The sequence below is a fragment of the Lotus japonicus genome, chromosome 1 (genome assembly GCF_012489685.1).
Source record: "Lotus japonicus ecotype B-129 chromosome 1, LjGifu_v1.2".
Taxonomy (NCBI): Eukaryota; Viridiplantae; Streptophyta; class Magnoliopsida; order Fabales; family Fabaceae; genus Lotus; species Lotus japonicus.
The window spans coordinates 73,309,155-73,371,723 of NC_080041.1; the positions used below are offsets into that span (position 1 = coordinate 73,309,155).

Sequence of the window (62,569 nt, forward strand, 5' to 3'; positions counted from 1 at the left end):
TCATCTTTAAGTTCTCAAACTGAGTTGTCAGAATCTGAAGCCTTGACATTCTAACTCTGGAAGTCCCCTCATGAGCAGTCTTGAGAATCTCCCAAGCATCCTTTGCCACAGTGCAAGTGTTGATCAATCGGAACATGTTTTTATCCACTCCATTGAATATAGCATTTAGCGCTTTAGAGTTACCCAACGCCTCCTCATCCTCTTCTTTGTTCCATTCATCCTCAGGTTTCAACTCACCAACAGATGACCCTTCCAGGTCTTGCTGTCAATTGATTTGAGAAACGCAATCATGCGAGCCTTCCAGTAGTCGTAGTTGGTGCCATCCTTCCTTTGAGTTGTCCATTGGAACCAAATCTGTCTTCCCTGGAGCTCACCCAACCAGAACAGGGTGCCTGCTCTGATGCCAATTGAAATTCGTATTCACCTAGGACAGATGTGATACACAATGTTGCAACAATGTGTAGCACAACAAAACACAATCAGAGTATTAAAAATAAACAAACAGTTAAACAGACAAACACAAGGAGTTGTTAACCCAGTTCGGTGAACATCACCTACGTCTGGAGGATACCAATCCAGGAGTCAATTCACTATCAAATAATAGCTCTCAGGTCACATGAAAGTCCCTCCTATACCTAAGTACTCCCCCTTAGTATAGAGCCTCTTTTATGTCCACCACTATTACACAAGTGAATCTAGCTTAGCCCTTCTCCTCTAAGCTATGAGAAAACTTTCTCTAACCCCTAATGACCACTGCCACAGCGATCACGTCATGTTTATCAACAAACAAGTTTGATGAGATTACAACTCAACTAAACAAATCAACTTAGTACTTTGATGAACGAAAGCACTAAGTTGGTACAAAACTCACAAGAGGACTCACAAATAAAAACCCTAAAACCCTAAGATCAGTATCTATCTCTCTGAATCCATGTGCAGCTAGGGTTTATAAGTTCCTTTATATAGACGTTCACTTGAGGCTTGGATCTTCAATGGGCTAAACGTCATAGAGTCCACTAACACACTTCTGGAAAGAATCTTCATGGAATCAAATCTTACCAGAATAAAATAACAGAACCAAGTAAAACAGAATTCAAACTTTGAGATAGACTTGGTTCACACGCTATCAATCTTGTTACTTCAGCTAAGACTAAAACAAACACGCCTTCAGAAGATAAAACGCACAGCATAGAATAAGTCTTCTGAATCCTCATACGATCAGCAACCTCACAACAAACTTGACTTTAACGACTGAACCAACAACATATGTAATTCACCCATGTTGCTCCAGATGTTGGAACATGTGGTTGCACATCATGGTTTGAGCAAAATGCAGCCAATCAAAAGAACTACACAACTGGCCATTGGAACCCAAAGCACATTGAGTCCTGAAGTGGGAAAATCACACCAAAGGGTGGCGACCTACCGCTAGGGTGATGACCTCACGCCAAAGGGTGGCGACCAAATGCTATGAGCGGCGACCTATAAGACTCAATTTCTAAACACACAAAAGTCGCCAAAAGGGTGGCGACCTCATGCTAAAGGGTGGCGACCTACCACAAAAGGATGGCGACCTACCACTGAAGGCTCGCGACCTACCGCAAAAAGAGGGTGGCGACCTACCGCAAAATGGTGGCGACCTACCGCAAAATGGTGGCGACCCTACGCTGAGAGTGGCTAGCAAGTCAAACTTATGTCTTATAAGGCATGACAAACAATTATCAATCTAAAAGCACAAAATTATTTGACAAAGTTGGTTTTCGAACTCAGATTTATTAACTTTGTTTTTAAACACTTTGTCATGTTGTGAACACATCTTTGGCGATTGATCTCTCTTTGATGGTTGGAGTGATTGCATACTCATAACTGAACTGTATGATTTTATATACCTGCTGGAAATGGTGAAATTTGAATTATGATTCATGAGGCAATTGATGATTATTTGTAGTTGACAAATGTTCTAAACAGGAAACAGGTTAAAGCAGGATGGTGATGGCAATGCGGCGAGTGAGGACACTCCTACTCCTCATGACTTGGACATGGAGTCTGGCGGACTTGTGGACTATGGCGAGAGAAGGAGCATGCATGCTGGGCGGATCTTCTCCTAGGGACGGTGCGGCGACGACTTCGGCTTGAAGGTACACTGCGTTGTCATGCTTCGACCTCGGTGTCTTGTGGACTTGTGGACTGGGTGAGCCCCCTCGCTGTATTAGGGAACTCACCCAGGAAGCAACTTGATCCGTAGAGATGCTATGAGGAGCAGGGGGCAAGGAAAGATTGGCGAGTGAACATGTCACTAGGCGAGCGAGTTTCTATTCAGCAAGTCACCTCACATGTGGCGGGCCATCACGACTCCTTTATCTTATAGGCGTTTGAACATCACCTTTCTAGTTCTCATGTCAGTTGGCGGTTCATGTATTTATGTATTTCCTTGCGCTAGTTGGCGGGTTATGTTTCATTTATGTGGTTATGTTTCATTTACGCGACTATGTTTCATTTACGACATGTTGGCGACCTATGCGCTTTATATGGGCTTTGTTGATCCCGCCAAGTGACGTGGCTAGGTGATCTTTTAGGCGGGGAAGCTATTGCAACTAGAATATAACTATAAAATGGTTTAATGTGATGTGGTATTAGTGTTAAATATTTTTTTATACATCGGAAAACTACAAAGCAACAAAACAACTAAGGGACAGACAACGGGTCATTCAATAGAAGGTACTCAACATCAGAATCTGGAGTATCCCGGATCCAAGACCTAGGAGAACTAGTAGCAGCACCTCTCTTAGCTAAATAATCTGTTACGACATTACTCTCACGGGGAACCCAATTTAGCTTCACATCCCAATCTTTCTCCATCAACTAACGGATTGAACTGAGCACCAGGAATTCCGAATGCAATTGCACCGCCTCAGCATCTGCTAATGTATTTACTAACTCAGCATAATCAACATCACATATAACATTTCGAAAGCTTCTGTCCCACGCTAGCTGGAGCACATCCCGTAGAGCCAACGCCTCCGCCTTGAACACGCTATCCCCATCCTCCCTGAAGAAACAACCCATGACCCAACGACCATGGTGATCCCTAATGGTGCCTCCACCACCCATTCTCTGCTTCACATCACGAAAACTGCCATCAAAATTGCACTTTACCGCATCCGGCGACGACGGAGACCAAGCATTGCACCGTAGCAAGCCGACGACTGAGTTACATCGCGCCCAATCACCATGATCATGGGATAATTTCCTCCAAGCCACCTCAAAGGGCCACGACTGAGTATCCATAACCCAGTTACAACGCCACTTCCAAGCACCCCACAAACCAGCCAAGAACTACAACCTATGAGAACTCCAAGCTAGATAGATAACCCAAACAATGATATTGGAACAGAGAAAAGTTAGACCAATTTGTAACACCTAAATGCTGCCAAAGATCCCAGGATTGCGGACAGTCACAGAGGCAATGGAGGTCATCCTCTTCTGCATCCGAGCAACGCGAACAAGTCGCATCCGTAGCTAGGTGGCATCGGACTCTAAGCTAGTTAACCTGAAGAGCATTATGCAAAATTAGCCAAACAAACATTCTGATTTTCTCAGGGACTTTGAGTTTCCAAACCCAAATGAGCTTTCGATCCTCCAACGGATTATGCACCAAATCATTGAGCCAATCATAGGCCTCACGAACTGAATATTTCCCTGAATTACCCACGTTCCAGCACCAAGCATCTCCTCACGTCGCGCACAGGCTAGGCTGCACCGCCAACAACTTATGTTGCACCGCAATGGGAAGCATGGTGGAGAGACAATTCAGGTCCCAATTATTATCCTTGATAATGTCCCTCATCTTCAAATTAGTATTAGAGATATGAACAAACAGAATCTGGTTAGCAATTGGTCCTTGTACCAAACCGACGTATCACCATGACCAAGCTTGAAGACGAAGCGCTGCCCAAGTTGATCACGAGCACGCAAAATACCTTTCCAAATCAGCGAGTCCTGCTGCTTCACCTGGACATTAAGGATTGATGAATCTTTGTATATTTGTGCTCAAAGACCTTGACCCACAGTTTATTCAGTTTCTGAACCATCTGCCACTCAACTTTGCCTAAAAGCATAGTATTGAACCAGTTCATCTCTTTGATACCAAGACCCCCACAATCTTTTTGGCGAGTAAGGGTATCCTACTTCACCAAGTGCCAGCCCTGATTGCCACCCTGCTTGGACCAAATAAAGTTCCTGGCATGTTGATTGAAGTGTTCCGTTAACCATCTCAGAAGCCAGAATACCTGCATGGAATAAGTTGGAATAGCAGCAAGCACTGATTTCGCTAAACAAACTCTACCTGCAAGATTCAGCATGTTAGTTTTCCAAGAAGCCAGTTTCTTTTGAACATTATCCAAGAGAAACTAGAAAGCACTCCGCCTTCTTCTACCTCAATGTAACGAGAATCCCAAGTATTTACCCAAATTATTCACAAACGGAATTGGGCCAATATTGCGGATTTCATCACAAATGGCTTGACTAACACCCCGGGATGCAATAGCTTTCGATTTGGAAATATTAATTTTCAAACCCGAGCTATCACAGAAAAGCCTCAAAGCTTCAGCCACCAAATGCGCTTGGGACCCCGAAACCTTACATAAGAGAAACACATCATCAGTAAAAAACAAATGGGAGATTGGCGGACCATCCTTAGAGAGGCGCACAAGCTGCCAACTATTCCCCTCCACAAGAGACTGAATGTGGACTGAGAGGTGCTCCATTCCAAACACAAACAAATAAGGTGACATCGGATCACCTTGACGCAAACCTTTACCCAGTTGAAATGAAGGAAGACGATCATCATTCCAAATAGTTAAACTCTTTAAATATATAGTCTAAATGCTTTGAAGAAATATTTATTGGGAGATATCTACCATTTAACTACTTAAGTGACGTTAAAAAAAAATCTACTTAAGTGTGAATAAAATATTAATTAAAGTGAATTTTTTTAAAATTAATTAAAGTGAAATTCAAAGGTTGCATTAAATGATAACAAATTGGAAAATTTTGAATTTAATGGAGGGAGTACTATTTAACGTGACCCCTCCCCTCCAATTCATTGAGCTCTCTATCAGGTGTCTCAGAATTTTGATCCTGTAGTGAGAAATATGAAGGTGAGTCTCACAACAAGGAAGGGAAAACCCAACATGATTCGTTCCACGCCAAAGAGGAGGAAGAGAAAGAGAGACCCACCACCGCCACCACCGCCACCACAACCAGAAGCTGAAGACGACACCCCCATCAACTCCATTGTTTGTCTCAACAATTTCAACGACATGGAGCGTTTTGAGGAATCCGAGGATTGCTTCATCCTCGGATTTGATCCTTCCAATTCCGACAACATTGCTCCGAATCCTAATCCTACGCCGTTGGATGATGAACTGATTGATCTCTCAGTGGTTGCTGAAAAAGGCCAGGTATACTATTCAGAACAATGAAACCCTTCAAATTCCTATTGCTTTTTCTTCAATTCACTCTCTGTTTATTGATGGGTTACGACTTACGAGACCCACCGACGTTTCTTATCGTTTCATCAACTTTTGTGTTTCAAGGTTTAAACTTTGATGAAAAAGCTGAATACCCATTTGATTTTGATTGCAAAAACAAGATATTTTTATTTGCTTTTCACATTTTGTTTTGGGCTTAAAAATCCCCAATTACAGGTAGCTTGCAGAGATTTTCCGCACTCAAGACATGTGTGTGCTAAATATCCATTCAATACCACCTCTCATGCTAGCCATTGTGAATTGGTAATGGAACTTGTTATCTCTGTAAATCATATTGTGAATTTCTGATCCCCTCATTTTACACTGATAATAATCTTTGAGTCTTTTACTGAATGCAGTGCTTCTGTTATGTTTGTGATTCGCCGACACCCTGTAAGTTCTGGAGCAGTCACTTGCATTGTGATCGGGAGGATCACGGGATGCTGGGGCAGCCAAGAGAAGGGGTGGAACCGGTGTGCTGGTGTGCTGGGTGATCCCGGGAGAGGCTCCTGCAAGGGACTCCAATGCCAAAGTAAGTAGGGGAATCGAGTAAGTGGGTAGTGAAGTGAAGAGAATAACGTACCTTAGAGTGGGTGAGTTGCCCCCCTTATATACACGCTGGAGTATTAGGGTTGGAGCCATGCAACGTCATGCATGGTCCGTACCGGCGGGTTAAGGACCGTTGGATCCTTCTGCTCCCTCTGTGGTTTCCAGTGATCCAACGGGTTAGATTACCTAGGGACCCACCTTCCAACCACCCTAGTTCTGTAGGGTGGTGGGCCTAGGTCAACCCCTAGGTGGTGGGGCCTAGGTCCCAGGGCCAGGGGAGAGTGTCGTCTTGCTCGTGGTCGGGGTCCGGACATCCTACCCTGGTCGTCCCCCTTGGTCTCCCTCGGGTGATCATGTTCGGGCACTGGATCGGTCGTCCCTATGGCGTGGTCCGCCCGTCCCAGAACAGTAGTCCCCCAGCTCTAGTCCACTAAAGTAGTGGGCTAGGAGCTTTAGGTAAGGTTCACGTGAGCGTCCCTCCGTCATTTCGGTCGGTTCCTACCAGCCCTTACCAGAACAGTTGCCCCCCAGCTCTGCCTCACTGCATGAGTGAGGCGTGAGCTTCAGAGTTGTGTCCGGACGGGTGTAGGCGAAACGGTCAGGGCTCAGGACGACCCGGCACATCGGTGCCGAGTGAGGGGCAACCGATCGGCACGATCCGTGGTCTTGGGACGACGAGGCGGTCCCGAATTCCAAACGTTACGCAACAGTAACGTGAAGCGACGTTTTGGCAGCGCCATTAATGCGTCTGACAAGATGTGGCACGCGTTACGTCGTTTCGTTCCCCTTGCTGACGTGGCGGAAGCTGATTGGTCGAGAGCTTTCCCGCCTCCCCTAGCGTCATCATTACAGTCGTAGGGTTTGGTGAAGCGTCGCTTCCCATTCCTGATTTCCCTTATAAAAAGGGCAGAAGGGGCTTCATTTGCGTTTTTTCCTTCTTCCGCACCTCAAGCTCTCCTCTTTTCTTCCTTTAAAGTTCAGTATTCCGACATCGTTAGACGCAGCTTTCAAGGCGGTCGTTCTTGATTTCCCGGTGGTCGTCCTCGTCAGTTACTTGGTAAGTTCTTCTCAACTTCTTCTGCCTTTTATTTTATTTTTCTTCTCCTTCTCCTCCTAGTTCCGTTCTCTAGGGGTTCCTAGGGTGCGTCTTTTCGGGTGGGAGAGAGTTGTCTCCTCCCCCCGTGCGACGGAGGGGCGGTCCGTGGGCCGGTCCTCCGGCGCAGGGTTTGCTCTCCCTGTCGGGGACAAAGGCGGATCCTGGTGGTTTTCCTTTTTGAGTCGTGGTCAATAACTTGTAATATTGAAACGACGTTTTCCCTTGCGCAAGTTTAAGTATGACCGGAGCCGAAAAGAAAAAGGGTAAAGCGGTCGGGGGGGGGGGTTCCAAGCCGAAGATGAGTAAGGACGCCCCGAAACGGAAGCGAATCGATCGAAAGAAGTTTCCTCATCTGGAGGGTGATCTGGCGCCATTGGACGACTGGTGCAGGGAGATACTGAAGATCGAGTCCTGCTATGCTAACGAGGACGAGGGGCACTTCCGGAGACAGTATTATCTGTCACAGAAGCAGATCGGTCCTGGGCATGATGTTTTTGCCCCTAGCAAGATGGAGAGGCTCCCACAGACCCCCCGTTCGGCATCTATATGAACATCTATACGATGAAGAAGGTGAAGGTGCGGATGCCGCTAACCGACTTTCAGGTCGCGGTGCTTAGGCATATGATGGTGGGGCCCTCCCAACTCCACCCGGGGGGTTGGGGTTTCGTGCGCGGTTATGAGACCGCTTGCGCGCTTTTTGGGCAGGTGCCGCCCTGCCTCTTTTCTTCCATCTTTTCGCGGTCGCCCATACCCAAGGTCACGGCGACTACGGCATGGTGACCCTGAGGACGCTGTTCCCGATTTTTAAATCCTTTGCCGATTTGTATAAAGATTTCAAGGATCAGTTCTACCGGGTAGCGCCGACTTCGCCGCCTCCTTTTTGGTGGTTCGAGCAGGGGCCGAGTGGCGGAATGCGACCGCGGTTCCCACTGGCCTGGAACGCGGCCCATTATAGAGAAAAGGTGACGTCATTCAGCTTCTCGGACGAGGGCGCCCTATCGGAGACTGACTTTAAATTCAAGCGGTTGTTGATGGGCGTCGTCCGTTACATCATGGAGAGGGACAAGAAAGTCCCGGTCCGTCCCCTTCGCTGTTATGACTTGTGTTCCTTCAGCGTTCGGAGGAATGCTAAGTTACTGCGTAAGTTATTTACTTATTATATCTTTCACCGTTTCTTTCCTTATTTTTTTTGCTAATGTTGTTTTGATCCCTGGGCAGGTGATATGGCGGACATTGACAGAACCTTGTTGGAGGCGATGCAGGTTGAAGACGGACAGTCCACGGATGAGGAGGTGGACCAAGAGGCTGAGGCTCCCGAGGGGGAAAGGGGGGGTGCTGAAAATCAGCCCATCCCCGACCCTAAGGATGGGGGAGGGGTTGAAGTTGGGGGGACCTCTGGGTCGGCAGAGAAGGTTTCTCTGGAGGGCGATCATGGGTCCGTTCCCGTCCAGGGGGGAGGGCGGTCGGTTGACGAGGAAGAGGGTACCCGGAGCCCGGCCTCAAAGAAGCGGAGGGTGGAGGGCCATCAAGACCATGCCGAGGGCGAAGGGCAGGACTCCGAGCCCGACGACCTCGTGCTGACTGAGAGTGACCAGAAATACTTGGGTGATCAGGACCCTTATGGGCTCCTCAATTATGCTCTTCGGGCCTCGCTCAAGACCGCTTCTGTTGTCCGTTATCTCCAGTTGTCGACCTTGCCTGAACTGGAGGAGCTCAGGCAGAAGGCCGAGAAGGACGATCAGGTAATATCCGCCATGAGCAGGGAGCTGGAAGAGGGGTGCTCCACGATCGAAGAGTTGAGCAAGGCGCTGGACAACATGAAGACCGAGAATGAGCAGTTGATGAAGAAGGTCCTGGATGGCGATGTGGTTCGTCAAGACCTGGAGGGGCGGCTGAAGACTGCGGAGGGGAGCGTTGAGACCGGTGCGGCTCGACTGAAGGAGGTAGAGGCCGCTCGGCTTTTGGAGCAAGAACAGAGTTCTGCCTTGAAGAAGGAGCTCGAGGCCAGGGTCGCCTCTCTGGAGGCTGACAAAAAGAAGTTAGCGGCCACCGTGTCGAAGATCAACAAGGCTTCCTTCAACAATGCGGTGAGCCAACTTTCGGTTGTCAACCCGGGTTTGGAGACTGGTCCGGTCGGTTATTGAAAGGTGGTCTCTGGGGTACGGATCGAGACTGTGGATTCCAAAGGGAAATTCACCCCGACCTTCCCGGAGGAGCAGGCACCCTGAGGGGATTGTAATTTCGTTTTGTTTCTAGTCTTTTTTTTTTTGCTTAAGTGTTTTGAGTTGCTCTGGGCAATTGTAATAGGTAACTGTTTGTAATGACAACTTTTAATAGTAATGAATAGATTGTTCGGTTTGTTTTATTTCCGACTTATGTTATTTGACTTGCCCGGTTGGGTCTTGTGATTGTCCCGGTGGGACTTTTAATTTTTGTGTTCCGCGGGGTCTTCTAGTTATCGTGCCCCGAGGGCTTTTAGATTCCATGCCCGGTGGGTCTTTTAATTTGTTGTGCCCGGTGGGTCTTTTCATTTTCGTGCCCGGTGGGTCTTTTAAATTTGTTGTGCCCGGTGGGTCTTTTAAATTTCGTGCCCGGTGGGTCTTTTAAATTGCTTCGATCGGCGTCCATGAGAAAATAACTTAAACAAAACGCTCCTTCTTGATTCTTTAAAAAATGCAAGTGTGCCTTTCGGTTACAAGAGGAGGACTGCAAACAGTTCCTTGATTCTCATGAAGCTAGACTTAAGAACATTTAAAAAAGAAAAAACCGGGTTTCAAGCATTTGGTTGGTCAGAGCTAACTGTAGTAGCGGTTCAAGTTGGTGGCGTTCCAAGTGCGGGGGATCTCTTCCCCATAGAGTTTTTCCAACTTGTAGGCGCCAGTGTCGATTGCTTCAGTTACTCTGTATGGGCCTTCCCAGTTGGCGGCCAACTTGCCTCTCTCGGTCCCTCGGGCTCCGATGCTGGCGTTGCGGAGGACTAAGTCCCCGGGTAGGAACGCGCGGTGGACGACCTTCTTGTTGTAGCGGATGGCTGCATGCTGCTTCACGATTAATTCCCTGCAGTTAGCGATGGCTCTCCTTTCGGCGAGAAGGTCCAGGTCTTCGTTGATGAGCTGTGAAGGTATGAAAAACGGTAGAAAGGGGGGGTTTGAATAACGTTTTCAAGATAAAACTTCCACCTTAAAGATTTTGGCAAATCTTTTGAAACAAACTATGTGCTAAAGATAAGAGATAGAAAAGCACACAAGGATTTTATCCTGGTTCACTTGATAAATCACTCAAGCTAATCCAGTCCACCCGTTAAGGTGATTTCTTCCTTCTTAGAATGAAGGCAATCCACTAATCAGGTATGTGTTACATATGCACTTGAAACCTACAAGTGACTAACAATACACTGACTTAGCTCACACTAAGATTCACTCTCTCAGTCTTCTCTAGGATCCGATCAACCTTGATCTCCTAAAGGCAAACTATACAACTGTATATGAAGTTCTTGTTTACACAGAAAGTGCTTCTAAAAAGCTTATAGTAAACACAATGAAATTCAAGATGAAAGAAAGCTTAGAAGGATTTGAATATTTCTTGCGCGTGTGTGAATGCTTCTAACCGCTTCTTTCAATCTTCAGCCTCTATTTATACTCCAAGGATTAGGGTTGAACGTTGCATGGAAATGCTACCGTTGGAGGGCAGTTCTGGAAATTCCAGCTTCGGCTGTGGCTGAGGATGTTAGGTAGGTCGTCAGGATAGTACACTTTGCTTTTGTACTTTGGATAGTGACTTGACCTTAACCTCGTAGACTTCTGATCAAAGGAGCGCTTCGTATTGGAACTTGTGAAGCTGATTGATCAGAGTCAGAGGGAAGCTTGGATCCTCTGACCGTTGTACCTTCTGATCTTCACTTCAGAGGATCAGTACATGGTCTTCAGAGCCAGTTGCTTCTGGACTTCAGAGTCTTCACTCTTCAGAGTCTGGATCGTCAGAGTCTACTACACCATTAGAGCTTCTGAGCCTTCAGAGTCTTTTGGTTGTCAGATCTTCTGGATCATCAGAGCTTCAAGTGAGTTGAGTCCTTATCAGAGCTTGATTTACTTCAGATCTTCTGAAGCTTTTCCACTGTTCAGAGTGAACATGGAGAATGCGAAAGCGTTGCTTGGGTCACTCTTTAAGCACAGTGCTTCTGATTTGTGTGAGATAAAATAGAGGTCAGAGCCTGTAAATAGCACACTCAGAAAAACACGTTAGAGTACCACAATTGTTCATATCAAAAGGTTAACTTGTAATCATCAAAACATAGAGTTGTACTACTAGATCAAAACTTGATCTTACAATCTCCCCCTTTTTGATGATGACAAAACTAAGATTTTTGATGAACAATTCTTAAACAATAAACTGAATTCACTCAGAGTTTAGAGATATAGAATAAGACTTATCCTGATGTGAATAGTTTATCTTGCTCATTCTGAATTCAAGTCACTGCTTGATTCTGAGCTTAGCTCCCCCTGAATCTAATACTTGATGAAAACGTTAGTAAAGTCTAGATTCTGAGCTAAATTATATAAGAGTTCAGAGTGAAAAACTTATGACATAGATGAAATAGAATAATCAGAGCGCATAAGTAATCAGAGTCAACGGACACGGTATCAGAGTCTTGGGTATCAGAGTCAAACTAAGATCATTTCAGAAGAAGTGAAATGTATTCCTTGTATTTGCCCAGTGACACATCTATGGTCATAAAGGTGGAACTCTTAAATTCTCCAAAATAAAAATAAATCACACTAACACAGCTTACACATCAAAAACTGGTTGTACTCCCCCTTTTTGTCATAAGCAAAAAGCCTGGGGTGTGAAAAACTTAGTTTGAAGTACAAGGTACTCCCCCTTAGAGAAGGTCTAAGTTTCAAAAGAAATAAAAACGATGCATGAGTCAGAGTTAGGCGAATTAAAGAGAAGAGTTAATGCAAAAGAAGAGCGTTTACCACCGGCCAAGGGAGTAAAGAGAAGTTTCAGTTACCAAGAACTTAACCTCGAGAAACTGTAGGAGCATTAACTATCAGAGAGAAAGTGAAGCCTATATAAAGCGAAGAAGAAAAGAGGTAAGCTTCACAACTCGATCAATACCATAATCAGAAATGGCTTCATACAGGGTTGCACTAGAAGAGCTCAGAAGGAAGGCCTTCGAGGAGGACATGTTCCTTAACATAAGGCATCCAGGGGGTACAAGGACCATACCGGAGCTAGCAAGGACACTGCTTGAAGAGGACCTTTGTCCAGAGCTGAAGAATGACTTGAAGGAATTCCTTGCCTTCGTGGAGGAAGTGCAAGAACTCAGTCAGCTTGAACTGAAGCTGCTGGAAGAAAAGGAAATCATAGAGAAGAAGCTCAAAACAACAGAAGAGATTCTGGAGAGGAATGAGCTAAACGTCAATCTCAACAACATCCAGTATTCACTGGATCGTCTGGAGAAGGAGAGGTCAGAGCAGCGCCAAGAGTGCAGAAGAATGAGGAGGCATCCATTCTAGAGTGTAGGAAAGAAAATGTATGATGTAAAAGCATAATGATTATGAATAAAGAAAATTTTGCAAACACATGAGACAAATATATATATATATATATATATATATATATGTATGTGCAAGCATAAGTAACAACTAACAAAGTAGAAAAGCTAAAATAACTTAAGGAAAATAAGCAGAAGTTAAAATAAAACTAAGTTAAGAGGGAAAACGAAGAGATCCTAGGACTAGGGTTTATCATAGCGATGCAGAAGTTCCATCATCATTTGCTTCATGTCCATTAGTAGAGACTCATGAGTATCAAGACGTTTTTCCATGATGTCGAGTCTGGACGTGCTTGGCTGTGTGGAACTGGAAGGTACAGACTGAGCAGCTTGATGAGCCGGAATGGAAGCAGAAACAGCAAGAGTAAACACTACTGGTGCAAGTGCTTGGCATCTAAGGGCTTCAGCTTCAGCTTCAAGTCTTTCTGCCTCTAATCTTGCTTGTTCAGCTTGAGCTGCTGCTTGACGTGCAACTTCTTCTGCCTGCTCTTGCTTTCTTCTGGCCTCTTCAACAGCTTCAAGGAGCTTATGTCTTTGTTGTTGTTCATGAAGAGCCACCCTTCTTGCAAACCTCTGCTTTGCAGCCTCGATCCTCTGATCCCTTTCTGTAGTCAGATGCCTCATCAAAATAGGAACCTGAGCTACTAGCCAAGTACTCAGACTATTCCACTCTTCAGCAACAGATTCAGCATTCTCACTCAGGTCAGTGTGACCTTGCACGTTGCGTAGCATCAATGAAGCTTCATGATTAAAAACATTAATGCACTCAGAGAGAGAGGTTGGTTTGAGGTAAGTGTAGGGAACTATGGAGAGGTTGGTTTCAGGAGAGGTTGGGTGATTGCTACTGTTTGCCTCAGAAACACCTTGAGGAGAACCAATGTTAAAAGTTTGAGCATTTGGTTCAGAGGCTCCAAGGTTTGGGTCAGAAGTTTCAACCAGAGGATGTGGTGATCTAACCGAAGAGTGGTTAGACACAGAGTGTTCTGGTTCTGGTTGAATTGGCTCTTGATGGATAGGGTCAGGTTGAGCTTGTTGAGCTAAAGGATCTGCCTCATGTTAAGGGTCAGCCAAGATAGGTTCATCTGGGTCAACTAGACGGTCAGGTCTAGGTCCAGGGTATCTCCTAGGGCTTGGGACCGTGAGGTAATATTCTGGGATGGCAGACACTTTTTCTTTTCTGGCCTCCATGAATTTACGATGTGACTCAGAGTTGTTTGAAGGTGAGGAGTCAGCAACGTTGATTGGGAATGATACAGGGGTATAGACAGAGGAAGAATCTGTATCAGTGGTTCTGGCAACCAGACGTTCTGATGCTCTGGGGACAGAGTGATCAGACGTTCTGGGTTCAGGTTCTGGTTGGACAGGAATTGTGAGTTCAGGTTCAGAGGGTTCAAGAATAATGGGTTCAGATGTTAATGGATTGTATTGAATGGTAATGGGTGAGGTTGGATCAGAGGTTCCGGTAGGTTGGTTCTGAAGCATATTCCAGAGAGGTGCTTCATTTGGAGAAGGTTGGAAGAATGAAGACCTTGGGGAATTTGGTGGAGATTTGATTTGAACAGCAGGTTGAGACTCTGGTATTGTAGTGAGTTGGGTGGATGTGCGTTTGAGGAGGGTAGAAATGGGAAGTGCATCAATAGAATTTAAATCATCATCAGATTCAATGATAGCAGACTTACTTGTACGCACGGCAGAGCGAGTCACTCTGGCAGAAGTCTCTCTTCTGATAACTGCAGCAGCAGGTTCCACCCGTGTAGGCTTCACCACGATTCTGACTTGTTTCTTCTTCTTCTTGGGAGGAGAAGGACCATCTCCATTATCACCATCATCAGCATCATCAGGCTTGGTAGTATCATCATGCTTCCTCTTATCAGCCTTTTTCTTCCTCTTTAGAGGAACATCAGATTCCTCAGAGGATTCTTCTAAGACCATCTTCCTCTAAACTTTCCTTTTGGGAGGAGAGTCAAACTCTGGAGCTGGTGGCAATCGCCTGAAGAATTCATCTAAATCAATTTCAAGGCCTTGTGCTCTTAGGTCTTCAACATAGCACCTAATAGCTTCTGGGTTGTCTGCCTGTGTCCACAGAGGATAGTCATTCAGAGGGACTCTTCTTCTTCTGACTTCATCTGAAGTGTCTTCATGAGCAGGGTCTATCCTCTTCTTGACCAATCCCATCTTCTTCAAAGATGTGGATGTGAAGACATCACTCACAATCATAGTTAGATCCTTAGTGCAGCCAGCATTGATCATATCTTCCACAAGTTTGCTTTCAATGAAAAGATATGACAGCAGTCTTCCAAACGGAATGTACTTGATAGCAGACTTGATGGATGCAGTAGTTCTGGACTTCCTGATGCATTCTTTCAGGTAAGAAAATAAGAAGTAGGGAAGGCATATCTGCTTCTTATCCTGAATGAAGAATAGCATCGCCTTCTGGCAGAAGTTGATGTAGTCAAGAGAACTACCCTTTGGCCTCTGGTTGATACAGTTGAGCAGAATCTTGTGCCAGATTCTGAGCTTGGGATGAAGATCCAACACCTTGTAATCGGTCTTGCCCGGTTTGTAGTTGGTGTAGAGAGCCTTGTTGGTTTCTTCCCTTGTTCTGGGTTTCAACTTAGATTCAGTCAGTTGAAATCTATACCCAGTTCCAGTGTGTGCACCCAGCAGATTCACTATAGACTTCTCCGTGACGATTATCCTCCTTCCAGCTATGTACGAAACCACCTGAGTGTCATCACACTCAGCGTCTTTCCAGAATTCCTTGACCAATTTGTCATAAATTGGTCCTCTTAGCATGTTGAAATACTCTTCCCAACCCTGAGCTTGAACTTCGGGACGAAGATCATACCCATTTGCAGCTATATTGTCCGGGTCGAATCTCCATTCAGCAAGCACTTGGAGTTCTTCCGGAGCATAAACACAGTGAACGGCACAGCCCCGTTCTGCAATCGGAATCATCTGCTCTTGAGCCGGAGCTTGAGTCGGAGTTTCAGGACCCAATTGACATGTAGCTTGCCCTACTACCATGTGAGGAAACCTTGTTGCACCTGCAGCTGCGTTTCTGGTTTGTCTTGCCATTTGAGCGGTTGAAGGTTTTGGGTAGAGAGGAAGGATGAATATAAAGAATTGAGAGAGAAAGAGATCGTGGGTGAGAGGTTTTGAAAAACTGAAGAGAGAGAATCTAAAACCTTTAGTGTAGGAGAACGTGTGTGTATAGTGGGTTTTTAAAAGTAACCGTTGTTGATCAAAAAGAAATTTAAAATCAACGGTTGAAAATTAAAGACATCATAGTAACAGTAAATACACATATCACACGCAGGAGAGAAGCACATCTACACACATTATGACAGACTGTCACACGGGCACAAGGAACTATGCATCAGAGATACTGACACACGTTTACTGTCTCAGTTTCAGAGTCAGCACCAATGGGTACATACACTCTGATAGAGTTACCTTCTGGACTAGACATCTTCTGATCAAGAAGTATCATAGTCAGAGGTTCTGATCCATCTTCATTCTGGACAAAAGTCCATATTCAGATTTTTCAGAATAAAATTAAATCTATCCTCTGCTAAGGGCTTTGTAAAGATATCTGCCCATTGATGGTCAGTATCAACAAACTTCAGAAGAAGTACGCCCTTCTGTACATAATCTCTAATAAAGTGATACTTTACCTCAATGTGCTTTGCCCTTGAATGTAAGATAGGATTCTTACTCAATGATATTGCAGCAGTGTTATCACAATAGATTGGGATATTGCTCTCAAGGATCTGATAATCCTCCAGCTGATGTTTCATCCAAAGCATCTAAGTGCTGCATATTGCTGCTGAGATATATTCTGCCTCTGCAGTAGATAGTGCAATGGTTGATTGCCTCTTGCTTGCCCATGAGACTAAGTTACTTCCCAGAAATTGACAGTTTCCAGAAGTACTTTTTCTCTCTGTTCTATCTCCAGCATAATCAGCATCACAATAACCTGAAAGCTTATACTCTGATGTCTTCTTATACATCAAGCCAAGGTCAGTGGTGCCTTTCAGATACCTTAGGATCCTCTTAACAGCAGTTAAGTGGGTTTCCCTTGGATCTGATTGGAAACGAGCACATAAATGAACACTAAACAGTATATCTGGCCTAGATGTAGTTAAGTATAGAAGTGAACCTATCATACCACGATAGAGCTTCTGACAAACTTTACCACTTGCATCTTCTTTCTCCATAATGCATGTAGGATGCATTGGAGTCTTAGCAACTGTAGATTCCAGCATATTGAACTTCTTCAGAAGTTCTTTTGTGTACTTGCTCTGATGGATATATGTTCCTTCTGGTGTTTGATCAACTTGAATTCCCAGAAAGTATTTGAGTTCTCCCATCATACTCATCTCAAATTCAGCCTGCATCATCTCAGAAAATTCTTTGCATAGAGATTGATTAGCAGAACCAAATATAATATCATCAACATAAATTTGCACAATTAAGATATCATCTTTATAAGTTTTGCAAAAGAGAGTTGTATCTACTTTACCCCTTACAAACTCATTCTCCAGAAGGAATGAGCTGAGTCTCTCATACCATGCTCTAGGAGCTTGCTTCAGACCATAGAGTGATTTCTTCAGTTTGAACACATGGTCTGGGTTCTTCTCATCTTCAAAACCTGGGGGTTGATGAACATAGACTTCCTCTGAAATGTAACCATTTAGGAAGGCACTCTTCACATCCATCTGATGAAGAACTATGTTGTGATTCACTGAGAAAGAGATCAGCAGTCTGATTGCTTCTAGTCTAGCTACTGGAGCAAATGTTTCAGTGTAGTCAATTCCTTCCTGCTGACTGTAGCCTTGAGCAACTAGCCTTGCCTTGTTTCTGACTACATCTCCTTTCTCATTCAACTTGTTTCTGAACACCCATTTGGTTCCAATCACATGAACACTTTCAGGCTTCTTCACTAAGCTCCAAACAACATTCTTGGAAAATTGATTCAATTCTTCTTCCATGGCCAGAATCCAATCCTTGTCCTGAAGAGCTTCATCTATGGACTTGGGTTCAATTAAGGACACCAATCCTTTCAGACTGAGCAAGGTCTCTTCAGAGGGTCTGAACGCTGATCTGGTTCTGACTGGTTCATCTTTGTTGCCCAGAATCAATTCCTTAGGATGTGATGCAATGATTCTACTTTTCTTCTAAGGTTGTGAATCAGAGGGACCAGCTTCTTCTTCTGGATCATCTTCCTCTGGCTCAGCTTCCTCTGGAGCTTTGCCTTTGTCAGAAACATTAATACTTAAATCTGCAAATTTCTCAACTAGCTTTGACTGATCAGAGTCAAGCTTATCATCAAATCTAACATGAATAGACACTTCAATAGTCTTAGCATCAGTATTATAAAATCTAAAACCTTTAGATCTTTCAGAGTAACCAAGTAATAGACATTTAGATGATTTAGCATCAAATTTCTGCAATCTATCCTTAGTATTAAGAACATAACAAACACAACCAAAAGGATGCAAGTAAGAAATGTTGGGTTTAATGTTCTTCCACAATTCATAAGGAGTCTTATTCAGAATTGGTCTCACAGAGATTTTGTTCTGAATGTAACATGCTGTATTTACTGCCTCTGCCCAAAAGTGCTTAGCCATGCCAGTTTCTTGGAGCATGGTTCTAGCCATCTCCTGAAGAGTTCTGTTCTTCCTCTCAACAACACCATTTTGTTGAGGAGTTATGGGACAAGAGAAATCATGTGCAATTCTATAGGAATCAAACAGACTCTCAAACTTGTCATTCTCAAACTCTCCACCATGGTCACTTCTGACACGCACAATCCTACAAGCCTTCTCGTTTTGCACTTGGGCTATGAAGGTAGAGAACACAGCATGAGACTCATCCTTGCGGGTTAGAAACTTCACCCATGTCCAGCGGCTATAGTCGTCAACGATGACCATCCCATATCTCTTGCCACCTATAGACTCAGTTTTCACTGGTCCAAACAGGTCGATATGCAGAAGTTCCAACGGCCTTGAGGTTGAGACAACATTCTTTGCCTTGAAAGGGACTTTAGTGAATTTGCCTTTCTGACATGCTTCACAAAGAGCGTCTGAAGAGAACTTCAGAGTGGGTAAGCCCCTGACAAGGTTTAGCTTACTCAGCTGAGAAATCTTTCTCATACTGGCATGCCCTAACCGTCTATGCCATACCCATTGCTCTTCATTAACAGACAGAAGGCACTTCACATTCTGAGCCTCCAACTCAGATAATCTGATCTTATAAATGTTGTTCTTCCTCTTGCTGTTAAACAGAACAGAGCCATTGATCTGACTTACAGCCCTGCAAGACTTTTGATTGAAAATAACATCATAACCCTTGTCAGCTAATTGACTTATAGACAATAAGTTATGAGTTAAGCCGTCTACCAATAGAACATTATCAATGCATGGACTACTATCCACACAAATAGTACCAGTACCAACAATTTTACCCTTTTCATTTCCTCCAAAGCCAACTTCGCCTCCAGGCTTAAGTTTTAGCTCTTGGAACATACGCCTTTCTCCCGTCATGTGACACGAGCATCCACTGTCCAGATACCATGATTGGTGTTTCAGTGGAGCTATCAAGGATATCTGCAACATAGATAATCTTGTCCTTAGGTACCCACTTTCTGGGTCCTCTCTTGTTAGTTACCCCAGAGGTTCTGATCACCTTGGGTTTCTCAACATGATAATGTAAAGGAATTTTTGCATGATATTTAGACATAGAGAAAGATCCCTTTTTGAGAGGGGGTTTAGCAACTTCAGCAGGTAAAGGATCAGGCAATATGGTACCAGAGGGAACAAAGCATTCATATAAAGATTTAGCTTTAGACACAGAGGGCTCATTTCTAATTGGTTTAGAATAGCCAATGCCATGCATTCCATTTCTGCTTACGCCATAGATCATTGAAGCCATTAGGCTTCTATCTACGCTCTTAGCCAGGAATCTTTGAAAAGACTTTTCATACTTAGATTCATTTCTACAATCAGAGGCATCAAAAGCAACTATTTCTTCTAACTTAGCAATCTGGTTCTTAAGCACAGAGTTAGAATTGATCAAAGCATGATTATCATTTTTCAAATCTGAAATAATTTTCTCATGTTCAGAAGGAGTCTTTGAAGCAGCAGATAAGTCCTTTTTCAACCTTTTATGCTTAGACAATAAAGAGTTATACTTATCCATGATATCAGACAAAGCATGTTTCAGTTCAGAGGTAGAGAATGAAGCGAATACCTCATTTTCATCGTCTGAATTAGGATCTCCTTCTGATTCTGAGTCAGAGTCAACAGCTTCCTTTGACTCTACTCCTTTGTCTTTGACAATAGCCATGAGTCCTTGGACTTCACCATCAGAGTCAACATCCTCTGATTCTGATTCATCAAATGTCACCATCAGACTCTTCTTCGTCTTGAAGTGCTTCTTTGGCTTCTTGTCCTTCTTCAACTTTGGACAATCACTTTTGTAGTGCCCTGATTCTTTGCACTCAAAGCATGTGACTTCCTTAATTGATGACTTCTTCTGGCCTGAAGATTCAGACTTTCATTTTGCCTTTCCAGAGCCTTTGAACTTGCTCTGCATGTGCTTCCAGATGCGGTTGAGTCTCTTGGAGATCAGAGTCAGCTCATCTTCATCAGAATCTTCTGATGCGTCTTCAGATTCTTCTGCTTCAGCTTGGAGAGCCTTTGACTTTTCAGCCTTAGCCTTTTCAGATTTGGATTTCAAGGCTATAGACTTTTTCCTCAGATCTTGCATCTCAGAACGCTTCAGCTCATGGCATTTCAGAATGCTAATGAGTTCTTCTACACTCATATGCTCGACATCTCTTGTGAGCTCTATTGATGTCACTAAAGGCATCCAGCTTTCAGGAAGACACCTGATGACCCTTATGACATGATCTTTTGTTGTGTAGCTCTTATTGAGAGGTCGTATTCCCGCTACAAGCAACTGAAATCTGGAGAACATTTCTTCAATGGACTTATTTGGCTCCATGATGAAGGATTCATACTTTTGGATCAAAGACAATGCCTTTGATTCTTTAACTTTCTTGTTTCCTTCATGAGACATCTTTAGAGATTCAAAAATGCCTTTTGCAAACTCACGATCTGTAATCTTCTGGTACTCTTCATAAGAAATAGCACTTAGAAGAATTGCTCTGTAAGACCCAAGTTTTTAAGCTTAGAATAAGTGGAAGAGATTTCCATTTACGATTAGGCTTGACGTATCGTGAAGGAAAAACCTGAACAAGAGTTTATCGAAAGGAATAAATTTATGAAGGAGAAAGTTCAGGAAAAGTCTAAGGATTTCATCAAAGTCGATAAAAGGTATAGCACGATCGATATACGCTTAAACCTAGGGCAGAAACCCTAGTAAATAGCTAGTTTACACTTAAAGTCGCGATGGAAGCTAATTCCAAAAATCTTCAGAGAAATGTTAGAACTTCTCTTAATCCTTATATGGCAATCGTTTCAAGGCGAAACCCTTGAATCTACGAACGTCCGATTCCAATCCTCGGAAGTTTGCCGAAACTAGAACCCTGATAGTTCAAGAACCCTAGAATCAACCGACGATGAAGACTTTTTCTATTCGGAGCTTCAAATGAAGATTCCACACGCGTACACCCATTTCTCTTGATGATTTCAATCTTTCTTCAGAAGGAAGTTTTCTATTCCGACATCGACTGCAAAAAGTAACTTATCGGGTAAAATAGTTTTACACCGACTTTGTATTAGTTACCAAAAATACAAGGAAACCTCTTTTGAGTTTTGGATTTATGTCGCCAAAACCTATCTTAGAATTCACGGTGAATGAAGCCGGAAAAAATCAGATTCGCGAAACTTTCATTTTACCGCGTTTTTTCATCCTCTATATAGCAAGCCTCGAAAACCAAAAATCATACTGATATTTCTTTGAAGAATTAGAAGATTCAGCGGGGAGAATATCGTGTCTAGAATACGTTGGAATCAGTAGGAAGAATCGGAAATCACTCTCATATTTTTATCTTAACTCTATGAGCTAAATCCTCTGATATCTAAACAAATCTGTACCGATTTACAAAATATCTATTCATCTTTATCCAATCTTTGATAAATATCTATTCATCTTTATCCAATCTTTGATAAATATCTATTCATCCTCATCCGATCTTTACAAAATATCTTCCATTTCATTCACTATATATAGGTTGTTGTAGCTTGAAAAATGAAAAACAAAAACCTCACAAACACACACACACAACCCGCGGCTTGGAGAGAAGAAGGAGGAGGAGAGCTTTTCGCTGATTCTTGTCTGATCGTCCCACAGTTCGTTGCTACGCGTAGGCCTCAAGGTACTGACGCTTTTCCTTACTTATGATCGTAAATTATGTAGCTTTTCTCTATACTTTTCTGTGCTCTTAGTTTTGAGGTTTTTGCAAAACTATCTAGATAACTTCATCTTTCTATCTAAACTTATTCCCTGCGTGCCCCTGAGCATGTTTAGCGGATTACATTTCGCTGATTCTCGCCGAAATGCCGCCGAGTTTCAATTCTGCTCATAATACCCATTTTTGGCTAAAGTTCCAACCTTTGGGCTTAAAATCCTCGACTGAGCTTAGCGTTAGTAAGATTAGTCGTCATAATCGTCGTTAGTATCAACCCCATCTAATTTGTTTTTCGAAATTCTGATTTTGAAATTCTGAGCTGAAAATAATGACCAAAATACCCCTGCGACAGTTTTCGATCCGATAATTTTTCCGAGTTTAGAATACCCTTAGTTACGACTAATGATAACCTAGGAACCAAGTTTGATCGAAGAAAAATCGACCCACCTAATTACCAATAGTGGCCGAGACTACCCTAGGGGGAGGAAGAAAATTCTTTTTCGAAAACTTGTCCTTTCGCGCTAGATTATCGTGCCTCGGAGTATATACTACTTCGTGAAACCTTAGTGAGTTTTGATAGCTTAGTTTCCGATAGATTTTGATAGACTTCTGTGGTTTTACTTTAAAGGGTCATTTGAAGAGTTTCCAGTGGAACAAGGCTTTGACTGTGAAGAAACGTTAGAAGAGGACCCTGGAGAATCTACAGGTGAGGGCTTCTCACTGAACTATTAGCTAATGCTTTAGGTGTCGACGAATTCGACTTGATTTACTGTTTATGCACTTGTTTGTGTTTGCCTAGAAAAATGTTTTCTGAGGCTTCGGCTGACAATGTAGATCATTCATCTACTGACTGTTTTTTTGAGTTTTGAATCATATGCTATGTGCTACATGGTTAATCTAGGATGTGTGATATCTGCTAATTATGCTAAGTGCTACGTGTTTAAATTAGGATATGTTGATACATGATTTATGATTGTTGGATTGTGCTAACTTAACTATGCTATTGCACATATATCTGTTATGCTTCAGAGTGAGGATAACGGGCATGTCATGCCGAATTTATTTTGAGATTTTGAGGAAGTTTGATGGGACGGACCGAGGTTCGTACCCTATTATTGTTTTATGGATCGAGACCTTCTCAAAGGAAAATTGAGATTGAAAATGATATTGGAAAAACCCCATTTGAATTCACGTAAGAACTTGGGTTGTTCTGTCTAAGGCAAGAAGGGCTTTTAATGAGGCATTGTGCCCGGCCAGCTTACCTGGGAACTTCTCGGGCCATTACTTGGGTGATGATGGACCTTTTGTTTTGAGACCTTCTCCAGGGAATCATTGGAATTATAGGATCTTGGAAACTAATAGGATTAGAGACGAAACTTAAACAATTTCATAATGAACCTCCATAATGTATTAAACAACCTCAAAACCTCTTAATATAATGATAAAAGACTCAGACGAAAGTTTAGGGCTTGAACATTAAGTTTTGAAAATGAGAAGTGTCGTCGAGTCCAAGAGTTGAGAAAACTAATAAGTTTCTGAGTATGTTGATACTCCTTCGCTCTTTGAGCAGTTTGTTTAGCCATCCAAGGGATGAGCCGAGAAGCTTCACTGAGGCGTGAGACCTTGTGAAAGCGTGAATCTTCACTGAGGCGTGAGACCTTGTGAAAAGCATGGATCTTCACTGAGGCGTGAGACCTCGTCAACAGCATGAAACTTCACTGAAGCGTAAGACTTCGTGCAAGTGTGTAAATTTACTGAGGCGTGAGACCTTGTGAAAGCATAAAACTTCACTGAAGCGTGAGACTTCGTGATTGTATAAGACTCCACTGATGCGTGAGACTTCGTGAGAGCATTGATGACTCGAAGAGTTATCGTGAGTGTTTGCACTCTTTTTATGATTAACTATATTTTGTCGCCGAATCGACATTTGCCTTAGGGTATTCTTTTTAGAGACTATAAGTTAGCTAGAACACGTGGCGACGTGTCGAGTGAGGTCGGAGACGTTGTTTGACTAATCACTTTGCATTCATGCACACATTTTGAGGTTAATACACGGCGTGATACCGGACCTCGGTGGATTCCAAAATGGTCATAAGACCCGGATTTCCATATAAGAACACTGCGGTGATTCTTAGTAGCAGACGGAAATGGCAGACCTTCGGGTTTACTGCTGATCTGACTACACTTTGTGTGGTGTAAGAGACACGCGAGCGGAAATGGTCCCACCGTTGCTGGTGCTAGGATTGACTCGTTAGTGCCCATCCGTTCCGGAATGCATTATGTTAACCAGCATTGCATTTCATGCAACATGCATACTGACTTAGTTGCTGAGTGTGATTGATAATTGTTAATCCTATTTGTTGCATGCTAATTTTTATTATCGTCCTTTATATTCATTGTGAAATATACAACCCTAGGATGCTATCTCTAACTTATAAGCCTAAGTAGCTATCCCTTAAACTTTATCTACTGGGTGTATTACTTATGTAATTCTTTGGAGTTGACCCTCGCGTCTTCTGTGTGTGTTTTGGCGGACAAACGCCCATTGTCAGATGTCTTTGGCGGACTGGTTCACGATGGTTCACCCTTCGGGGGGGACTAGATACGAGATGATAGATCAGGATGACTCCGGCGCGTGGGTGGTCGACCCCGCTGGCCATCGCGCGACGTACTCGGGTAGGATCATGGAGGATCGTGTCGACAGCTTAGGACATTTGACGGAAGGAGTGCTGAGGACGGTGTACATAGACTTGGTCGTTCTGGATTCGGATTCGGACGACGATCACGCTAGAATGTTGGATTGAGTGTTAGTGTGAGCTCCTCGAGACAGGATTAGTGTAGGAGTAGAGTCTTAGCTCTGACCGTTATGTTTTCTTTTGGGAAGAGGGTAGTTTCCCGCCGATAGCTTTTTGTGTGGTTTCTTTACTGGAATCATAGAGAGTTGGTTGGACTTAGGAGGTCTTGTTTTAGGCCTTTTGGGCTGCCTTATTCTCTTTTTAAGGGATGGTGTTACGGACACTTGACCTTTCTTTTGGATTGTACCTTTTGCCTACGGGCGTTACCTTCTGTTACTTCTCGTCACTGGAGGTTTACTCGTGACGTGGGTTGCTACTTACAGTGGGGGCTGTATTTATATTGCATATTAGTTCCATTATCTTTCGTTGTCGAGTTTCATTTCTTTCAGTCTTTGGTTCCATCTTTCTGTGTTTCACTGGTAGTAGCCATTGTTTTTCACACCGGCCTGGATCACTGAAGACTGTTAGGTGTGGTAATCAGAACTTGCGCTCTGATACCAATTGAAGGTATGAAAAACGGTAGAAAGGGGGGGTTTGAATAACGTTTTCAAGATAAAACTTCCACCTTAAAGATTTTGGCAAATCTTTCGAAACAAACTATGTGCTAAAGATAAGAGATAGAAAAGCACACAGGGATTTTATCCTGGTTCACTTGATAAATCACTCAAGCTAATCCAGTCCACCCGTTAAGGTGATTTCTTCCTTCTTAGAATGAAGGCAATCCACTAATCAGTTATGTGTTACAACTGCACTTGAAACCTACAAGTGACTAACAATACACTGACTTAGCTCACACTAAGATTCACTCTCTTAGTCTTCTCTAGGATCCGATCAACCTTGATCACCTAAAGGCAAACTATACAACTGTATATGAAGTTCTTGTTTACACAGAAAGTGCTTCTAAAAAGCTTATAGTAAACACAATGAAATTCAAGACGAAAGAAAGCTTAGAAGGATTTGAATATTTCTTGCGCGTGTGTGAATGCTTCTAACCGCTTCTTTCAATCTTCAGCCTCTATTTATACTCCAAGGATTAGTGTTGAACGTTGCATGGAAATGCTACCGTTGGAGGGCAGTTCTGGAAATTCCAGCTTCTGCTGTGGCTGAGGATGTTAGGTAGGTCGTCAGGATAGTACACTTTGCTTTTGTACTTTGGATAGTGACTTGACCTTAACCACGTAGACTTCTGATCAGAGGAGCGCTTCGTATTGGAACTTGTGAAGCTGATTGATCAGAGTCAGAGGGAAGCTTGGATCCTCTGACCGTTGTACCTTCTGATCTTCACTTCAGAGGATCAGTACATGGTCTTCAGAGCCAGTTGCTTCTGGACTTCAGAGTCTTCACTCTTCAGAGTCTGGATCGTCAGAGTCTTCTACACCATCAGAGCTTCTGAGCCTTCAGAGTCTTTTGGTTGTCAGATCTTCTGGATCATCAGAGCTTCAAGTGAGCTGAGTCCTTATCAGAGCTTGTTTTACTTCAGATCTTCTGAAGCTTTTCCACTGTTCAGAGTGAACATGGAGAATGCGAAAGCGTTGCTTGGGTCACTCTTTAAGCACAGTGCTTCTGATTTGTGTGAGATAAAATAGAGGTCAGAGCCTGTAAATAGCACACTCAGAAAAACACGTTAGAGTACCACAATTGTTCATATCAAAAGGTTAACTTGTAATCATCAAAACATAGAGTTGTACTACTAGATCAAAACTTGATCTTACAAGTTGGCCGTTCTCCCCCGGGTCGTAGCCCAGGGTGCAAGCGCTCGGCTCTCCAATCTCCGCTGGGATGACCGCTTCGGTTCCGAAAGTCAGGCGAAACGGGCTTTCCCCAGTTGTAGAGTGCGGGGTTGTGTGGTATGCCCATAGGACATGATCGAGCTGTTCCGCCTAATTGCCCTTAGCGTCGTCCAGTCTTTTCTTGAGCCCTCTAAGGATTACTCGGTTCGCGGCTTCCGCTTGCCCGTTCGTCTGGGGGTGTTCCACTGAGGTGAAGTGGTGCTTGATATGAAGTCCGTCCACCAGCTCCCTGAACCCTTTGGAGGTAAATTGTGTACCATTGTCAGTAATCAGGACTCCAGGCACCCCGAACCGGCTGATGACGTTCTTGTAAAAGAAACGTTGTATGCGGGCTGAAGTGATAGTGGCAAGGGGTTCTGCCTCAATCCACTTGGTGAAGTGATCCACCGCGACCACCAGGTGCTTCAGCTGTCCCGGGGCGGTTTCAAAAGGTCCCAAGAGGCCCATTCCCCATTGGTGGAAAGGCCAAGGGGAGACCATAGTCGAGAGTTGCTCGGGTAGGGCTAAGCAGTGGTCGGCATGCTTCTGGCACGGGTAACAGTGTTTGACGTGGTCGGCAGCGTCTTTTTCCAGGGTGGGCCAGTAATAGCCAGCCCGGAGGACCTTTCTTGCCAGAGAACGCCCGCCGGGGTGGTGGCCACAGCTGCCCTCATGGATCTCTGCGAGGACATACTCTGCTCGTTCCTTTGATAAGCACTTGAGGAGCGGAGTGGAGAATCCTCTCTTAAAGAGGTCACCATTTACAATGGTGTACCAGGAAGCGCTTCTTGTCAGCTTCTTTGCTTCCAACTTGTCGGGTGGCAGCCAGCCCGTTGTGAGGTTCTTAACAATAGGGGTCCTCCAATCCTCGTCCGCGTCAATGTTCAAGGTGTTGACTCCAGCGGGATGGTCGGGGTCCGCGACGTAAGGCAGGGCCAGTGATGACCCTATTTTAGTAGTGTTTTTAGGGTCATTTCTTTGGTTGTTTTGAGTCTTTTTGTTGAGTCTCATGTAGTGTTTCATGCATTCTCATGCATTTTTATTCTTTTCTTTAGTTTTATTTCGTTTTGGTAATTCGGTAGTTTTATAGGTAGTTTTCTTGCATTTTAAGTAAAGTTTAGGACTTGCATGGGTTTGTTGTGTTTTATGAGGGACTTCTTGTGCTAATAAGCTCTTGGAGCTTCTAGAATCTTCCTTGTCTTGTTGGTTAGGTTGGGAGTGCAGAAACTGAAGGAAAAGGAAGGCCAAGGAGCATGGAATTGATGAAGAACATAAAGGGAATTGAAAAGAGGAGTTTCAGAAGCCAAAAAGTCACTTTCAGGCGAGCTAGAGCGCCTAGGCGCTGGGAGTGGGCGCCTAGGCGCCAATAGGGTCAGAGAGCATGTCTTTTGACATGCAATTGGCGCTCAGGCGCTCTGAATTGGCGCCTGAGCGCCCAGTTTCGTTATTTTCAGCCTATAAATAAGGCTTAGGCCAATTTCTTAGATACATTTTGTCATTCCACTCATTTTTTATCAAGTTTTGAGAGCTGAGGAGAACTTTGGGGCCAAGGGAGGCTTCCAACTTGTACTTTTCCTCAGGTTTTATTTACATTTTCTTCATGAATTCACTAGCCATGAGTGGCTAGTTTACTTTGTGCTTTGGGTTAAGAGATTCTATGAAACTTTAGTTTATAATTCCTATCTCTATGCATGAGTCTTGATCCATTCTTGTATTTCAATTCCTTATTGCATGTTTAGCTTTGGTGCACCTTTGCTATAGGCTAGATTATAATAGAATGGAAATTTGTTATGATCTAGGGACATGAATTGGAATAGATCCTTCTATACTTGCTTCTAGGAATAGAGTGAGGGTAGGGTTTTGTTGGCCTGAATAATTATGCTATCATACCTCTTATGAATGTTTAAGTACACAAGGAATTGGGCTTATCTTTCAATTTGAGAGAATTACTTTTGTGAGGAATCAACTAGTAAGTACATAGGCTATAACAACAAGATATAAATCAAGGATTCACATGCATAGGATAGGTGGACTAAAATGGATTAGATGATCGAACACCCAAGGCAATTTCCCATCATTTGTTATCTATATCTTTATCAACATTGCTCTCTTGCAAAACTTTTGTCACAATCACCCAAAACCAACCTCTGAATTTTACTGTTTTAAAGAACTTGCAAACTTTAAGCTTAAATCAATAATTCTCACTCACAATCCCTGTGGTTCGATAATTTAAAACCCGGAGGTATTCGTGCACTTGCGAATTGACCAACAGCCAGCGTGCCCTAGATGACTGTCCTGTTCAGGCCGGGTTTCCCAGTGCTTGCCAGCTTTGCTAGGGTATCCGCGCAGTCGTTTTGAGCTCTTGGGACGTGGCGGAATTCTACCTTACGGAAAGTTGCTGCCAGCCGTTTCAGGTGGTAGAGGTATTGTTCCAGAATTGGGTCCTTGGCTTGTGCTTCGCCGTTAGCCTGGGAGACAACCAGGAGGGAGTCGCAGCAGACGAGTATGTCTTGCGCCCCCAGGTCCCGCGCCGTCACCAGACCCGCTATGCAAGCTTCATATTCAGCTTGGTTGTTGGTGGCTGGGAAATTAAAGCGCAGCGACTATTCTACGACCATCCCTGTGTTGCTTTGGATGACGATCCCCGCGTCGCCCCCCTCTTTGTTGCTCGAGCCGTCAACGTGGATGACCCAGGAGATTTCCGCCGGTGGGTCTTCATCGCTCGTGAGCTCCACCAGGAAGTCTGCTAGGACCTGCGCCCTGATCGCCTGTCTGGGTTCGTACTGGATGTCATGCTCGGATAACTCGATCGATCAACCCACCATTCGACGGCTAGATCTGGCTTATGTAGGACTTGCTTGATCGGTTGATATGTGCGAACTATGATGCTTTGGGATTGGAAGTACCTTCTGAGTCGCCTGGCAGTGGTCAGGAGGGCGAGTGCAACTTTCTTGAGCATCTGATATCTGAGCTCTGCTCCCTTGAGCGAGCGACTGACGAAGTAAACGGGAAGTTGGACTCCCGCCTCCTCTCGCACCAGCACAAAGCTCACAGCCTTGTCCCGAACAGCTAAGTATAAGTACAGGGGATCCCCCGGTTTTGGACTTGACAGGATCGGTGGCGAGGTGAGAATCTCTTTCAGCCGAGAGAAGGCTTATTCAGCCTCTTCCGACCAAGCAAAGTTCGCTCCTTTCTTTAGTAGGGCATAAAGTGGTAGGGCTCGCAGGGCGGCTTTGGGGAGAAATCTTCCGATTGCCGTCATCCGTCCCGCCAGTTGCTGGACTTCCTTGACCGTCCTGGGGCTTTTCATGTCTACAATTTCCTGGCACTTCTCTGGGTTTAGTTCAATCCCGCGCCTTGTGAGCATATATCCCAGGAATTTCCCGCTTTTAACCCCGAAGGTACATTTTTCGGGGTTGAGGCGCATGTTGTGCTTCCTCAGCTGTTCGAACACCACGGCAAGATCGGTTGCGTGGTCGCCTCCCTTTGGTGTTTTCACGATAATGTCATCAATGTAGACTTCGACTGACTTCCCAATAAGCGCCCCGAAGATTTTGGTCATCATTCGTTGGTAGGTGGCCACTGCATTTTTCAGGCCGAACGGGAGCACAGTGTAGCAATACGTCCCCCGATCGGTTATGAAAGCAGTCTTTTCTTCATCTTCTCTGTACATCGGAATTTGGTTGTACCCAGAATACGCGTCCATGAGGGACAAGTACTCGTACCCCGAGGAGTTGTCCACCAAGGCATCGATGCTGGGGAGGGGGAAGGGATCCTTAGGGCAGGCCTTGTTTAGGTCTGTGTAGTCAACGCACATCCTCCACTTCCCACTGGATTTTTTGACCAGGACCACGTTCGAAAGCCAAGTGGTGTACTTGACTTCGCGAATGATCCCGGCCCGTAGAAGTTCAGTCGTCTGTTCCCTGATCGCTTCTTTCTTCTCTGCGCTCATCTATCTCTTCTTCTGGGCCACTGACTTGAATTTTCGGTCTACTGATAGCTTGTGATTGCAGAACGTTGGGTCGATGCCCGGCATATCCGCGGATGACCAGGCGAATAAGTGCCCGTTACTTTTCAGAAGGGCTTCCAGTTGGTTTGAGAGGTCCTGTGGGAGATCTCGTGCCAGCTTGGTGGTTTGCTCGGGGCCATGGCCGATCTGGATAGGTCGTGCTTCCCCATCCGGCTTAAGACGTTGGTCCTCTCTGGATTGGTCCACTCTCGGGTCGATGTCGGTCAAGCATGCTCCTGCCCAGAAGTGGAAACTTTCGACTCTCTTCCCGTGGTCGGGCTCTTTCCTCTTGCGATCCTCTCGCGCCAACCTGCAGCTAGAGTTATAACACCCCCTGGCCATGGTTAGGTTTCCGCGTACGGAAACCGCCCTTCCGGCCCATGGGTACTTCAACATCAGGTGGTGGGTGGAGACGATGGCCCGGTAGACATTGAGGCTCGATCTGCCGATAATGGCGTTGTAAGCTGTTGGGCATTTCACCACCAAGAACTGGGCCTTGACAGTCTTGCAAACATCAGGGTCTCCTAGGGAGAGGTATGCATCAAAATATCCTAAGGGCAGAACTCTGTCCCCAGTGAACCCGATCAAGTCGTGGCCATAGGGGATCAGGTCTTTCACAGATAAGCCTAAGGTTTTATAAGCATCGTAAAACATAATGTCAGCGGAACTACCTGTGTCGATGAGCACCCGCCGTACCTTACCGTTTGCGATGAGGGCCTCCACGACAATCGGGTGGGTGTTCTCCTAGGAGGCGACGAACATGGACGAGGGAGGTCGCCTGAGGAGAGGGCGATGTACTTTGACAATCTCCCGATTCTGACCAGTTCTTCTACCTTGTCTTTCAGGTTCAGGCATTCGTCTGTGTTATGGCCGGGGCTGTCGTGAAATTCGCAGAACCTTTTGGAATTCAGCTTATCCCCCAGCGTGAGTAGTGGGGGGGGGTTTGTCCCTGAGGTCGGTGGAGGCTCTCTCCCGCAAGATGCGGGAGAGGGAAGAGTTCAGGGGGGTGTAACTATCGAACTTCTTCCGTTTTTGCTTTTTGTCATCCTGGCTCTTCCGTCGAGGCTCGCGATCGCGCTTAGTTTCGCCGGGGTCTCGGGTTTTCTCAGAGGGCCTATGGCCTGGGTTTTGATTGGAGGACCTCAATGTCGCCGCTTCCTCCATGTTAATATATTTCTCTGATCGGGTTTGAAATTCCTCCAGTGTCCTGGCTTTCTTCCCGTCCAAAGAAGTTAAAAAAGGACCTGGCCTAAGCGCCTGTCGTACCAAGATCAGGCGGACTAGAGGGAGGAGGTCCGGAATGTCTCTCGCTTCTTTGTTGAAGCGGTTAAGGAAAGCCTTCAGGGATTCCTTCTCGCCCTGCTTGATTAGGGCCAGGGTTTCTTCTGACTTCGGAATGTTCCTCACCGAGGAATATTGGGCTAAGAAGCTTGACATGACTTCTTCCCAGTGGTGAATGGAGTTGTTGGGGAGGTTTTGGAACCAGTTCATTGGGCCTTTCCCCAAGCTCATCGGGAAGCAGCGGCACTAGATCGGGTCGGTAGCTCCGGCATACTGCATGGCTCCAACGAAGAAGTTGATGTGCTCAGTCGTCGGAGTCACCCTCGTAGAGTTTCATTTTAGGTCTTGACCATCCTGGGGGGAAAGGGGTCGACATGATGTCTAGAGAGAGAGGGCCGTTGATAGTCTGCGGTAGGGTAACCAGGGTGTCGTGTGGGCGGACCGGGTCCCTAAGCGGCTCCCTGGTGGAAATGGGGCTCCTCCGCCCGGAGTAACTCCTGCGCGGGGAGTGGTACCTGCGGTGATGGGAGGGTTGATTCACGGCTCTTTCTGTAGCTTGGTCTTAGCCATGGTCGTCTTGGTAGTTTGAGGGGGGGGGAGTGGTCTCCTTCCTGTCTCCCCCTCTTGAGAGAACGTCGGATCCTGTCTAGGGCGTTCTTCCAGTTCCTCCAGTTGGCAGAGGCGCGCTCGGAGGGCGCGGATCTCGTCCCGAGTGTTGCGGGCCTGGACATTGCGGTCCTGCCCTACCTCCGGGGGGTGCTCCTCCTCCATTGCCCTAACTCGGGCCTCAAGCCTGCACAGGGCTTCGTGCGCTGCGTGGGGGGTGAGGATCCCTGGTTCCGGGGATCGCCCCCGAGGCGGAGTTGGTGGGGTAGTCCTCTGGGGTCGGGGGGAGTGTTGGTGGTTCGCGGATTTGTCCAGAGTTTCCACATGGCCCTCGGGAGTTCGGTTGAAACGGCGAGAAGTCTGGCGTGTCTCTACCATTGCGTGTTGCTGCTGCACTTGTCTCTGACGGCAAGTGGTTAAGGAAAAGTTTACTCGATCCCCACAGACGGCGCCAATGATCGGGAGGATCACGGGATGCTGGGGCAGCCAAGAGAAGGGGTGGAACCGGTGTGCTGGTGTGCTGGGTGATCCCGGGAGGGGCTCCTGCAAGGGACTCCAATGCCAAAGTAAGTAGGGGAATCGAGTAAGTGGGTAGTGAAGTGAAGAGAATAACGTACCTTAGAGTGGGTGAGTTGCCCCCCTTATATACACGGTGGAGTATTAGGGTTGGAGCCATGCAACGTCATGCATGGTCCGTACCGGCGGGTTAAGGGTCGTTGGATCCTTCTGCTCCCTCTGTGGTTTCCAGTGATCCAACGGGTTAGATTACCTAGGGACCCACCTTCCAACCACCCTAGTTCCGTAGGGTGGTGGGCCTAGGTCAACAACCCCTAGGTGGTGGGGCCCAGGTCCTAGGGCCAGGGGAGAGTGTCATCCTGCTCGTGGTCGGGGTCCGGACATCCTACCTCGGTCGTCCCCCTTGGTCTCCCTCGGGTGATCATGTTCGGGCACTGGACCGGTCGTCCCTATGGCGTGGTCCGCCCGTCCCAGAACACATTGCGATGAAGAGGATTCTCCTGGGCTGGCTGGGTTCTGGGAGGTTCTGAGGATGATGCAGAAATCTGGAAGACTCGACAGTGAACACAAAATATGCTGAATAGGGTGTCAATTTCATACTTAGGAATTTGGAATTTTTGTGGGGTTAGTGGTTAGATGATGCAAAGGGCATGTATGTAAGGCTCATGATTGCTTCTTTTTGGGATTAATTAGGGGAATGAATGATCGAGATCTTGTGTTACTGCTGGGGTTATTGATGTTTTGTTTAGTTCAGATTCTTCAACAAGTTTTTTTATCTCTATAATTGCCCTGCAATATTTCATTTCATTCAGACATTCTACATAGCACTAGAAGAAGGATGCTTCTTCTTTTCACACCATAGAAGAAGGATCCTGTTTCATGTGTGTTTGGAACAATGATTGGCATTTGGCACACAATCATAAACAGGTTAGGATAAATGTGAGAGCATAAATCCAAAGGAGAGGAAAATCTTGGCCATTAAGTGTTATATTAAATGGTTAAGATTAACCAATAGAAAATTAAATTGGCCAAAACTTTTATATATTCAATAATTTATGTTTGAGTTTGACTAATATATGAAGACAACTTTTTTTTTTGAACCAGAAGACAACTTAATTCTGTGAAATATGATAAAAGGAAAAAGAAACAAAAAAAATAGTCACTATTTAACAAAGCTAACAAACACATATATGATTCAACTCAAAATAGAGATGGTGCATCTTTTCACCAGCGACTGTTGTTGGGGTCTATAATCTCATTTTTGTGTAACCTTTTTATCTTAGATGTAAAAAAGTAATAATAATTGTTATGAACTTTAGATTCATTGAGGAATTTTTCCATCCTCTTAAATCCAACCTAGGTAATCCACTCTTAAGTTAAACTAAGGTAAATGATGAGAGCACTAAGTTCTACAAAGAGAGATACAAGTGGTGTCTACAACATAGGGGGAAGGGGAATTAATGGTGAGAAAGAAGGACGTGGGAGCTAACAAGGAGGAGGAAGCGGGCGGTGCAGAACGAGGGTTTGTGGCGGTATCAGAGTGCGAAGAGTTGCATGGGCGAAAGGGGAGGAGAACAAACTCCCATAGAAGGAGGAGAAGGGTGGCAGGAGGGAAGATGTGGGTGGCCTTAGGAGTGGAGGGTTGGAGGCAAGGCATGAGAAGGAGGAGGCCGTAAAAGTTGCTCTTACAAAGCAGGCAAGGGAACACACCTTATAACGGTAGAGAACTTTCCTTTGGAGGAAAAGAAGGCCCTTGGGACAAGGTTGGAAAAAAGGAAAAATATGTTTTGTAGTATTTTTCTTTTAAGAAGATCTCTTCATCACTACTTAGGAGATGATGTTTTATGTTTATGACATCAATTTTCCTAAATTTAATTTATATTTACAAGTATCATAAGAATAAGAGATTAATCAATCAAAATTAATAAAATTGAATATACATGTAACCATATAGCTATGACGCCATGTTAAGTTTCATGATGTTAAGTTCTAATAATACTTATTTCTTCATTCACAATAGTATCAATGAATATCCAAACATATTTATACAGTCACGGAATCAATTCTTTCCATTTACTCAAGAATGGAAGTAGAGTAAAAGTAATGTTTCTCACTTCACATGTCTACCTTTAATTAACATTTTTTTTGGAAATTAAAGAAAAGAAAAAAACTAGTCATATCCTTATTGGGGAAAACTTAGGTACAGTACACTACCTCCTGTTCATACTGTTCTCCAACCAAATTATAACACCTGGAATATATTTTTACACATCATCAAACCCATCTTCTTCTCTGTAAACTATTGGTAACTCATGTTACCAAAAAAAAACTACTGGTAACTCCTGCACCATGCTTGTGAGAGAGTGTTGATTGCTGCAGAATTGGAATTCTCAGGGGCACACTCCATGGTGGGTACCGGCGTACTGCAATCAAATATGAGTGGGTGTGCGTTGCGGCAGCCGCATGAGGCGAGAAATTGGGTTTTCTTAGAGATGAAAATCAAACGCTCCAACAGTAAAAGGTTACAAAATTTACAGAAGATAAGAGGAAGGGGAGAACATGCTTAATAATAAAAGGAGAAATAGAAAAAGGAAGGAGAGAAAGAAGGAACAGAAGTAGAGGGGGAACAACGATCTCGCGGTCATGGCGGAGATCTGGGGCTTGCAACGGCACTGGGTGCGTGTGGCACGACGGCGTGGTGGTCGTGGGTTGTTCACGAGTTTCCGGCCATTCAGACAACAGTTAAGGTGGCGGTGCGGAGCAAGTTCACCTCTTATGGGGTCTTGCGGCGGAACTCGAAGTCACAGCCATGGAAGGGACGAACGCTGCTGCAACCTAAAAACAGAGGAGGATGTAAAAAAAATTATGTGTAAAAATATATTCCAGGTGTTATAATTTGGTTGGAGAACAGTATGAACAGGAGGTAGTGTACTGTACCTAAGTTTTTCCCATCCTTATTTCCCATTAAAATTGAAAAGGACATAGAATGGATAAAGAGGTGATAGGCCCAAAAATGAATGGCCCAAGAAATGTGAAAAAACCCTTGATTTGAGCCGGAATAAGAAACACAGTGAGTGTGTGTTATCTCTTCCCATTCCCAAGTTCCTATCTCTATCTACCATTCCATTTCTCACTCACTGATCACCGAGACTGAAACCCCAACCCTCTCACGTCTCACAAAACATGGCACCAGGTCCCGTTGTTGACGCATCCTCCGAGGCCGAAGCCCTCGAACAAGTTCTCTCCGCCGAAGAAACAACCTTAAAGAAGAAGCCTCAGCCGCAGGTTGTTCCTCAGTTATCAATTTCTAATTCTGAAACATTCGATTTTGTGTTTTTTGTGCATGTTTTCCTTGGATTTGGTGTCTTATTTGAGCGCGTGGTGTTGTTTTTCTTCAGGAAGATGATGCTCCCATTGTTGAGGACGTGAAGGATGATGACAAAGATGAAGCTGATGACGATGAAGATGAGGATGACGATGATGAGGATGATGACAAGGAAGATGGTGCTCTAGGTCCTCCCTTTTACTATTTTTAATTTTTTATTTTGCTTTACGTACAATCTAATGAAATGGGTATTTGATATTTGTTTGTGTGATTCATTATCATCCTTTGATTAGTGAGTTTCCTTTTGCTTGTGATTTTACCTGGGGCTTGTGTAGTGTTTTGTATTTACCATGAGATCTAACTTTCATATAGGTGGATTGTGTTTCCTAGCTTGGCTTAATCTTATACTGGAGCAGCCATGAGATCTTTTATGTATAGATTTTTTTTTTATTTGCTTCGTATTTGGGCTGTCATTTATAAACTTATTTTTTCCTTGACAATTAGATTTGTGGTTATTGCTCTTAAATGTTAGAAGTAGAAGCATTATTCTCATGTGGGCTAAAGGTACCCTCTATGCTTTAATTAACAAAGGTTGTTTGGGAGATACATTGGTTGCTTGTATGAGGTATAATGGTAGGAAATAGAAGAAATCAAGAGCATTGGAAAAAGCATGAAATTTCTGTCACTCAATTGTTGATTGATTGGCATTTATGTCCTTCTGCTTGTCATGAGTGGATTGTCAATTGATTGGCATTCATGAACTTAGTTTTGTCGTCACTCGTTTGCTAAACAAGCTGATATGAGCTGAGTTCAATTACTGCTTATATCTAAATTTATCACAGCATGTGTATGTTTGGTAACATAATCACTCTACCTATATCCCATTATTTTAACAAATAAGACTTAGGCAGAGGAACTATATTATTTTAATTTTTTATTGGCCCAGGATGAGATATGCCAAAATGGGCACCCATAACAAAGAATGATTTGAACACTAGCAAAAGAATTGTTAAATCAGTTAAACATTTGGCTTTATTGCCTTAATTTTCAACAGAAATCAATTGGTCATGCATAACATTCATGGTAATGTAAGTGTTTAATTCTTCTAAATTCTAAGCTGATTGCTGTTGAGTCACAAAGATTGCCAACCTTCTATTTTATCCCTTCAGCTTTCAGTTTTGGATTCAAATGGATGTGTCTTTTGTTTTGCTTTTTCTCAAGGCAAATGCGGCCTTTGGCAATGCCTCCATTAGCAAGAGGGCTGACCATTTCTGTAGTCTTTTATTGCACTGATTCAGCTCTCTTAATTCGCTTTTATACTACCATTGTAACTTTTGGGTTTCTTTTTTTGGTTGGTTATCAACTTCATATCTTTACCATAACCAGCTGCTTTTCTGTGCTTATGAATCTTATATCGTGGATTTTTCGTGTTTAGGTGGTTAAAAATCAATGTGCACTACAGTTGTTGCAATATTGGCAAGTACTCCCAAGTTTTAGGATGAAAGGGAACTAGATAAAATAACAATGTATCTGTACACTTCATAACTTTCCCTCTTGCAGTAGCCACATCTATGCTGTGTTACATTTGGTTGGCATGCTATTTGTTGATCTTGTTCATTAAGATGTTCCATTGGGCTTTTGAAATAAAGGTGGTTCTGAGGGTTCAAAGCAAAGCAGAAGTGAGAAGAAGAGTCGAAAAGCAATGTTGAAGCTTGGACTGAAACCTGTGACTGGCGTCAGTAGGGTCACAATCAAGAGAACAAAAAATGTTAGTTATCTATATTATCGTGTTTGTTCTCTAAAAAAAACTTTATTATTGTGTGATTTGTGTGGAAGACTGCCAGCATCTAAACAAAATTATTTTCTGCTGCAGATTCTTTTTTTCATCTCAAAACCTGATGTCTTCAAGAGTCCAAATTCCGAGACCTACGTCATATTCGGGGAGGCGAAAATAGAGGACCTGAGCTCTCAGCTGCAGACACAAGCTGCTCAGCAGTTCAGGATGCCAGATATGGGATCTGTGATGGCAAAACAAGATCAAGGTACTGCAGCTGATGGAGGGCAGCCTGAGGAAGAAGAGGAGGTTGATGAAACTGGTGTGGAGCCGCATGACATTGATTTGGTCATGACACAAGCAGGAGTGTCCAGGGGCAAGGCCGTGAAGGCTCTCAAGACTCACAATGGGGACATTGTTGGTGCCATCATGGAACTCACTACTTAATTGGGTTATGTGTTCTGTTTGTATCCCTTTTTGCAATAATTTTTGAACTAGTGCAATCCTCAAGTTACTTGTAGCCAAAGACCATACCAGCATATCAACCCTTTATATGTTTAGGCTTACCACTCCACGTCATAATTTTATTGCTTTGTCTGTTTCTCAAAATTCTGGGGTGACATTATGGGCAAATTTGTTGGTTTACCTCTTCTCAATATTGTTCGAGAGTTGTGCCAGTTGATTGAGTTTATCTTTGTAATTCCTTATTTCAGTTTTCTTAGTTTTTCAATTCAATTTTTTTCATTTCATTGTGAAATGCTCTCTTTTAATTGCACCTAGCATGGTTGAGTTTTTTTGTCCATACCAGGCTGAGCTTTTACATTAAGTTTCTTGCCTGAGCCATCAATGTCCTTTGGCCCAAGGTAATATTATTCAGACTGGTAAAAAAGAATTAGAATCCTAAAGAGAAAGTTATACAGTCAAACAGTTCTCTATGCCTAAAATAAAACTGGTATATTGTATAATGAGTATAAATATCATCTGCATAAAGTTCAGAGGGTATGTACACTTCACTGGCATGATGGCCCAGAATTGTGTATCATTGTGTATGCACTAAAGCAAACAAATTAAATAAATTGTGTATGCACTAAAGCATTTTCCACTTTCACAATTTCCAGAATTGAAGCAGATTTGAAATGAAATAACATAAAGTCCAACACAAAAAGTCTTCCTTCACAAGTTTGAGTAAGATCTCATGTATTAAGATAGATTGTTTACTATCTATTCAACTATAAAGGTAGATTTCTTTACATTTACTCGCTTTAAAAATATTTCTTCCCTAGAGGTGAAATGGGCCATAGACAAGGTTATCAAAACCGGACCGGTGATCAAACCGGTGAGGGCACTGGTTCACGGTTCATTGGTTCAACCGTAGTTGAACCGTAATCTAACCGGTATGACCGCTATTAATTAAGTAATGTTATTTTCAAATAATTATATAGTATATTATTGAATAAACAAACATAATTTCATACTGTAAACTAAAATTACCAACGTTACCAATAATATTCTTTTATAATTACACAATATATTAATTAATACTATAATTATATAACAACACACAAAAATGACACCGTTTATCAATGTTCTGAAAACCGGACCGGTCATTGAACCGGTAGAGGTATTGGTTTAAGATTTAAAGGTTCAACCGTAGGTTGAACCGGGGTCGAACCGTTAATAATAAAATAATATTTAAAGTATCATTTAATAGTACTACTTATCTTATTACTCTTAAAATTATACCCAAATTAAGTTTTATTACATGTAATAGTATTATAATAGATATCAAGCATGTTTTTAGTAGTATGTTTTGTTCTATTTCATAGTATAATATTTGTAAAAACTGGAGTAGTATATATTAAAAATAATCACGAAACAGTGGCAAGAAAAAATAAATGGCACGTGCATGTATTATGTATATAATGGAAAGAAGCAAAGATTTTTAAAAACATTAAATACTTCACATTTTTTAAGATATTAGATTAATAGTAATTAATAATGAGAGAGAGGAATGATTGACCATTGCAGTGGAATCTGGAAAGTTTTGAATGTGCTGCACGGAAAACACATTTTTTAAGATATTAGATTAATAGTAATTAATAATGTGAGAGAGAAAGTTAAAGAGAAAGGAAATTTAAAATCAACCGGTTTAACCGTTAAACCACCGGTTTTTTCTGGTTTTACCGGTTTGAACGGTCTAATTCCGGTTTCATTTCCAGCGGTTTTTACAGTGCTCCGAACCTGTGCCATGTCCGGTTCTCGGTTGAACCGGCAAGTCCGGTCTGATTTTCAGAACATTGCCGTTTATTGTATTTTTTTATCAAGCACATACTTTTAATACTAGAATTAATACTATAACTTTTCTTTTCTGTTTGGACCGATTTTAGGTGAAACCGAAAACCGATCCAATCAAAATTCATTGGTTCGGTTTCCACCAATTGTTAACCAAAAAAGTTTCAAAACCGAACCGAACCGATGATGAACGGTTTGGATCGGTTCGGTTCATCGGTTTCACAACTTCTTTTTTTAGTTGTCAATATCAATTCCACAACTTTAAAAATAAAGCAATCACATATGATTCACAACTTAACAATGCATAAAAATGACAAATCAATAACTCAATCATAACTTAATCACAAATCCATAATTCATAATCAACAGCTTAATTACTTAACAATGTAGAAATGCTTAAATTGGTGTTTGATATTAGTACTATTACAAATTAATAATAGAAAACAAAAACATAATAAGTCTAACAAACATAAAAATTCTAACATGAACATTATTTCTTCAAAAGATTACTTTAATAAATACATATATATATATATTAAATATTTTGTAAATAAATATTATCATATGTTCGGTTCATTGGTTCATTGGATTTTAATTTTTCAAACCGTGAATCGAACCAATCTTCATTGGTTTTTATCGGTTTGGATCGGTTTTGAACCAAATAACAAAAAAAACCAATCCAATTGCTTTGGTTCGGTTCGGTTCGTCGGTTTCATCGGATCGATCCGAACCGATGAACACCCCTAATTGCAGTGGAATCTGGAAAGTTTTGAATGCGCTGCACGGAAAACACATTTTTTAAGATATTAGATTAATAGTAATTAATAATGTGAGAGAGAAAGTTAAAGAGAAAGGAAATTTAAAATCAACCGGTTTAACCGTTAAACCACCGGTTTTTTCCGGTTTTACCGATTTGAACGGTCTAATTCCGGTTTCATTTCCAGCGGTTTTTACAGTGCTACGGACCTGTGCCATGTCCGGTTCTCGGTTGAACCGGTAAGTCCGGTCTGATTTTCAGAACATTGTCGTTTATTGTATTTTTTTATCAAGCACATACTTTTAATACTAGAATTAATACTATAACTTTTCTTTTCTCAAAAACACAATAACTTTTCAAAATCTTGATAAGAGTTAAACGGCTCTTTGTCTCTCTCCTGATGTCTATTCCCTAGGCTATAAATGACTGTCTTGTTCTTTTGTAGTACTACTCACAATTCAGAAAGTAACAAAAGTCAAAGTTAAGAGTTTATTTACCAATAAATTCAATAAAAGTTGTACATTGATTGACATTAGAGTAAGAGCTGTACAACACACTGATTGAAATATTTTTTTGAAAATCAAAAATTGGGACACGTGTTGGCGCCTGGGAATGCAGATTTTAAAACCGGGTAAAACCGGATAACCGTCGGTTTTTCGGTTTTTGACCGGTTCACACCGGTTTTGACCGGTTTTCTCCTCATCCGGTTAACAGCAAGGATCGAACCGGCAAGGTCCCTATTCACAGTCTGATCGGTCCGACCGGCCGATCCGGTTTTTATAACATGCTCAAATGCACCCTCTTAAATCCCCTGGCCCGGATGGACTTCCAGCCTTGTTTTACCAGCATTTCTGGTGGGTAGTTCAATTTCAGATTTTGTGCTGGATGTGCTTAATAATGGTAGAGTTGTGGCTGATATAAATGAGACCTTCATATGTTTGATTCCCAAAGTCAGAAAACCTCAATCCCCAAAGGATTTGCGCCCGATTAGCCTCTGCAATGTGCTGATAAAGATAGTTACAAAGTGCCTCGCTAATATGCTAAAAGCTATCCTTCCTGATCTGGTTGGGGAAACCCAAAGTGCGTTTGTTCCCGGGAGGTTAATAACTGACAATGCTCTAATTGGAATGGAGGTTTTTCATGCAATGAAGAAGTTGAAGAAAGGTAAGAAAGGATGGATGGCTCTAAAGTTGGACATGTCCAAAGCGTACGATAGAATTGAGTGGGATTTCCTAAAAGAGGTGCTGATGGTGATGGGCTTTCCTGGAAATGTGATCTCGGTGATGCTGAATTGTGTTAGTACGGTTAGATATTCGATCATCTTGAATGGTCAGCCTAGGGAGTGGTTCTATCCAAAGAGGGGTCTCCGACAGGGAGACCCGTTCTCTCACTATCTCTTTATTTTGTGTGCTGAAATCTTTGCTGGCCTTATAGAGGATCAAGTTCGCTTGGACAGAATCCATGGTTTCCGCATAGCAAGAAGTCCTCCAAGTATATCACATTTGTTTTTGGCCGATGATAGCTTACTCTTCATGAAGGCTAATCTAGGAGAGGCTGAGAATGTGTTGGCCACAATTAAGGATTATGAGGTAGCTTCAGGGAAAAGGGTGAACTCTGAGAAGACTGAGCTCTCATTTAGCCAAAATGTGCATGATATACTTAAAAATCAAATCCGGGATAGGATGGGTGTAACGGCAGTTGAAGCTCATGATAAATATTTAGGGCTACCTACAGTTATTGGCAGATCAAAGAAGAGAATTTTCTTGAGTATCCAAGAGAGAGTGGCAAGGAAGTTGAAAGGCTGGAAAGAAAGAGCATTGTCCCGAGCTGGCAAAGAAATTCTCCTAAAATCCATTGCTCAAGCCATTCCTATATACATTATGAGCTGCTTTAAAATTTCAGATGGTTTTTGTGACAATTTGGAGGCTCTAATGGCCAATTTTAGGTGGGGATAGCAGAAAGATGAGCGCAAAATTCACTGGATGAGGTGGTCAAACCTGTACAAACCCAAGCATAGTGGGGGATTGGGATTCAGGGATTTCAAGATATTCAATGAGGCTATTCTAGCAAAACAGGTCTGGAGATTAATGCATCGTGAAGACTCCATGTTGTATAGATGCTTGAAAGCTCGATATTTCCCTAAGCATTCTATCCTGGAGGCTCCAGTAGGCTTTAGGCCAAGTTATGCCTGGAGAAGCATATGTGCAGCTCGACATGTTATTATGGATGGCTCTAGGTGGAGGGTGGGTAATGGGAAGTCAATTAAAATCTGGGAAGATGCTTGGATCCCAGGTCAGGGTTCTGGTATGGTTCTGAGTCCAATCAAGATGTTCCCCTCTGATGCCAAAGTGGAAGACTTAATAATAGATGTTGAGGCTAGAAGTTGGGATAAAAGTTTGGTTGAAGGGATTTTCCATCACGCTGAGGCTAGTAAGATCTTGAGAATTCTGTAGGATCACGCGCTTACCACTACGCCAAAACCAATTGGTGTTAGTGAGGGCGCAACGTTATTTCTTATAGCGTAGCAGACAGCGCCCCGTTTCGAATGCTACCTGCAGGCAGGATGCTGGCCCACCTGGACCCAACAATCCCCCCCCCCAGCACCTGCCAGCCAAACTAGCTGCACAGCATGCCTTCCGTGGGATTCGAACACGGGACCTGGCTCTGATACCACTTGTAGGATCACGCGCTTACCACTACGCCAAAACCAATTGGTGTTAGTGAGGGCGCAACGTTATTTCTTATAGCGTAGCAGACAGCGCCCCGTTTCGAATGCTACCTGCAGGCAGGATGCTGGCCCACCTGGACCCAACAAATTCCCCTTCTCTAGGCTGAGAAAGATGATGTGCTGATATGGAACTTTACAACTTCGAGGACCTTCTCTGTTCGCTCTGCCTACACAAGACTGCTACAGGTCCAAAGTCTGAAGGAAGCATCCTCATCCAAGAGGAAACCGGATTGCAATTTCCTATGGAAGCTCAAAATACCCAAGAAGGTGCAGCACTTTGCATATCGTCTGATGAATAATGCACTGCCTTGTCAGGAAAATCTTAGGAAGAGGAAGGTGGAGATGGATCTATGCTGCCCCCTTGTGGACCAGAGGTTTATGGCTATCTCTTTATGACTTGCAATTGGACCAAGATAGTACTCTCGAGTCACAATCCCATCTCTTTATGACTTGCAATTGGACCAGAGGTTTGTGGCTATCCTCCCATTTGGCTCTTAGGACAGGTGATTTCAGAGATGGGTTGGATGCTTGGGTTCTCAGTATGAAGAAGGTGTTACCAGCGGATGAATTTGATAACTTCATTATGATCCTTTGGGGGATATGGAAGGCAAGAAATGACTCTGTTTTTAACAAAACTAAACCTGATAGCCAGCAAGTCGTGCGAATGGCTTTGGTTGTTAGACATGACTGGCTGGAACATCAAGTGGCTAGAGGATCGAGAATTCAAGAAGAAGCTTGCTGGAATCCCCCTTCTCAGGGGTATTTGAAGATTAATGTGGATGCTGGGTGGTCAGGAAAGGAGGGCACAGGGTATGGATTGGTGGCAAGGAATGCAAAGGGTATTTTCCATGTAGCAGCTTCCCTATATGTTGACCATCCAATGGATCCCCTCATGGTAGAAGCTCTTTGTTTCAGATAGAGCCTTCGGAAAGCAGTGGATTGGCAGCTGGATCACTTAGTTTTCTCTTCTGACTGTCAACAACTAATAGAAGCTTTGAAGAAGCCACATAGTTTCCCTATTTTACAAGCCATTGTAGAGGACTGCTTAAGCCTAGCTGATAGTTTTTCTGATTTTGTTTTTACATTTGAAAGCAGAAGCACCAATAGGGTTGCTCATACTCTTGCTGTTGATAATTACTTTTATCCAGATTGTACTTGGTGGGGAGATCCTCCTGTAGGGATTCTTTTGAGCCTTGCAGCTGATTTGCCCAATTCTTAATTGAATATACGTATTGAGTTCAATTTTTTTTGATTTCTTCCCTTCTTGAAATAATTTATCTCAAATCTTGGAAATATTGATTGAAATTGGTAAAAATAGATAGGAAGATAATTAGCCCAACATATAAGTGCACATCCAAATTGGTCATTGTAATTTTTTCACATAAATTTCGAGTTTTTTGGCTCTGCAATTTTATTTTTTCCAAGTTACCGACCCACATGATAATCCTAGTCAATTGCATGTCAATGTGGAATTTTTGCATCAGTTTTTTGGTCCTGAAGTTTTTCAAATCACTTTTGATCTATTTTCTTCTTCTTCGTCCTCTTCCTCATTGACAAACCCTAACACCACCTCCGGCGGGGCCTTGGCTCCATCACTTTCGGAGGTTTTTTCAACCTCCACCTCCACTTCCCCATGTACACATATTATTAGATAGTATTTACTAATGAAGCTTAACTAGCTAGGAGGTTTAAATGTAGCCTATATTAAAAAAATGTAGCATATATACATTATACACGGTAATCATCCTATAAATGCATTTTTCTCCAAAAATAATTTTAAGTTTCTTCCCTGATAGGATGCATTGTGATTAAATGATCTTTGTAATCACGCAACATGAAATTGACTCGGATAACGTGAGATATTCTTACAAGTTGTCCATATCAAGAAGAATCAAAGGACAAATATCAGCGACAACAGAAGAATGCCAAAAGGAAAAGAAACCGAAGCAAACTTGTTTGCTTTGTACAAAACCAAATGAAACAAGCAATGGAATCTATAAATCTTACAACAAGATTATGATCCTCTCATGTGTGAGTTTCACATGACAATTATTTTGAAATTTTGTGTCTATATAAGAGATAGACACAAAGTTTCACTTCACAATACAATGTAACATGAGAGGATCTTAATCGGTAGTTTGCAACCGCATCTAACTATTAACCACCCTGCAACTTTCTCTAATCTCTCCAGCATTACCTGTTAAGACACTAATTTGACCCATCTTCACCATTGCATCTGCAAATTTGTTTGCCCACAGATTTGGATCCCTAGCATTTTGATTCACTTGACTGGCTGTGTGAGTGTTTGTCAAGAGGGCCTGGTCAGAGGTGAAAAGGCCTCTGTTTGCCAAGATATCAATGTAGTACCCTGCATCTGCAACTCCAGGGCTAGAAGGGTCCATTGGAACCACCAAGTTCTGGTTTGTGCTGCCTTGTGGACATTGCCTCTTCAGCAGTGATACATATGAGGGATCCAAACTTGGATCCTGCCTTGAAGTGCTGCTGAAATTGTATAATCTGGAACTGAATGCTGCGCAATGAGAGCGGCCAATGGTGTGTGCTCCTTCATAGACAAAGCACATGTGTCATGAACCAACTATTCTAAAAAGGGTTTAATACAATACTTATAACATGCTTCTTCATGTGAGAGCTCATTGGGCTTGAACAGTGAATAATGCACACTTAAATTGAACTTTTTTATTAGAACAATTGGAGGAGCCATGACGACAGAAAAAAGTTGTTGTCGTGTGACTAAGGTCACAAGTTCAAGTCTTGGAAACAACTTTGTAAAAAACAAGGAAGGCTGCATTCTATATATAGCCAAGTGGTCGGACCCTTCCCTATACCCCGTGCATAGCGGGAGCTTTGATGCACCAAGCTGCCTTTTCTTTTAATTGGGGGAAACTAAAAAACTCTAGACCATTTGGTCATAAAGGCTCTGATACCATGTTATCAACCAACTATTTCCAAGTTTAAGTTGTTCGATAAAGACGCATGAATTGTTTTATATTATACTTCTAGCAAGATGTAATTTTCAAATTTAAGCAACAAGCAAATTATCAAAAGAGTTATGAAGAAGCTCCTATACCAGAGAGGGTGACCATTTCTTCTTGTGTTAGACCCTTCTTTGCAAAGAGTTGAGTGAGTTGGTTAACATTGAAAGTTGGAGGAGGTAGGTCTGTTCTTGTGTCTGAAGCTAGTGATATTCTCCCATCTCTTCTTCCTGCAGGGACATCATAGCCAACCCCTCCAGCCTGCATGAAGCAGAGAATGCTATAGTGTTAGTCACTTTAAAGTAAACTTATTACATTCAAATGTTTTAGAGGATTCTAGTACACACCATTAAAATATGCAGTGTTCATACATCAGGTAATTAACTAGGAAACTGTTTCCGATTAGCTAGAAATTAGAGAAGAAATTGCTTTCTTCTTTAATGTCTTAGTTAATCGGTGACTATTTTCTAACTAATAAATGGCGCACCATGCTAGACAGATCCAACACACTTACTAATTCCACACTATCCCTTGCTGCAAATGCAATTATGTCAGCACATGAAACAACTCCTTTGCACACTGCTTCAAGTTTAGCCTTGGCACTATCAATGACTTCAAACCCTCTAAGACTTGGTTTGTTGGCAGGAGAGTCTTTCTCTGCAGTGTTTGAGGGAGTGGAATCAAGAAGAACTGAAGCATCACACCCCTAAAATGAACAATGCAGATCAAGTAAACGGAATTAGTTTGGTGGATTACTAAAGCAAGGTACATAAATTGTAACATTAAATTCTTCATATATATGATGACTTACTCTAATAAAGCAATCATGAAAATGCATTCTCACAAGCCCAGCAGCAATTCCAGGATTCTTAGTAACACTTCTTCTGACCTCATCTTTTACAATGAACTCAGCCATGCCACATGAGTAGCTGTAATAACCAACTTCCAGCTCAGAATAAGCATTTTGATTCAGCAAAAATATGACCAAAACTATGATTGCACAATTAAATTTCATTTTGTTTGAAACGTTGTCTCTCTTTTAGTTAAGCTTATGACACAAGTTAAGCCTATTTATACATAGAAATGCAATGATTAAGGGGATTATTATACCCTTATTGCAAAGTGATAATGCAATAAGTTGTCATTGTTAATTGATAGATAAGGAATGGAAGTGAATTAGGAGCTAGGAGAAAAGACAAGAAGAACAAGTTAGATCACACTAGTACTATAGTCTACAGTGTTATGATAGTGGCACTGCTCAAGATTTCACGCGGTGATAGGATGAGGATTACGTGAACAAATCGAATCCAGTTGACTTGAGTGCACGAAAATCCAAATTAGTTGTTAAATTTGTATACATTAGTTAATATAATAGACCAAAAAAACGTATGTTTATATAATGTGCATGATGATCTACATGGTAGTTGTTACATCAACTTTGTTAGGTTCCTCAAAAGATGGCATGCATTACGAAAAATTATTCTCAGATTAAGCATTCAATGTTACACAAATTGATGTTTCGTATTCAAAAGCCATTTTTTCTCATGAAGTAGTTTTTCCTAATGGGATTAGGTGGATCGTGACAGAGTGATGATTTAAATGGAAACCTAAACCTTATTAATCAAGGACTGTTTTTTTTTTTTGTCTGGAATGGCATTCAGAGGCCTTCATTAATTGTTCTACTGGTGTAGGCATATTGATTCATATAATTCTCCCTTGTTTTTTTCTATATTCTGAGATGACAAGTCCCTATTTGCATGTTTGGAAGTGCAATAGGTCAACCAAAAAAAGTAAAAATAGCCTGTGTTTAAGAAAATTCCACCAGGCTAGGTATCAAACATAGATGAATGATGAATACGAATCATATTTACATATCTGTTTGTATCTCAACTGCTCATAAGGTTTTTCTGTGACTAGAAAGTTGAAGCATCGCTGCTCAAAATTATTTTCCTTGTTATACATATAGTGTGTTCAAGTACTTTATAGTGGTGCCCACTAAGGTGGGGAAGTTTCAAAATGGTTCACCGGTGGACCAGGCTTTAACACCGTTAGATTTAAGAATCTTGGAATATTCTTTATTTGAATGGTTAGGATTTGATGGATGATAAAATGGCAAAAGTGTAAACACACCCATCTTCTCCTTTCTCACCGGTTCTTCATCATTCAAAACCTCCACCTCAATCTGATAGCACCCAAGCACTGAGCTACGTACATAACATCTCAAATCAGAGACACCTTTTTGTTGAATGGTTATGGTACATTTACAAGACATGGCGAAAATTCAATAACAAGGCCCAATAACAATCCTAATTCTCTAATTCCTAATCCCAAATCTCTTATTTTCTTCTCAAACCTTATCATCTTCATCTTCTTCATACGAATTTCAGAAAAAAAAAGTTTTTTTGGAGAAAAAAGTCCCTCAGTGCTCAATTTGCAGTGCAAAAAAATGGAATATCAATGTCACAGTTTCAATCATAACCGCACAGTTTCTATCAAGAACACAAACCAGTTTCCAATCACACAGATGGTTAAAAAACTCAAATGAAGCCCTAAGCAGGATAGTTGCTATGAGTCCTAAGAACTAACAATATTCATATTTATCTTGACTCGATTAACGTCAAAAACGAAAAAAACGAAAAAGAAAATCATTATCCTTCCAGATCCAAAACCAGATCCCAGATTGAAGATCCAAAACCAGATCCCGATCCTCTTCGTTCTCTCTCGCGGCCAGATCGAAGGGAGGAGGAAGAAACCCATGTCGAAGAGAAGATGAAGCAAGCCAGATCGAACCCGCACATCTTCAACCCTCGATCCTCCATGGACGACGTAAAACAGAGAAGACAGAACCCTACCCATCGCCACCTTCAACCCTCGATCTCCGGCGAATCACTCATCATTTGGAGAAACCAACACCACCATTGCACTCCCCTCATCATCCGCAACAAAACCCCTCAACCAATTTTCCATTCCGCCTCCCTCCGCCGTGAGCCGCCGCCAGAGGTGATTTCCGGCGAGCCCGCCGACCTGCAACTGCGTTTTCCGAGCGACGGCGACCTCTATTGAAAATGATTATCTTACTATTCTTCCAAGCCCAACAACATGTGGCTTCGTCTGGGTTTGATTTGTGATGCATGGTTGTGTGTGCAGAATACGCTTCTGGAATTTGGAAGGGTGGTTAGTGCTACACAGCAAGTGGTTGCTGGTGCCTCAAGTTAGAGGTAAATGATGGTGGGAAGAAACAGGTATGAAGCTAAGGTTTGGGAGAAGCCATGGCTGAACTTCAAGGAGCTGCAGGAATTCAATCTCGTTGGAGATCCGAAGGATTTTCTTTTAGAATTTAAATTTTTTTATATTTTCATTTTGTAAATTACTATTATGACCCTTGGTCCACCGGTAGACCATTTTAAAACTTCCCCACCCTAGTGGGCACCCTTTATAGTTGTGATCATAGTGTTGTAAAATAGAATCATTTTTTCTACACTGTTAGAAGGTTTCATCTACCGTGGGTCAGTTTTGAACTGACCCACGGTGCTTCAGTTTAATTATGACCTTTCGATATAATATTAAAATATTCAATGGTTCAGATTTAAAATACAAAAATTATGCAATGACCAAAACACCCGTGATTTATCTTCCCCATTTCTCCTAGCTGTTCAACTTGGAAAAACCATAGCCATTGCCGGAGAACGAGCCTCCGCCTACTGCTCCTCCACCGCCACCTCTTCCTCCTCCCTCCTTCTCATCATCTACCTCCTCAGATCGTCCTTCTTTCTCTCCCCCTTCCCCTCCACCGCTCCTCTAACCCAACACTGTGCCCCTCCTCTCCTCAGCCTCCTTCAACCTTTGTTTTGAGCCCAACCAGAACCACAAAAACAGAGCCAACAAGAATTCCAGATCCACAACCAAAACATCCAGATCTGCCACCAAATCTCCCAGCCAGCAAGACCCACCGGCCTCGGGACCAGCTCTCCCCGTCCATAGGTCCACAACCACCACATTATCTTATGTTCTTCTCCACCAAATCATCACTCTTATCAACTTCTGTAAATTTGTGGGTGAGGAAAAACCTTGTTGTCAAGAAAAAAAATGGAAAGAATCGGGGGTGCTGGGTTTGATAGATTGTTGGTGGTGTTCGTAGGGTAGAGAAAGAAATTAGTTGCAGTTTTATGTATTGGATTATAGGTAGTACTTTCCTTGTTGTTCTCCAATGTAACTACTTGTTGCGATGTGTAACAATTTATGTTTTAAATTCACTTTTATGTTCAATGATTTTTCTTTTAACAAAAAAAGAAGAAGCTAGCAGTACCATTGGATCTAGATTTCGAAGAGGGAAGATGTAGTGTGGTGGCAGTGCCGGGTTCTAAGGAAGAGGAGATGGACAAATGGTGGGGAAAGTCAGCAACCTGGATAAGCCGGCAGCATGGCTCGCCGGAGAGCCAGCAAGAGTAAAGAGGAAGAAAGAAATTTTATAATTAAAATGGGTAATTTTGTTAATTTGAGTAAAACATTTCTTATTTAAAGTTGAGTTATATTTAAGAGAGAAAAATAGTTATTGATTAAGTAATTAGTGATAATTGTGAAAGGTAAAAATATGAGATGATATGTGAAGCGCGCGTATGATATTAAATGAGGATATTGATGAATAAAAGTATGATAAATAGTTTTGATTTTAAAAAAAAAAAAAAACTGTTTTAAAAAGTAGATGAAAAGCTAAAACAACAATTGTTTTAGAATAGAGTGAGTATGTGATATGATGAGAAGAAAGAGATACATAGAAGGGAAAAAAGGATGTTAGAGCTAACTGTTTGTTTACCCAAAAGAGTGCTTACTGTTTAAGTATCATTATTTATTTTTAAAATATGGTTTGCTTATATTCTTTTTCAAAATTTAATCAAATGTCTCTGGTTTAAACAATTTCTGGTAATAGTGGATTTCAAAAAAAAAAAAATCTGGTAATAGTGGCTTTCGCCCCTGTTTTACAAATCAGTACCTAAAAAGCACACACTATTCGCCCAACCAATAAGTTTCATAGAAAACAAATTTGACCAATTTCGTGGATATCATCTTCTGTCATTATTCATGACAATGCCCTAAATTCTTAAACAATTTAACCTACGAAAACTCAGTACCTAGCAAACTCATTTGTTGCACCTAAGTGTTTGCTACCATATCCACTAACATCTTATGCGTGTTTCAAGTAATATTTTTTTTTGTGATAACGAAGTTATTTCCAGGTCGATAGCCGTGAGATTAATTCATTGCTATACTATCAATCAATGTTCTGAAAACCGGACCGGACCGGCCGGTTCGACCGGTCGGACCGGGAACCGGACATCTCACCGGTCCGTTGCGCTGCCAAAACCGGGAATTATCAAACCGGACAAAAACCATAAAAACCGGTCAAAAACCGGTCAGAACCGGTAAAACCGGCGGTTTTGCGGTTTAACCGGTTGGTAACAAAATTCCATTTTCCAAACAGTGGCTATTAATATCTGCGTTAATATCAAGCTGGCACCCCTTGATTTCCTCACTCTGACTATTAGTATTAGTTATTTCCATAAAAAGCTGTGAGCATTTATTATTTTTTTGAAATAGAACATTTATTACTCACTCTTTGACTGAAAAGAACAAAAAAATATAAGTAAATTTGTATAGCTACTGGACATTGTACAAGCCTACTATCAGATTTTCAAGAAATAAATGCAATGATTTGAAAAAAAAAAAGGAATGAAGTATTTTGAAACGTACTAGAACCATTACCTAGGTAGTTAAAAAAAAACTAGGTGGCTTTCTATATTTCATTTACGGAAGTTCTATTTTCTTTTTAAAACATAACTTAGTATTTAAATTCTCATATTTAATATATTAAAAACGTTTATAATTTTATATATAGTAAAAATTATATTTTAAATAGTATTAATAATTAATATTTATTTTTAAATACTATTTAAATACTACCGGTTGGACCTCGGTTTGACCCCGGTTGAACCTTTAAACCTTAAACCAGTGTTTCCACCGGTTCAGTGACCGGTCCGGTTTTCTAAACATTGCTATCAATGCATTAAGCGGTAGGAAATTGACTAATATGATTTTTTATTTTCTTTATAAGAGTTAAAAATCAGACGCCAACAATATAACAACGTCAATCACCAATTTCTTTTTTTTTTTCAAAAACAACCTCACAGTGGACAATATAGAAGTGTTTGGATATAGCGCTATGTTGAAATTCATGCGTAGTCAAGCAAAAGGAAGAAACAGCGTCGTACCATACACTTCATATATACTCTTTGGAAATCTGGTTTGAGAAAAAAGTAACTTTCGTTGTGAAACGTGATTCCGAAAAAATTTAAATACGTATCCAAACACTGAACTCCTCTTGATTCTCCCATGCAAAACCTAATAGTAACTTATCATCGGTGTTCATGCAATGCAATCTAAGAACCCAAAAGAATGACTAATTTGAAGCGACTAAAAGGTTTGATGTTGGCAATTTGGTGCTTCACCTTTCTACGGTACTCAATATTATTTACACAAGCAATTGACTAAGCACACATAATGACATAATATAGATTTGAGAAACAAAAACAAACAAAGTAATATAAATACTAAGTACTGAGAGATTTATATGCAGGAGTTAGGACCAAATTCAGCAATATGTAAGTCAGAGATAATAAATAAGTCTGACCCATAAACATATATTCAGGTCATATAATCCAACCTCGAACAGCTCTTCTTCTACACATGTTCCCAATCCGATGCTAATCCATCCGAGTAATAAGTAGGAACCTGAAGCTCGCGGGGCTGAACTTCATCATTGTCCTCCAGGTCCACATGAAACTCGTTCGAGATTGACTTGTCCACAGCAGCGTAGGAACTGTTGAGATCAACATTCATCCTCTTACCCTCTGAAGCATTTTCTGAAATTGATGAGTCATACATTCTTTTGCCAGAAAATCCAACACCATCTGACAATTTCTCTTGTGAAGATACAGAGCTTGAATCTTCCGCCCGGGACTTGAGAATGTGGAACCTAGCCACAACAGATGCCTCGTAATCATCAGCCTTGTTTTCTGCAGGAACAGGAGAGTCCTGACAGAAAGTCCCGCAATTGACTTGGTTTTGATTATCTCCTCCTTCAGGTGACAACTTGCCTGCTGAGTCTGATGGTTCCTCCAGATTGGCAGTATCCACGCATGGATTGTCAGCCCGGGCTTTGAGCACATAGTATCTGGCCATAACAGAAGACTCTTCATTTTCAGCCACGTTGTTTGTTCCGGAAATATAATTCTGGATGAAACTAATCAGGTCTTCACTACCCGTTCCATCAGGTGTCAATGGAGTAGTATCCTTGTTCATATCTTTAGAAATTTTCAAAGGAGATAATTCCTTTGGATTGGTATCATGTAAGACAGGCAAATCCTGGGCAGGAGAACCAGGGTTTGGATAATTGTGCACTTCGGTTGCAGAACTCTGACTTTTGCTTGAACTAGGTATAACCTCAGCTTTTGATTGCTCCTCCATGTCTACAGCATTATATATGATACAAAAGCAGAACATTAGCATCAGCAAGAAACTGAAGGAAAAAATTCCAGGTTATTTATCCAGGACCAGGATATTAATAGTCAAATTGAGATTTAGAAAAAAAAAATGTCAACCTCTTTGGTTGTATGACCGTTTCTCCATTTCAATCTTCATTTGATTATAGCGAGCTCTGTAAGACACAGAACATAGTGCAGCTTCAGCTTCGAGCCATAGATTCTTATATAAGTCAGTTTGAGAGTCTTCTTCTTCATCATGGAAATTCTCACTAAGAATCCTCTTTAGATCCTATAAATCAAAAGTGTGTCAACACAATTAAAAAATTTCCTTCCACTGTAATTGCACCCTTTCTAGTTGAAAACATGTACTAGAATAAAGAGAAATGAACAATGAACCTTAGTCATGCTATCTGCCTTTGTTGTTTCAGCATCAAACCTAGGGGACATGCAAACTGGAAGCTTCCAATGTGGTCTTTCAGAACTGAAATGCTGGTTTGCCTCTTCAAACTGATTCTCAAGCTTGATTTCAGAGATCTCTTGCTCAATCTTGGTTAATTGGGGCCTCTTGAAACTTGTATTCTGAGAATACAATCAGAAAGCATACAGATGCAACACAGGGCAAACAATTTAACCATCATATATAATATACACAATAACGCCTTTAATATCATGGAACCCTGAAAAAAAATACTAGAAGCCTATCCTATTCTTTCTAAAATATGGGTAAATAATATGATCCAAAATCCTATGGGTTAGAAGAATTATTATATGGACGCATGTCAACATCAGTAGCTAGACATATCTTTTTCCTATTTCATTGTTTCCTCCTGTTGATATTTGTTCTTGTATTTAATTTAAAAGAAATCCTATGAACGCACTCTTTTAATCACACTTTTCAACACACTTCATGTGATTGGTTTATTTTTAACAAGCCAACACATTTTTTAATAAGTGAGAAATATATTAACTATTTTGAAAATAGACCAACCATAGGGAGTGTGTCAAAAGAGTTTTTTGCTAGCAGTCCTCTTAATTTAAGGTCAAAAGATGAGGTAGCGTGTTAGAATTAACACATATAGTCTAGACTTCTTGGTCATAGACTTACAGTGGCCTTAACCATGTGGCAGTTGCTACTGGAAATAGCTTGAGAAAAATTTCTGCTGACATCATTTTAAATTACATGTACATTGAGATGTACTGGAACGGGTTCCTACTATGGTCCATGACACAAACATAGGTAGATTTGCTATTTGAACAAACACAGATACCTACAAAATTGATTCACAACCTATAACATAGTAATACCAATTATATCCTCTTTCCATTTCCAGCAAGCTCAGGGTTGTATGATATATATGATATATGTATCCAAAGCATTCTTCTCTTTTCTTTGGATTCTCTCAAATTCACTATTTTACGTACCACATATCCATTTTTACCCCAAACATACCTCATAGGAAAACACATCAAAACTACTGTAATCACAGTACATGATTATAAGGTCAATTTACAAGAGTTTTCAGTAACCTATTAATGAGGACTTTAACTTTAAAGTATATATCAAGTAATTGCTTGGTTTAATGCAAAAGTTATTATCAAAGGGAAAAAGGTTAATTTACTATGACAGCTATCAAAGGTTCCTAAATCAGTTTGGAAAATTGGTATCTTTTATTCTACATGTGTGACAGAATGAAATTTAGCTTCTCTTAAATTCTTTTCATCAATTACTGAGGCAGACAATTATGTACATTTTCAGTAATGCAAATAAAAAAGTATTCCTATCACTGGAGAGCTGTGTTGTTATTGAATTAGAAAAAATAAGAACGTACCTGTTGAAGCTCACATGGCCCTCCAGTACATCTAGAATTTTCTGGCTGATGGAAGAGGCATTCTGGAGCTGTGGTAATTTCTTCAGCATTCTTTAAAGCACATGTACTGAGATTACCAATCACTTTTTTAAGGATATTGCAATCTCGCTCTTTCAATTCACAGCCATCATATGAACAATGATAAAGAAGCAATTCTGACATATTTTGCAATGTATCAACCAGCAGTTGAACATTTAATTTCTCAGTTGAAACTTTTCCAACTGAATTTTCAGGGGTAGCAGGTGCATCTACTGCTGAAGAAGGTGATTTGGCATGTTCTGCAGTATGAGATGTAAAAGATTCCAAGCATTTAGTCACATTGCACCCAGCATCCGCACCCCCTATGCATAGAGTATGCTGGTTCTGAGACATCGATTTGTCGTTCACAAAAACTTGATGCTCAGTGAAAGAAGATCCTGACTCACAGCCAGTTGGCTTGATTGGTGGGATTCCATTTTCCTTCGTTTGGGTAATATCATCAAGATATTGAAGCCTACAATTACAGCTTGGCTCAGACAGAAAAGGTCCAGCACTCACTGCACCATCTGACTTGCAATCTTTGGATGCAAACTTTGTCAATGAACATTTCAACGGAGAACCTGATGATCTTGTTTCCAGATTAACATTTTCAGAGTACATCTGATAGCTATTTGAATGTTCAGGTGACCTTTTCACACCACTTTCTGTATCAAGCGGAAAATTCAGAGGCTTCTCCTTTTTGTGGACTTGTTCTGGAGGCAGAACCTCACAGGATTCATAATGAGAAATGTGATCAGCAGGAGCTCCCTTCCAGCAAGGTGAGTCTACAGCAGGATTACATTGATCACCACCCTCAAAAGATTTCTCACCAGAATTGACATCCTCAACAGCACTAAGTCTCGAGCATAAATTATCTAGACTTAGATAAGGATTTTGAAATTCACGCCTTCCTTTAAATATATCATAATCCTTAACATCCCTTGAAACATTTTTGTCTGAAATCAAGGCATTGTTTGATGAGGAAGGTTCAATTGTCTCCAGATGCATGCCGAGATGACCTAAATCAAAGTAACCAGCAGTTCTCTTTATATCATTATTTCCAATGTTCAAATCTGTAGCTAACCCTGGTATAGGTTCTGAGAGAAATGTCTTAACTCTTATTGGTTTACCTTGCGGGCTTGGGCGCTTGTCATATGGACCAGTATATGACAAGTGATGTGCCCCTGTATCTGCAAATGATTTTGAAGGAGCCGGAACATGAATTGCCAGAGGCACCAGAGGGGACTGCATAGTAGATGCATCTGAAACTTGAACTGGCCGTTTGATAGTTCCCCAAGGGCAAGATTTATCAACTGACTGATCTGCATTTATAGGCATACCGTGTTTCTCCCCATCAATCATGTGGGCCACATCATTACCTGCAACTGATTCCAAAGGAGCCGGAACATGAATTTCCAGAGGAACAAGAGGGGACTGCTTAACAGATGTACCTGAAATTTGAGGCCGTTTGATAGTTCCCCACAGGGGAGATTTATCAACTGAGTGATCTGCATTTATAGGCGTCCCGTGTTTCTCCCCATCAACCATGTGGGCCACACCATTGTTAGAGACTTTCATATCTTGAAATCCTGTATTAAGGTGGGACAACTTATTTTTTACGCAAAATATGAAAAGATAATTTCCCACTTGGCAACATCCAAACACAACAATGCTTTCATAGGTCACTGTTCCTTACGTATACTTTTCAAGAATAGTTTTAAATTGCCGTGAAACTCAACTAGAAACAAATTGCATTGATATTATTGGTTTGAAAGAAAGCCTATTATAAAATGTTTTGGGAAGAAATCATTTGGATTGGAGCAAAAGCGCCTCATTTGAAGTTTGAAAGATACTTTTCCAATGTTGAATTACTGTGACATGCTTATCCTGCAGGAAAAAAAGGCATATAACCTACTGTTTCCTTTCCATTCCTCAGTCATAAAAGTTGCAAGGGAGGTGCTTACTTCAAATACATTTTGGAGTCTTTCTCACCAAAACATCCCCTAATGGAAGACAGTATACTCACACACTATGAGGATAATACTCTCAACACCCTAGATTTTGTCTAAATTTTTTTATATATAATATCATAAATGAATCTGATGATACTGACCTTGTCTACATAGCATTACAGTTTACACTCAGATTTCTTAGGAGTTTCTCGACCTATACAGGAACAAGCTGTTCAAATTTTCAAAGACACTGTTGCTATTGATTAATTGTTACCTTGATAACGCAACAGAAGAGAATTGCAAGGCAATTTCGGAAATCAGACATAAATTAAAGAATCAATATCCACTTGAGTTAAAGGGCGATCACAAAGGGAGCTAACCCAACATCAACAATCAGCTCAAGAAACCACAAAGCACAAAAACAACATAAAGGGCAACCATACCTTGGTTCATCCTTTCTTCAGCAGCTACTAAACTTGTTTGCTTTGAGGACAAACTGCTCTCAGCTCCCACCTGTTTACCCTTACCATGGTCGAAACCTGAAAACTGATTCCACGAGCCAGCGCCTAGACCAGAAAATCCGAACTCAGATGAATTCTCAGCAGCATAATCACCAAAAGAGGGAACAACATCCAAGGGGGCAAACCCAGAAGAGGAAGACCAATGAATCGGAGCCGCCACCGAAGAAGTCGGGCTAGGAATAGTGGAAGGAATATACGAAGGAAAATACGGTTGTGCTTCACCGAGACTTGGCTTTGAGCTAGCAGAAAGCCATTGTTCATAACCAAACGAATCCTCAGAAGCCAAACCCATAGAATTAAGATCAGGGAAGCAAGGTTGGGGTTCAGCAAGACTTGGTTTTGAGCTAGTAGGAGGCCATTGATCATACCAAAACGAATCCTCAGAAGCCAACCCTGAATATCCATATGGCTTTGAAACACTATCCGATTCAGGGAAGAAATCATACCCATAAGATCGAGGGTGAACAGGGTAGTGAACCGGGTTTGGTGGCACGCCGTATGCGGGTTCATCAGAATCGACAAACGGGGCGGAGACGTCGTTGAAAGGGGGGCGATTAACGCTAAACGCCGCCGCATACGGCGATAGCGTTGAATGGGGTTGTGGTGGTGAGTAATACCCCCAATCGTTATAGGACCCAGCACCTTCCATTGGTTGCAGTCACGAACGATCGGTCAAACTGGTCAAGACCCACGAAAATTAACGCAATTGGGGTGTGAAAAACGAAAGCAAGATTGAAACTTGGGGAAGGGGAATCATGCAGTGGAAATTGGGGGAAAATTGAGGGAAAAAATGAAAACTATAGCATGTTCGATACGTATGAAATTGGATAAGGAAAAAAGGGGAATTGATTAAAGAAAACAAAAGTAGAAATCGTACCAGAAAGATGAGGAAGAGGATGCAAATTGGAACGCAAAGTGGTGGTGAGTGTGGCTTCAACTATAGAGAGTTGAGGGTTTTCAATTGAAACTTGAGATACTTTTGTTCCTATTTTTCTGAGATTCTTCTTATTCACGGCACTCTTTGTTATATCTATCTATTAGAACAGAAATTAAACAGAAATTTCTTTCAAATTTTACTGAAATTTAAGAATAAGTACATTTTTGTTTGTTGTGATTTAAAAATTCTAATCATACAAATAATTCAGGTGATTTTTTTTTGAAAGTGATTCAGGTGATATTACACATATTTGATGTATAATATTTCTATTAAGCTATTATCATTATTAGTTTTATTTTTTCTTCAATATCCATAAAATGTGGTGTTAAAAACATGTTCATTAATGAAGAGAGTTGGTATAGTGATTTAGCATTTTATCTTTTAAGGAAGCGGCTAAAAATTCAGTTTTCAACTCTTGTGAATAAAAAAACTTATTGACCAACTGATATTGCTTAATGAATTGAACGTGAAGTAATGGTTAGTATCATAACCGTTAACTCTTAGATTTATTTTTAAACATAATGAATAACGATTGTTAAATATTAAGCTTAATTCCCTAACTTGATAATTTTTTTGATTTTAGTCTTCCTTAATTTATTTGGTAATTTTAGTCCTTTTTTCAACAACACAGTTACTTTTCATCCAAAAGTAAACGGTTTTTATAAATTTTCTTTTGTTTGTTTGCTGACATGACATGCACCACAAGAAAAATAATAATTACAAATAGCAAAGAAATTTCTTTCCTATCCTTGACTCTTCATGTTATGGAAATTTCGCAACAATATGCAACCATTGTTGACTATAATTAAAATACAAATATTCACTATAATGGCTTTCATTGGACAGCCAGCTAGTTCTCTATCAGCTAATCTATGAAGGGGAAAAGTAAGTAGTTACTCTATCAGCTAGTTCCCTAACTATTAGAAATGCTTGGATCTCATGAGTCATCACGATGGTCATAAATTATTTTATCAAATAAATCAATTGAAGCCCTGATTTATGTTAAAACTATTTTTCTATTTTTTGTTTTCAAGGAATTCGTGTTGTATAAATTACACTGATGAAAAGTACAAACTTAAACTAATAACAAGCTGCAATCTTCAGGTGATCCTGATTTCATTAGATCAACAACCTCCCCTCATGTCACCAGAAAAATCAAACCCACTAAGACATTTCAAATTTCAATATCAATTGAAACATCAAACAGCTGCAGCTACCACGCGTATTTTCTAGCTGTTATCAGCAATTTATTGTTCCTGATTCTTTGAGTAACCTTTCAGAACAATGACAACCTAAAATATAATCACAACTGTTGAAAATGTAAGTGTTGAATGTCAGTGTGTTATTTAACTTTAAGAAAATGGAATAATCATCTCATCTCCTGTTACTTAATGTCTAATGTGAAGCTACCATGTATTTTGCTTTTGTATGATTCATATCCCTAAGATTAATTCACTGAGTCATCATTCTGAAAATAGACTTTAGATTTCACATTATCCATTAGGGTGCATGATGTAAGCATCAACCTGAGCAATTAAATCTTATATTTCTTTCATGTTTGCAGTTTGCTTATCATAATATCATGAACTTGCTATTGGCTCTCTAAGTTCTTATCATTTGAGGGAAAATTAGTTTACCAAGTGAAACTGAAGAGTTTATCACCTTCTAAATTTTCATTAATCCTTCGATAGTATCAAGTTGGAAGCATAATGCTAATGAACCTGATTTGAGTGCCATGGTCATGATATCACCTCAGCTCTCAACCACTAGTATATAAGAAGGATCAAGAAGGGTATATTGGACCAAGATCTGAAACTTTTCAAAGACAAAAATGTAATCACTGAGCTTTTTTACCATGTTACAGTGTCAATTAGATGTTGAAACTGATTGGGCAGGATCAGGAGAACCACTGGAGCAGACCAAAATGCCGACATAAACCGCACCACCTTGGATGCACTTTGTATTAGGCTCTTAGCTTTAGTAAGTCTCACATCGCTAAATGTCGGACAGAATTGAGTCTTTATAAAAGCTATGACAAGTGTATGTGTTCGCCAAGCTGGATAACGCTAGCTTGTAACCCAAGAGGGGTCGGGGCACCTATGAGATTGAACATGATGCTTGGACTTCCTCCTTCCTCGGGTCTGGTGGAGTCTCGACAAGCATCATCCACATCGATGTCGCGAACCCGTAACGCTGCACCTGGGCAGCGTCTTCGACTGCCATAAATGCCAGCTCCAGTACGTCAAATTGCAGTATCCTTTTTTGCCATTAGGAGGGAGGTTTGGGGGAAGTATACTGACCTAAAAACACGGCTTAGGAGAGAATTTGGTTGCTTGAGGATTCGCCACCAATTCTTCCAAACCAAAGCAGTGTTAAAAGCTTTGAAATCACGGAAACCAATGCCTCCATCTAGCTTCGATCGGCAAAGAGAGCCCCATTTAAGCCAATGAATACCCTAACGGGCTGCATCGCCACTCCAGTAGAATCTGCACATAAGTTGTCAGGTAAAATAAAGCAAGACATGATATAAGCTGGGATTTCTTGAGCAACCGCCTTAATGAGAACTTCTCTCCCCGCTCGTGAAAGAGATGGTTCCTTCCGGCCTTTGAGTTTTTTCCAATCTCTCTCTTTGACAAATCTAAAAATTTGAGTCTTTGACTTACCAATGATAGTCGGAAGACCCAAATAACGATCATAGTTATCCATTGCCTTCACACCCAAAAGCATTTTCAGCTCATTGAAGTAGAGACTAGGCACATTGCGGCTATAGGATAGCAT

General features: G+C 41.8%; 5 protein-coding genes across 7 annotated transcripts; 3 read left to right on the forward strand and 2 right to left on the reverse strand.

Moving 5' to 3' along the window:
- The first annotated feature begins 36,160 nt into the window (after positions 1-36,160).
- LOC130748172 (nascent polypeptide-associated complex subunit alpha-like protein 2) lies at positions 36,161-38,878 on the forward strand. The gene is made up of 4 exons (XM_057601338.1): positions 36,161-36,373; positions 36,487-36,601; positions 38,063-38,181; positions 38,287-38,878. The coding sequence occupies exons 1-4, from the start codon at positions 36,272-36,274 to the stop codon at positions 38,632-38,634; spliced, it is 684 nt and encodes a 227-aa protein (XP_057457321.1). The 5' UTR covers positions 36,161-36,271; the 3' UTR covers positions 38,635-38,878.
- Positions 38,879-43,218: 4,340 nt separating this feature from the next.
- Positions 43,219-43,689, forward strand: LOC130745332 (uncharacterized mitochondrial protein AtMg00310-like). Its single transcript, XM_057597518.1, has one exon. The coding sequence runs from the start codon at positions 43,219-43,221 to the stop codon at positions 43,687-43,689; it is 471 nt and encodes a 156-aa protein (XP_057453501.1).
- Positions 43,690-44,262: 573 nt separating this feature from the next.
- Positions 44,263-44,883, forward strand: LOC130745341 (uncharacterized). Its single transcript, XM_057597528.1, has one exon. The coding sequence runs from the start codon at positions 44,263-44,265 to the stop codon at positions 44,881-44,883; it is 621 nt and encodes a 206-aa protein (XP_057453511.1).
- An 894-nt stretch (positions 44,884-45,777) lies between these two features.
- Positions 45,778-48,018, reverse strand: LOC130748192 (peroxidase 5-like). Its single transcript, XM_057601361.1, has 4 exons — positions 47,769-48,018; positions 47,472-47,663; positions 47,053-47,218; positions 45,778-46,527 (listed from the first exon to the last, which is right to left on the reverse strand). Exons 1-4 carry the CDS (start codon positions 47,970-47,972, stop codon positions 46,115-46,117), a joined length of 975 nt encoding a protein of 324 aa, XP_057457344.1. The 5' UTR covers positions 47,973-48,018; the 3' UTR covers positions 45,778-46,114.
- Positions 48,019-53,495: 5,477 nt separating this feature from the next.
- Positions 53,496-59,888, reverse strand: LOC130748206 (uncharacterized). 3 transcript variants are annotated; one of them, XM_057601381.1, is made up of 7 exons: positions 59,732-59,888; positions 58,777-59,531; positions 57,833-57,970; positions 56,325-57,766; positions 54,892-55,074; positions 54,613-54,784; positions 53,496-54,480 (listed from the first exon to the last, which is right to left on the reverse strand). In XM_057601381.1, the coding sequence occupies exons 2-7, from the start codon at positions 59,501-59,503 to the stop codon at positions 53,693-53,695; spliced, it is 3,450 nt and encodes a 1,149-aa protein (XP_057457364.1). In that variant the 5' UTR covers positions 59,504-59,531; positions 59,732-59,888; the 3' UTR covers positions 53,496-53,692. The 3 variants fall into 3 exon arrangements, with proteins under 3 accessions (XP_057457364.1, XP_057457372.1, XP_057457358.1); XM_057601389.1 differs by having other exon boundaries at positions 56,325-57,400; positions 57,512-57,970; XM_057601375.1 differs by having other exon boundaries at positions 56,325-57,970.
- Positions 59,889-62,569: the final 2,681 nt, after the last annotated feature.

Excerpts from the sequence above, each read along its gene's own strand:
- LOC130748172 (XM_057601338.1), top strand. The coding sequence starts at position 36,272 with ATGGCACCAGGTCCCGTTGTTGACGCATCCTCCGAGGCCGAAGCCCTC. Across the intron at positions 36,602-38,062 it reads CAAGGAAGATGGTGCTCTAG|GTGGTTCTGAGGGTTCAAAG; the intron begins GTCCTCCCTTTT and ends TTTGAAATAAAG. Across the intron at positions 38,182-38,286 it reads CAATCAAGAGAACAAAAAAT|ATTCTTTTTTTCATCTCAAA; the intron begins GTTAGTTATCTA and ends TTTCTGCTGCAG.
- LOC130745332 (XM_057597518.1), top strand. The coding sequence starts at position 43,219 with ATGAGGTGGTCAAACCTGTACAAACCCAAGCATAGTGGGGGATTGGGA.
- LOC130745341 (XM_057597528.1), top strand. The coding sequence starts at position 44,263 with ATGCACTGCCTTGTCAGGAAAATCTTAGGAAGAGGAAGGTGGAGATGG.
- LOC130748192 (XM_057601361.1), bottom strand. The coding sequence starts at position 47,972 with ATGAAATTTAATTGTGCAATCATAGTTTTGGTCATATTTTTGCTGAAT. Across the intron at positions 47,219-47,471 it reads CAAGGGATAGTGTGGAATTA|GCTGGAGGGGTTGGCTATGA; the intron begins GTAAGTGTGTTG and ends TGCTTCATGCAG. Across the intron at positions 46,528-47,052 it reads AGAAATGGTCACCCTCTCTG|GAGCACACACCATTGGCCGC; the intron begins GTATAGGAGCTT and ends TTGTCTATGAAG.
- LOC130748206 (XM_057601375.1), bottom strand. The coding sequence starts at position 59,503 with ATGGAAGGTGCTGGGTCCTATAACGATTGGGGGTATTACTCACCACCA. Across the intron at positions 57,971-58,776 it reads TGAAGAAAGGATGAACCAAG|GATTTCAAGATATGAAAGTC; the intron begins GTATGGTTGCCC and ends ACCTTAATACAG. Across the intron at positions 54,481-54,612 it reads ACGGTCATACAACCAAAGAG|ACATGGAGGAGCAATCAAAA; the intron begins GTTGACATTTTT and ends ATAATGCTGTAG.